The sequence below is a fragment of the Thermobia domestica genome, chromosome 9, assembly GCF_964235325.1.
Source record: "Thermobia domestica chromosome 9, izTheDome1.hap1.1, whole genome shotgun sequence".
Lineage (NCBI taxonomy): Eukaryota > Metazoa > Arthropoda > Insecta > Zygentoma > Lepismatidae > Thermobia > Thermobia domestica.
In genome coordinates this window covers 124383375-124451437 of record NC_137462.1, presented here as the reverse complement: position 1 = coordinate 124451437, position 68063 = coordinate 124383375, and the positions used below count along the sequence as shown (strand labels likewise).

Below are 68063 nucleotides of genomic sequence, written 5' to 3'. Positions count from 1 at the left end.
TCAAGCCGGTTTTCGACCTCACTTTAGTACGTTGGATCAGTTATTACGACTATCTACGGCTGTTTACAATCAATACAACACAGGTTTTCCTTCTTGTCTGGTGACATTTGATCTAGAAAAAGCTTTTGACAAAGTCTGGTACCCTGGTTTACTATACAAACTCCATAACTATTTTCTACCATCCTCATATATAAGATTCATCCATTCTTTATTATTAGGGAGGCTAGCATATACAGTATCTCTATTAACGGAATACTATTTCATCCAATGTTCCTCCAATCTGGCGTTCCTCAAGGCTCGTCACTGACTCCTTTACTATACCTATTGTATTTTGCCGACCTTGTTCCAAACAACATAAACATTTCAGTTTGCTGACGACACCGCCTTTCTCACGACGGCCCGCACAGTGCAATCCATCAGTAAAACCATGCAAACGGCAATTACGCATTCGTTCACTGGTGCAATATATGGCGGTTAAGTATTAATTCTACGAAAACCCAGGCTATGTTTTCCTGCCACGTAGACGTCGTTCACGAATATACAGAAATCCAAGTCGATTAAACCTCCAAGTAGATCATACACCTGTCCTGGCGTCAAATACTCTCACTTATCTTGGTGTCCTATTTGACTCAAAACTTACTTCGATTCCACACCTCACTAAGATCATACGCCAAATACAAAATCGATTCAACTTTCTCAAGCAATTAGTCGGTACAACCTGGGGGCTAAAACCATTAACAGTCTTTAATACACATAAGGCCTTTATGCGCAGTACACTAACATATGGACACACTGCCTGGACATCCGCAGCGCCAAAATTCTATAAGAAACTGGCTATCCTAGAGCGTCATGCTCTACGCCTAGCACATCGCATCCGCTTATTGCATCCGACACGGTTACTTTACGAACTGATTGATTTTCCACCTTTATTACATCATCTCGAACACCTTCGTACTCGGTACGTTTGCAAGCGAATTGACCAGCAGCATCCCATGTTACGTGATATCCTACGATACGATCGGGATCACGACCCACCCTCAACTTACGTCGATACTCCCCTACAGCACTTCATGACTCTTTATCATTTGCAACTAGATGATGCTGAAGTGGATCCCGAAATCTTTCACATCTACGAACCACGTGAGCTTTCGTCATTCACCTACCCATCATACGCACCGTAACTACCTATTAACATGGGCTTCCTCTGTCTTCATCAGTTCCTGAATTGCTTCAGGAACAGAAGATAACTTACATTCGTCAGTACTAACAAATCCTTGTGATGTGGCGTTCAGAGCATTGCATTTAATCTTCATCCACTTCGCTGCCCACTGCATCCTGCACTATATTCATTCCAGTTTTGCATTAGTCATAACTCAGCACGGCATGCTAATAAATGTATTTTTCCTACAATATTACTGTTGTACACTTGGCCTCCCATTATACTATGCTTGTACCATTATATATGTTATCTCTCACCCTTCAATCACCCCTCTGTATGTATATGTACTTAATGAATGAATAAATATTAAATATATGTACACCTCTTAGACCAACCACATTAAAGTTCAATCCAACTTTTATATCTGAAGCACTTACCCGAAGAAAGGGCAAACAAAACCCTTTAACCGGGACGAAGGACAAAAAAATCTTTGGTGTTAAATTAACATACAAATACCACGTTAAAGTGGTAGTTATTTTGTAATTTAACCATGTATTGGTATAGAGGTTTCAGTGCTTAAGTGCCAATACGTTGTTGCCAAAACTAAGAGTAGAAAAGGCGGAGTGAAGAGAAATTTATGATGGCAAACCGCAGAGGTTCGCGGTTGATCCAACTACGTCTTGCCCATGGGAAAATACGTTTGGGGATTTCAGCGGCTGGGTATCGGCTAAAGGTGGGGGAGCAGCGGGATTATGGCGGATACCCCGCTGGCGGGACGACGGTGTAATTAGTGTAATCGAGCAGGTGGTCCGGCGGCGGCGTCCACACGTCGATGGGCCTACGGCGGCCCTCTGGGTAAATGCTTATCGGGATGACGCCACCTCCGCCGAATTTCACTGTGGGTACGATACACTCTTGTAAACATCTTTGTCCGGGCGTACCCCACATCCACAGACGTCCACCGGACCGCCATATCTGGTAGCGCGATTCATCATTCCATAGGACGGATTTCCATTGCTCAAGAGTCCAATGGCGGCGTTCCACTGTAAACGACGGGGCGCATTGCGGGCTGTGATAAGCGGCTTGTGAACTGCAGCACGACCATGCAAACCAAGTGCGATCACCTGCCGGCGGACAGTACGATCACTTGCAACACTACCGGAAGCCGATCGAAACTCCTGTGACACCATCTGTAGCGACGCCTTCCGATTTGACTTCACCACACATTTCAAGCTTCGACGGTCACGATCTATTAATATTGTAGATTTAGTTGGTCTGGGTCGGCATGTCATGACCCCCTCCCGCTTCCACTTTACGATAAGATCGCTCACTGTCGATCAGGGTATCTGAAATTTGTTAGAAATCTCACGGGTCGAATGCCCATACCTTTGGGCTCCAATGATCATCCCTCTTTCCGCTTCTCCAAGTTCGCGTCGTCTGTCCATATTGGCTGTTGTAGCTAATGTGAGTATATTTTAAAGCCGCAACACCTTTTATAGCTATTATCTGTTCCAGGAAACCTGATAGGAAACTCCCCTCTGTCCCACCACTTAAAACTAAAGAAGGGGAAAGCAAGTCGCTGACCTTCATAGGGAGGGAAGCTTTTCTATTAAACAGAATCATGTAAACTCTAAATTCGTACGTCGATTCGCTCGCACCTAACGTTGAGAAAGCACTCCTGTTTCTTTTAGCTATCAATCCCGATTAACAAACAATTACTGTTTTTAATTTTTGTCTTAAGAAAAATGTTGCTTATTATTTATGTACTAAAATCTTGGCTTTATTTGTATTTATTAAATTGCATTTCTAGATATAAGAACTAATTCGTTATATAGTTAATTTCCATTATTGTTTTATTTGAGAATCAGTATGATTTGTCCCTTCATGTGTATTTACCTAGGAATATATGTTGATTTTATAGAAGATTTGAAGTCAATGCAAGTAAGCACACCTTAATTGCATTGACGTCCAGCTTGGGGTCGTGGTGGCTTCGTGGTAGAGCGTTCACCTCTGGTGCACGTGATCCCTGGTTCGATACCAGATTGCGCCAAGTGGGCTTTGTGGTGGACAAACGTAATTTTTGTACGTTTTCTCGGAGTTTTCCCGTTTCCTCCTACTTTCCTCTTTCCACAGTTTCATTCACTCTCCTTTAGCCTATCCGGCATAACCGCGGGACGTAAAACCCAAAGATTTCATTTCCAAACTTCTGTTACTCCCCCTCCCTTCAACGGTCGTCAGTACTCTTGACAACTCCGTTTTTATGAAAATAGTCAAGTAACAGTTCAAAAGTCAGTTTCCTCTGTTATCAATGGGCTATACTCAAGGCCGACGAAAGGGCGAGGTTTGCAACCGCACAGGGAGCCAAATTTAGGGCATTTTAGGATTTAAGGAGCGCCAAATTCACTATGATGGTTAAGCTCCCATAATTATAATTTTGCTTGCAAAGAGTAGGCTGAGACATGGACCTGTTCAAATTACGTGGCACCTGTAGTTACTAGTTTGTGTCAGGCTTTAATCAATCTAGGATTGTTTTCCTAAGTCCACCATAACAATTCTTCCACTCTTAATAAACTCACAATACTTCAATGTTGATTAATATTGTATGTGTGATGCTTCACCGTAAATTTAGCGCCAAGTATATAAAAAAATGAAAACAAAAAATACTTTGCCGTCGTCTTATTTTCATCGGATCAGATGCACCTACGAAGGAAAAAACGTAGGAAAGTGATCTCATTGAAAAATAATCAATAGAAACCAGGGCATTCGTGTGAGTTGAGACGCTTGGGGCGAGAGGTGTGGATTCATTATTATCAGTGCATATGCAGATATACAGGGTGTTTAAAAAAGAACTCCCTAGTTTTAAGTATAAATTTAATTGGGAAATGAAAGAAAACTTACATCAATGAGTACATATCATGAAAGAGAATTCCTTCAAATTTTGTTTAATATTGGTGGACTTCGACGTGGGATCAATTTGTGGCCCTGCACACGTCGAGACGATATTCCACTTCTCGGCACGTATTCACCAACATTTCAGGTGTAACTATCCCAACCGCCGCGACGATTCTTTCCCGTAAATGATTGATGTTTCTGACCTCTTCACTGTACACAACATTTTTTATGTGGCCCCAAAAGGAAAAGTCCAGTGGGCTTCGTGGTGTTCAAGGTATTGGGCTAGCCCTACATATACACCTTCCTGGAAAGCGAGTGTCAGGAGCCGCACGCATATGGTTACTGTAATGAGGTGGGGCGCCATCTTGTTGGAAAAACACAATCCCCTTTTCCGGCTCAATATCGTCCATTTGGGGAAAGACGTACTCTGTCAGAATGTCATAGTAAACGTCCCCGTTTATTGTTTTTCTACAAAAATGAAACGACCAATCACACGATCTTCCATCAAACCGCACCAACATTAAGTTTGGGAGAGTCACGCTGATGCTGAATAACTTCATGTAGATGCTCTGCCTCCCAAATTCTGCAGTTATGACGATTAACTGTTCCACTGACATGAAATGTAGTCTCATCAGAAAAGAGAATCTTTTTTTTTTTTTTTAATGACATCATCATCAATTCTGTGTAGAAAGTCAGCAGCAAACTCATACCTTTCGATTTTATCAGTAGGTTTAATTTCATGTAAGAGTTGCAATTTGTAGACGCGCAACTTAAGTCTTTTACACACAATATCATACACAGTACCTTTACGCACTCCTAAATGTAGAGCACATCTGGTCAATGACTTCTTCGGGCTCCGAACACAAGAAACACGGATCTGTCATCAACATCTTTAGAAGTTCTCGGTCTACCTGCTGATTTTGCTTTTAAAACACTACCGGCTTTCTTGAAAGACTTTAGCCAATGACGGATAGATTCTCCTGTAGATGGTTCACCACCATACTGACGTCTAAAATTACGTTGGACTGGTATAACTGACTCAGTTTTCACAAGCCAAATAACACACTGTGCTTTCTGTTGCGGAGTACACATTGTTGCTAAGTTCCTCTGCACTGCACGCCTGCCTGGACTGAACTGAGGAAACAGAGGAAACAAACAGCACTGGTGCCGTCTCAAGTTCAAGCAGACCTGCCAAATGCAGGGGAGCCAAATTTGGAGAGTTGATGAATCAAGCACCACAAACTAAAATAGTGTATGTCACTTTGTACAGATTCTAGCACACTTTAAAACAAGGGAATTCTTTTTCAAACACACTGTATATATATATAATTTTTCTTCGTGTTATTTTTAATGTAAGAACATCTGTTTATCTGTTTGTAAGAGAGGAAACGAGATTTTTTTTAAAAATTTCAGATTCTACCAGGGTTGCCAACAGTCAAGATTCTGTCCTGACTGTACCGATTTTCTGACTTATCTGTCCCGCGTCCCGACCGGACACTCGTCGGGGCGCATATTGCCCAGCGAGTTCACGCAAAAAATACTTAGCAGTTAGTCTTTAATTTACAGTTATTCCCTAATTGTTTTGAGTTGATAATCCAGCCGATTATGATGATAGTATATTCCATGCAGCGCTAAAAATATTGTTTTTGCAATCTCTACATAAAAGCGACTGCTACCGCAGTAGCAGTAGCACTAGCGCTCATTTCAGCGGGTGACCGCCACGCAAACTATACCGGATACCGTCCGTCTACCAAATCTTATACCAGTGTCGGCGTCTTCTGCTTCACTTTTGGTTTTCCCGCGTAATCGCATTGTTTGCCTTAATCTGTACTATGCAGTATTATACTGTACTTCGACCTTATTTTTAACATACAATGACAAGACAACATCAATAATGGACCATCTACATCGAAATTTCGGAGGGAAGGGGGGCTCCAACACTGATTCTGCTGTCCCGATTTTTTCTTAAGAAAAGTTGGCAACTCTGGGTTCTGCTGTTCACATTTTTAATGCTCTGATACTGTATCCATACCAATTGTACTTGGTTTTCGATTGTATTTTATAAAATTATTGTATGAATACAGTAAACACCCATTTAGTTACCAACCCTGCCATCACTTGCCATTCCAACACTATGTCACAACCCCAACTGCCAAAAGAAGAAAAATAAACAATACAACTGTTCAATAAAATTTTCATTATAATGACACATGTACTACTTTCCTCACTAATACAAATAAATGTGATTAAGTGTTTTATAATATGTAGTGTTATTATGAAAGTTAAATTTACTATTTAGACATATTTAGATACACTCTATACTTCTGTGTGTGGGGGCTGATGGTGGAAATGGAACACCAATATTCACGTTTTTCGCACCTACTCTTGAGCGTGATGGGGGAAAAAGATCTTTTTCCTATCAGGTTATGTGGAACAGAGAATAGTTTCATGCGCACAGACGATCCCAAGCACTTTTGGAGGACTCTCCGGTGACGAATGGCCAGATAGTATATCTTGGGTCTTCTAAAAATGGCGCCCACGAAGTATAGAACACTATTCACTATTCTACAACTGGAAATAAAGGGTTATATATATATATACACCTTTTGGTCCTCATCTCAAGACAAGAACTATACTATGCGGCAACGTCGCAGATAAAGAACCATACAGTAGATCTACCAATCCCAAATATAGTTACATTGATTATTTCCAAATTTTTTTTATAACTCGACAGGCGTTGACACCAGCACCACTTATTAACTACTTACCATTAGATCAACAATAGATGAAAACATCTTTTTCTTCATACAAGCAGAACAACAATTGCATCTGGTCTCTTTGTCGACTAGAACTACAGTGGCAACTAATGCAACTAATTGTGCCTACTTGCTATAGATGTCAGATATATACATTCGAGAAAAGTGCCGATGACCACTTTACAAGCCCTGGCCATTTTATACTCCCTTCCCTACTTTTCTGGTCTCATTTCTAAAGACGCGAATTGCACTATGTGGCAGTATCGCAGATAAAGAACCATATAATGGACCAACCAATCCATCAAGTAGTTACATCGATTCATTCCAGATGGCAGTTAAGTCGATAGATGTCGATACTAACACTACCTATTAGCTTATCAATTGAGGTAGCTGGTTGATGGATTTATAGAGCTGTGCTTATGGTCTCAAGTTAATCTACTACGCTGCCACATAATTAAATTTTTGATTCCCTACGGTGGCTGAAAGTGGCCCCAGAAGGTACACCGTTCTATACAATTCTCGCCTTATTTTGATCTGTAGAATAGCGCTCTGTTGTTGGTAGATGCCACTTTTAATACAGCTGATATACATAGGTATACAATCACTGGCGCAAATCCCAGGGGGAACGAGGGGGACATGTCCCCCCAATCTTGGACCTGGGGGGGACATGTCCCCTCCAATAATCTGACTTAAAAAGTGCTCTTTGGGATAATTGTTAATGATTCGTGTCCGACTGCCACAAAGGAATGTAAGATGAAATTGATTTCTCTTGGCTTTTCCATTTTTTAAAAAGAATCGTAGTCTGTGGTATTTCAAAGTGAACTTCGTGCTGTAGTGTGTTTAGTAGTCTCATCAATATGTAATAATTCCACGTCCGCTACTTGGGCACAAACTGCAATAAATGCTAGAGGAGGATATGCCCCTCTCCTCATGCTGGAAAGTTGTCTCAGCTGTAGGAACGGGCACAAACTCCGGGGAAATGGAGAGACGTCCCCCCCAACATTGGAACTGGAGACTCTCCCAATAATCAGACTTAAAAGTGCTTTTTGCAGATAAGTGTGATAATTTGTATCCGACTGCCACAAAGGAAAGTGAGATGAAATTTGTTTCTCTTGGGTTTTCCATTTTCAATGAAAATAAAGTCGTGCGACTGTGCGTGACGTAACCTGATATGAAGTCTTATCTCCTCCTCTCCCCTAGGCCCTAGCACACGAAGAGTATATAGACTATCCAATGTCAGTAGAACCCATCTTTTCAGTAAATGCGAATTTCATCTGTTTGTAGTATCAGCCTAGGCATTTACTCATGCTTCGTAAGCTAATTAACTCTATAGCCTATGGAACCCGGAGGTTCACTGCCGTGTTCACAAAAGCTCTCCACTGACTTCTATCCTTAGACAACTGGATTTAGTTTCTACTTTGTATTCCTATTTTTGCGAGATCCATCTTAATATCATCTTCCCATCTGCGCCTAGATCTTTCTAATGGTCGTTTTCCGATTGGTCTTACGGCTAACACTTTGAAAGCGTTCCTACTTTCTTTTATCCTGGCTATATGTCCAGCCCACTTAAGCCTCCTAGACTTGATGACTCTAACAATGTTTGGTAAGCCGTATAATTTATCTAGTTCCTCGTTATTAAGTTTCCGCCATTCCCCTTTCCCGTTCCTCTTGGGTCCGAATATTCGTCTGAGCATCTTGTTCTCAAATACTTTCAGTCTATCTTCTTCCCTCAGAGTAAGCCACCATGTTTCGGAACCATACAGAACAACAGGTATGATTATCGTTTTATATATATTTTAAGCTTCAAATTCCTCGAAAGAATTCGCGACGACAAGAGATTTTGAACTGAATAATAACACGAATACCCTGTTTTTAGTCGACATTTAATTTCTTCGTGAATATGAATTTCGTCTGTTAATATTGATCCTAGATATTTGAAAGTACCAACTTTATAAAAAGTATTATTTAACATTTTAACGCATTCATAATTTGCCGTAGTACGGTCCAGACGCACTTCCATATATTTAGTTTTCTCTACATTTAATTCTAAACCCTTGACCCTGCAAGCGTTTAATAAGACCTCTGCATTTCTTTCTATTGTTTTTCCATCATCCCCTATTAAATTTACATCATCAGCGTACGCATAACCTGGTGAACACCGTTCAGCTCTAGGCCTTGGTTGCTATCTTTGATTTTCCTTATAGCGTGTTCCAGGACAAAGTTGAATAATAATGGCGACAACGCATCTCCTTGTTCAGGCCATTTTCGACGTGAAACCTCGTGGACAAAAACTTTTCCTACCCGAACTTTACTTTGGGATTCATTTAAACATGCCTTAATTGATCTAATTAGCTTTTTCGGTATTCCAAATTCTGTAAGAACGTTGTGCAATGTTTCTCTCCTAACCAAGTCGTAAGCCTTTCTAAAATCAGTAAACAGTTGATGAACCCGGACTACTGTATTCCCACTTCTTTTCGAGTATTTGATGAATGGTAAATATTTGGTCGATAGTTGATCGATTTCGTCTAAATCCACACTGAGAAAATTCAATAATTTCATCTGTGTATGGGATCAATCTTGCTAACAGAATATTTGAAAGGATTTTATAGGATGTTGACAGAAGAGAGATGCCTCGATAATTATTACAGTCCGTTTTGTCGTCTTTATTGTGAATTGGAACAATGATTGATTCTTTCCACTCTTGTGGCAATTCTTCCTTGTTGTAGATAAGGATAATGAGTTTGTGTATCTTGTTCCACAATTTTTTCCCTCCAGTAAAATTAACTCAGCCGGAATTTCGTTTACACCCGGAGATTTGTGTTTCTTTAATTTCTTTATAGCGATTTCTACTTCTATTCGGTTGGGTTCTGGAATATACGGTTCTGCGGTATGTATCTCCCTTTCCCTACACACATTAGTTTTTAGCTGTGTGTTAAGCAAATCGTCAAAGAAATCTTTCCATCTATTTTCCAGCTATCTGTATCAGTGAGAACTGTTCCATCAGCTTTCTTTAATATAAGCACGAGGTTGATAGCCTTTCTTAAATTCGTTGATCCCTTTATACATGTCCCGAATGTTTTTATTTGTACTATTATCTTCAAGCTCCTAAATTTCAGCTTTCAAAAAATCGCGTTTCTTTGTTCTAAAACATTTGGAATTTTCCCTCCTGATGTCTACGAAATTTTGTGTAGTTATTCGGATTTTGTAGCCAACGTAATGTTGCCTGGTGTCTTCTCTGCTAGTTCGAACCATGGTTTGTTCTTACGTATTTCCGCGTGTCCCAATTATTCTTTTCAGAGAGGATCCTTCGTAAGCATAAAAAAAGTATTCAATTGTTGGAATATTTTTCTCCATAATCTTAAGGTTACATCTGTTAACTAAAGAGAATATGACATGCGTCAGATTTCTGTAACGATTCCTGTAATGTTATTGAGATTATCATCATTTTGCTCAAAGAGTATTGTTGCGTCATACATAATTGATATTCTTTCTTCATAGTTTTGGAGAAGTCATTATTTATATTATTTTAAAACAATTTTAACGTGGCTCTTTGTGGATGCCTAATTAGAAACATACCAATTATAAATATGCATGTATTCAGATTTCAGAATGTGTTCACGGCAGTGATTTGTAATACTGATATGTACTACTACTTCATCTACATCGCCTAATATACTCTACAACAGTTGATCAGATTCATCTATCGTAATATGAGTTGTATCTCCCTTCTCTAGGAGAAGCCTCAAATTTGCCCACCTCCCAATGTTGAAGACAACCAATGGCGTAGTTAGGATTTTGTTTCGAGGGGCTATGCCCAACACAAGGAAGGAAGTGGGCAATTGCCCACCTAAGTTTGAGAATTAAATATATTTTAATTTATGCATAAATTGAAGTTATAATGGAAAGAATTGCAGTCCGATAAATCCTATATGATATGATACATAAATTTAGGAGTGAATCTAATCCTTTATTTTATTCATACAAGAAAAAGGAAGCATCCTCTTGGCCTTCCTAATATCCCTTGCTAATTATTCCCCCGTTTTGATTTTCTTTAATTCAAACATTTCCTTCTTTTAAAAATAACTAAAAGATATAATTTTTTCTTAGTTATAATAACTAAAGACCTGTCATGTTGATATCCACGCAAGTTGGTGTGGAACACCAGTTTCGCTTATCAACTCCTCTTAGTTTTGGTGTTACTGATGACGGCCGATTTGAATCACAACTGACAACGGTCGATAAAGTATGATAAGCGAAACGAAAGAAAGTAACGTGAAGGAAAAGAAACAGAAAACTAGGCTAGAAAGAATGAAAGAAAGAACAAAAGGACGCAGTTCTTACATGGAATGAAATTTGACAAATATAGTATTATTTCTGAACAAAGAGCGTAAGAAAATGGAAAGTCAATGACATTCTTAGGAATAGTAATAAGGATTATTGTTGTACGTGGAATGCGAAAAACTAACAAATTTATTTCTGGGGTAGCTTGAGCTCGATAACCTCCTAAATACGCCACTGAAGAATAGTCTGCTCACCTGATCCTTCACAGCATTGTTTTTCAACTTCATAAATATTTCGAACATCGCCATCGCTTATACAGGGTGGTAGGTAATTCCACCGACAAATATGGAGTTACCTACCACCCTGTATATATATATATAATATGGGAACGGTCTTACCCGTCCCCCCCAACGTTGAAGACAGATTTGCGCCGATGCGTACAATTGGGTTCCTGGTAAAAGTAGCAGACACACACACACACACACACACAATATATATATATATATATATATATATATATATATATATATATATATATATATATATATATATATATATATATATATATATATTATCAATTTTGTTTGAAAATAATAACTTTTTATTATAACCCATTAACTTTATTATCCTTTAAATATTTTATCCCTTAAATTTTATATACAGTTTCAAAACTCGTAATGCTCATCGTGTAATAGTCAAAATTACCATTTTTAATTTTAATTAATTAATTTCAAAGTTAAATTTAATTTTAATCATTATTTTTTCCGATATTAATTTTTAATTCAATCATTATTTTCCTTACCTTAACTTTTAATTTTAACCCGTAAAATTTTTCATTAACTTCTCCAACTTTCTTCTTCTTCTTCTTCTTCTTCTTCTTCTTGTTCTTGTTATTATTCTTATTCTTATTCTTATTCTTCTTCTTCTTCTTCTTCTTCTTCTTCTTATTATTATTATTAATAATAATAATAATAATAATAATAATAATAATAATAATGGCCCTATTAATAGTAAAAATACGATAATTTCAATCCAGTACCATAACTGTTAGAAACTTAATTGACAATTCTGTTGTTACCCTCAAAATGGCACTCTACAATTTGAGAACAGTTTCTTGCTCAGATGCGCATCTAGAAGGTAAAAACTGTCGGGGGGAGGAAGGAGCAGCCTCTGCACAGACTATGGGAGGTATATAATGAGTTCACCCATTTTCAGGGTCTTGCAGAAGTTTCCAACTTAACCCTCTCCAGATAGATATTATGGCTAGGTTGGACGTCGACATTGTGGACCTCACATATTGTTTTACGCATTGCCTAACAGAAAAATGGCAACTGAAACTATACCTAATGTTTCAAACAATTTACAATAAAGAATAAAAGGCCAACGCTTACTATAAACTTTCAAAAAAATATAAGTAATAGCTTCAATTATTTTTGTTGCTCTAAAAACGGGAGACGCAGGCCCCCGACGCCGGGATAGATCCGTCAATGTTCTTACTTTCGTCACTACGGAATGCTGAATTTTGTGTTTAAGTGCAGAACTTGAATATTGTCAAGCAGAACGTCATATTTGTCTGTGTATAACAATTCCAGTGTTTTTAGTTGTTTCACCAATTTTTTCGTTAAAAAAAAAAGGAAAGGAAATAAGACAATTTCGAGCTAACTTCATCTGTCGTTAGGTGTAGGAATCGTAAGGTGGCGTTGTTACCAGCGTAGTTTCTCGGTTTTCTCATCTTGTGCTGCCACCTAGTGAACCGAATCTGCAGCATAGTCAATCTGGTATAGAAAGGTGAAGCGAGCACTTGCAAAGGAAACAATTTCTCTGTTGGACTGTTAAATCTGCATTTGTGTTGTATCACGGAGTTAACAAGTTTAAATGCATCCAGAGGGACCTCAGCAAATTTTCGTGGAGCCGTTAATGGAATAAGAGACTGGAGCAGGAGAGGACCCAGGGGGGGACATCGGCGCAAGAAGAGGAAATATTCTGATTATTTTATATATAAATAAAACCCATCCCAGAGTTTGGAGCTCTTAAAAGTAGCTCTAATGTAAGTAGCAGTATCAGAAGCGACTACCCTCCCTTCCAGAAGTTCGTCCTGGATCCGCCACTGGACTGGAGTTTGGTAATATAGATGACGAAGCTTTTATAAATTATGTTTTTATTCGTATTAGTACTTGTATTATTACATTAGGACTATAGAAAAGAAGGAAGAATGCAGATTGTGATTTTAAAAAATCGAATCTGAGATTCCAACGAATCTTTAAGTTTCAACATATCTATATCAAAATTTAAACCTAAGATTATGCTGTTTTTTGTTTGTTTTTTAAATTTTCTTCCTTCCATAAAATATAAAGGCAGTTTACTGAAGGGTGAAAATAAAACGGCTCTTATCGACTTTATTTACAATTCATCCATATATCAATATTTCGTTCCAATCCTATACTGTGGCATAAGTTATGTCTCTGGGAAAAAATCAGAACGGGTAGTTAGGTCTTTGAAGAAAGTTGTTTCTGGCAGATTTTTCCAAACACTGCTCAACCAGTTTTATCGAAACTTTGTAAATAGAGAATTTATTAACCTGATAATATAGCATAACTCATTTCTTATGAAAAATATGTAAAGAAATAAAATAAACCCACAAGCGATACTTTATTCTTGGGGGTAATTCCTTTCGGACTGTAAGAGACCACGGTGGCTCAGTGGTAGTGCGTTCACCTCTGGTGCTTGGGGTCCCTGGTTCGAACCCAGCCCCCGCCAAGTGAACTTTGTGGTAGACAAACACCGTGCGCGTGGGTTTTCTCGCGTTTCCTCCCACTTTCTTCATTCTACCATTTCATTCATTACTCATCATCACCGTCTCCTTTAGCCTAACCGGCATAATCGTGGGACGTAAAACTCAAAGATTTCATTTAATTTTTCTTTTCGGACTACTTTCTATAAACTGCTCAGAGATTTCGTTCATAAATAAATGGTTCAAATTTCATAAATAAATGTGTGTTTAATAATTTTACATCTCAAACTTCTTGAAAATAAAAACAAAAGTGGTAATTATCTCGAAAAATAAAAAACCCATATAGTCGTTTTTAACCCTTAAAGGATCCTGGCTTTATGGGCTATTTTTTAGACTCTCAGTCAAGCAGCTACTGTATCGTTACTATTTATCCTAGGATCATGGGTCATACCTCATTCTCTTCAGAATAGAGCTGGCTTTCAAATGGTACCACTTGCATGCTCATACCATATACCAGAAGCGGGGAAAAATGTCAAAGTGAAAATTTCGGAGGGAAAACTTTTTTTCTCGAACTTTGGCCCCCCTGGACCCCCCTGTGTGATCGTAGTCATCTAAAAAAATCTGATAAATAGTACTTGGTATACTGAATGTGTGTGCCAAATTTCAAGTTTCTATCTTGAATAGTAAGGGCGGGAGAATTTTTATCAAAAATTCCCACAATGCCCCAAATTACCATAAAACACTATGATCTCAGGGAAAAAAATCCTGAGACATCCCTAATTACCCTAGGACTATAATCCGCCAATCATTCTCTTCAGAATAGAACTGTCTTTCAGGCGGTACCATTTACATGTCTCCATCATGTATCTAAGGCGGGAAATTCCTGCTAAAAGGGATTTTTTGGGGTAAAATTTCCCTTTTTTCAACTTTTGCCCCTCTGGACTCCCCCTGTTTTTACGCAGAAATAGGAAAAAAACTTCTGGTAAATACTACTCGGTGGACTGAATGTTTGTGCAAAATTTCAATCTTCTACGTGAAAAAATAGGCCCGCCAGAAAAAAATTTCCCTACCATGCCCCACTTTTACCCTATACAAAAGTATATTTGGATAAAAATTCAGTGAGACGGCCCTAATTACCCTAGAATAATAATTCGACCGTCGTTCTCTTCAGAATGGAACTGCCTTTTGTAGACGGCCAAGTGCCTTCTCCTTCATCTGCATATCAAAATGCAGATTAGTGCACATTTTCATATCAATATTTAAATATATGGTAATTTGTGATCAAATTAATGGCTTATTAATCAGCATTTGTTTTAATGATTATATAACTTCTATGAATATTATTGGGTAAACACCGAGCGTAACACGAGAGTATTAATACAATTTTGATGTATATTGTATTTCATGTATGTATTTTATTCCTTTATAGGCTATGAACATCATTTAATGTTTGCGTGCATCTCATTAATGGGACTTTTATTGTATATATATTACATGCGTTATTGTATTTATATAGCCAGCATACTATTCTACATATGATTAATAAAAGGAGAAATCAAATCATATGCATTTACTTCATGTAGAGAAGCTTGAACTTCGTGGCTACAGAGATATCTTGGACAGAGATTTTTTTTCTTGGTGACATCAGTCTGCACTGAAACTTAATGTGAGGTCTATGACAACTAATGAGTGGAGAAATACCTGAATAAACAAGGAAGAATGAAACATTGAGTATAGGAAGTATACTGGTAACTTCCTCTTGTATAGCAATGGCTAGGTGGAAACTTTGCTTACAGACGCTCTCCAGGCTTTGTTTCAAAAGCCATAAAATTTTTAGCGTCAACATGATAGATTTCTTATTTCTAAAGGTGTCTATTTCACACCTTTTAAAAGAATCTCGCAAGTCTCAAGCCCTTGGCTTGGCACACCCCAAGTTCGTTACCGTCAGCCGACGGATCTAAGTATTTCTCCCATGACGCACTGCTCTTTTGAAAACATGTATTTTATTTTGACTTATTTTATGTGTAAATTATTAATATTAACGTATTACGCTCACCAATTCTTGGAAATACCGTTTAAAATTCATGACTATATTTGTCACCGTGTTTCCCATCGTTCAAGACATTTAGATCTTGCATTATTGTCAAAATTAATCATAACACAAATGTTTCTATCTCTCTCTGTCTTGGAGTAATGGCGTCTGGGTTTGTAGCAGACAGTTTTGAGGGAAGCCAGTGGAAAAGAGACTTCCTACACATACTCGGAGAGATGACAGCGGTATATAGTAATACTATTGCATTCTGTATATAATTTACTATATTTATGTATGGTTAATCAAGTGTAACTATCCTTTGTAATGTTTATTTCAGTTAAAATAGTAAATGTTTATCGTGTTGTTGTGATGGACTTCTGTTTGGGCAGAAGCTTTCGAATCTACTGCTCTCTACAGTGGTGGCAGCACCTATCAAGCAGTGTATGCTTGTTTGCAAGAGCAAGCGGGTTTTCGGTGTGGTGCTTGGTGAAGGACCACACACCGTTATTGCCGGAGGCATCAAAACCTTTTGTTCTGGAATTCTTAGAAGAGCGAGTCGATTCTTTTCCAGGAAAATGTGAAGTTTAATAACCCGTTCGTGGTCTTAGTTGAGACTAGTTGTTGCTGAAGCGCGGAAGAGTTTGTATCTAAACTACAGCGTGTGAAGTTCCTTAAAACTTCTCGAAAGTTGAGAAGTATCCACCCAGGACAGTGTGAAGAGTGCTTCCCATGGAGTCCTGTGTAATATATACATGGACAGTCATGTATCGGGCAACGATGTTGTTAGTGGACAGTGCTTACAAATATTGAATTTATAGTGGAAATACTACAAGTGCTGCAAAACAGTGATATTCCTAAAAGTGTTAATCACGTCATGTTCATTTTTTTTACATAATCACTCTGCAACCTACATTTTCTGAAATATGGCTATTTTGGCTATGACTCTGTCAGCATTTCTAAGTAGCAGTGATTCTGCGGACAAAGCTTATTAACAGTGCAGTGGCCCTAATCTTCATTCCTGTTATGGAATAGTACAATCGTAGCACCAATCTCTTTTTGAGAGTACTAGGCCTGTCACGCTATATGACAGTGTCTCTCCTTGAACTCCTAACTAAGGAGAATAGCAAGACATTTAGCATTGCTATCTTAACTGACATTTCTTGGGTCAGTTGCATCACCATAGTTGACCGTCATATTTGGTTTAACTTCAAGAACAACTTGAGTCCAGTGGAATGAAAATGTGAGAAAATACCATAGTTATGTGATTCCATCATAGACAGTTTGTCAGCCCTTTCTTTAGCAGAGACTACCGGTGAAGCGGACATTAGGGCACATCGGTTCACCAGGAAACTGCATCATATCTACGTAAATTTGAATCTTACCATATAAATTTTGTTATTTTATTTTTTTTATTTCTAATCCTCCTCTCTGTACAAGAACTGTCAGAGACACTGAACTCATTTATATGAGGAGTATGTTTTTGTTTGTTTATCTGCTTCGCAGATCAATTTAAGAGGTCAGACAGATCTCTAGTGTCAAATATATCAATCTTGAGTATCTTTCCGGTGTGAAATGTGTGTATAAATCAATTAGTGTGAGTGGTGCACCATTACAAGAAAATTTCTATAAAGTGTGTATTAATATGAGAGTGGTGAGTGTTGCCTGCCATCACCTATTGTTTTCATGAGGAGGAATAAATATCCATCTTCCAACGGTATAGCGAGGTTGTCTGTTTTCCTGAGTGGTGAGTACCCGAATGCTAATCCACATGTTTTTATTTCAGGAGGGAGAGCTAAGGAAACATTTCTCCTTACTCTTGTACATCTGACCACCTTACTGAATGGGGCCCAGGAAGGAATACGCCCAGAGAACATAAAGACACCGTTATGAGTGTAAAGAGTACGTAACAGGCTGCTACCTGTTTGTTTGAAATTTTCTTTTTCTTTTTTTTATTTTAACCTTATATCATTTTGAAACTCTTTACAAGTAGCGGCATAGACCATAACTTTTGTCAGAAAACCCTGAGATTTTTGTTTTTGTTTTATTTTGTTATGCTCTACCGACTATAACTTGTGGCAGTGGCGGCTCTAACAGGAGATCATTCTTATATCTCCAACAAGAGAATTTACATATGCAAAGGCAGTTTAATTTACATTTTTCAGTAATTTACATAGTAATTTACATATCCCTTGCCACTCCACCATATTTTATTTATGTTTATTGTGTTGGTGTTTTTTGGTATGCATAGATTTCATCTATAGCTACTTGCACCTCACAATATTTGTGGCGCCCAGCGTGGGGCCACGATATCTCACGCTTTTGCGCCAATATTTGTGGCGCCAACAGCGTAAAGGGCGATTAAGTATTTTCTTTTACAAAATACTTATGGTCAGTGTACCTTTTTGGTTTAAATTTTCGGTCTATGTGTTGTCGAATCCCTAAACATTTCCAAGAACTTCAGTGAAAGACTTTTGAAATGTCTTTGTGTGTTGTTGTGCCTATGATTTTTGGTTTTTCTATCCTGTGTTAGAGAATTCAGGGTCTTAGAGTTTAGGGGGGAAGTAAATTTTGTATTTTGTTGTACTCACTTATGGTAATCACGAGAGCACAGGCTCGTCAGATCGAAAATATGGAGAATACATGTGATAGCGTAGTTGTAGCGCAAAGCGCTGATGAGCGCACCGAAAATGTGGTAGAAAACACGGATGTGGTGGAAATGGTTTCGTCATCCGCCGGTAGGGAACCGGAAGTGCCTATTCGGGAAGAAATACTTGAACCGACTGTCAACCCAAGTACTCAGGATACCCCAGTCATTAGTGATATAAGGAATATCACTGGTTTAAATCTTGCGGCCATTTTGGGCGAAATTTTACAGGGCCAACGAAAGCTTGAGGAGAGTGCAAAGAGCTTAGAGCAGAAGTTAGAATTGAAGCTAGTAGAAAACGCTACCAATTTAGAATCCAAATTAGAGGAAAGTACTTGGAAATTTAAAGAGAATGCACATAACCTTGAGGAAAAATTAGGATCTAGGTTAGAAAATAGTTGTGGACAGTTAGAAAGAAGTTTGGAGCAGGTCCGTAATGAGACCAGGCAGAATAGTGAGAGGCTAGAACAGAGACTAGAGACTGGCCTGGAGCAGGTGCATAGGGAATCGAGAGACATGCACCAACGTCTCGAACAGGCGATTGAGTCAAGTAATGCCCGTCTCGAACTCCAGTTAGAGAACGTGAGTTCAAGACTTGAGCCACAGCGAGCGCGAATTAACAGAACGGTTGGAGCTCACCACCGTCGAGTTAAGGGGGGAGATCGAAGGCGCTCGAGAAGAACTAAATTCTCGCGTTGCTGAGACAGCCAGTAAGATTAATGAGAATTATTCTGAACTGAATGAGGGTTTACAGCGTGTATCGTCTCGTGTCGAACAGACCACGCAGAACTTAAATAATCAGGTCAGGAGAGTGGAAGTGAGGTTCGCTTCCCAACTTGCCAGGCTTAGGGGGGAGATCGAGCAAGAAACGCAGCTCGAGGAGATCCGTTCTGAGTGTAACGGGAGCATCAGAGAGATGCACGACACCGTGCAGGATGTCTGCAACCAGCTCGAGAAGAAGATGGAGGAGTGGAAGAACTCCGTTCTGAAAGAGACGAGTGAGGTTATTGAGGGCCGTCTCGCCAATATCTCCGTCTCATCCACTCAGGAAAGACCACCATCCCAGAACAACTCCTCAAGGCGCGACTTGCCCGGGTCTCAACCTGGGAACCTGGAAAACACCCACGAGACAGACCCTGTCCCCTCAACGTCTCGCTCATGTGCCCATGAGACGAGACAAAATCTGGCCACTGCGCTCGGCCTCATACACCGTGACGTCACTCTGCCTGTGTACATGGGTACAGAATCTGAGACGGAAACGTATAATTTTATACAAGATCTGGACCGTTACTTTGAGGTCACAGGGGTACCACAGGACCTGAGGCTAAGCTTTTTCCCCAGGGCTCTCCGGAACACGTCCTACCAGTGGTACCAGGTAAATCGAGGGAAAATTTATTCGTACGAAGATTTTGTGGCTGAGTTTAGAAATTGTTATCTCAGCGAAGAACGCCTGGCGAATTTACGGGCTACGATTCTCACCTCGCATTTTGACAGTCGGGTGCACAAGTCCCCAGCAGAGTATCTGCTGGACTTGTTGCACAAAAACAGCATTCTCGAACCAAGAATGACGGATTCCACCCTCTTGAAAGTTCTTCCCAGGCACTTTCCCAATTGGTTATTTCGGGCTATTGTCTCGTCTCGCCCGAAAACAATTGCAGAACTTTTAAATTTGGTGGAAGAACTGCAGTCCTCGATGACTAATCGAGAGCAGTTCTTCCAGCAAAACCCAAGGAAGGGAGTCAACATGCTACAGGTTAGCATGGAGAATGAAGCAAATAGCTCCCCAGGCCAAAGTGGTAAGCAGCTCGTCCGCAAGCGAAGCGAACACGAGAAATGCAGCGTCCTTACCAGAGACGAAAGAACCGTCAAAACAATAACAAGCAGAGATCGCCACCCCGTAAACAGAGCAGCGGAAGTGGGTCGTCTGGTTGGTCACGTGGTGGGAACACGCACACCCACCAAAATAATCGTGGAGCCCGCGGTAGGAGGGGAAACATGCGTAACACGGAACCTCAGCGTCGAAACTCCTTTAGAGGGGAGGAAGAAGAAATACAGCTGCTAGAACGGTATGATCGTGCGCCCCCTCCACCGAACCAAACAAATCATGTTAACAGGAGTAACCACCCCTCATCTCCCTCTGACAGGGAATGAGAATTGTCCGCACATGCTTGTGGCGACGGTAGGCTGGACACGGAGAGAACTAGTTCAACCGAGTTGGCGAAATTAAAACCCAAGTATGTGCGTAAGTCAATAACCTGTTTGGAAAATGTAAACAATGAGAATTCTTGTGAGACTGCAGTGAAAGAGTTTTGTACTTTAGAAGAAAAAGAAGATGAAAATTGTGAGCTTTGCTTAAAAATTAAGAACACTAAGCATTTTGATGAAGGTTATATTGAAAAGAAATTAGTTTTATTAAGTAGGAATGGAGAACCAATTGATTTAGACAGGGAAATATACAAGGAAGCAAATGGAATATTCAAGAACCTCTTTGATACGAGTAACGAACCGTTACCATCAAATAATGTGATTTCACTTCCTGAAATTAATGTTAGTTTATTTGGAAAACATGTAAATTGTCTTTTGGACACAGGAGCGACATGCATCTCGAAGGAATTTTGGGACACTGTCTCTAATAGCCATCCCCCACCAGCATTTTTGAGTGCGAAAAACATTAGAGTTACTTCGGCTTTTGGAAATAAAGCAGCAACATTAGTGGGTCAGACTCTTTTAGTCATTGAGATACAAGGGAAGGAATATCATACATTAGGAATTATTATATCTGGATTAAATCAGTCTTTAATATTAGGTTCCAACTTCTTCACCGAATCTCGTGCCGTGTTAGACTATGACACCGGCCTTCTGCATCTAAAACATCCACATGATGTAGAAGTAGCATTTAGATCTGTAGATTGCGAGACTGAAGATCTGGTAGTTTGATGTTTAGAGTGGAATGGTGAGTGCTGCAAACCATTTATATTATGGATGAAATTGAGAATGTAAATTTTGATTTTTCCCCGTCAGATGAAAGACGGAACGCCATAAGGGTAAATGCACCAGAGGAGTGTAAGACCTCAAGAGAGAAGGCAACTCGTGCACCAAACTTGGATGATGGACGTTTCCCAAGTGCCCAAGAATTGGCAAATCACGTATTCCCACCAGAAGGGTGGATGAAAATGAAGACTCGCGCCTCTCATTCAGACATTGAAGAGTTTGTTTCGAACTACTCAGATCTATCAGACTCACAGAGAGAAAGTTTAAAAGCTGTGCTAGTCAAGCATCAAGCTTTGTTTGATGTCAAGCCTGGTTGCATAGCTAACTACGAGCATGAGATCGGAGTAACGGACGAACGTCCAATAAAGACCAAGTTGTATCCTTACCCGAAGCGTTATCGCAACTTAGTATCTAATGAAATTTCGAGATGGTTAGCATAGTGAGTGATACGTAAACAACCTACTGCGTATATTAATCCTTTGGTAGTAACTGCGAAGAGTGATGGGCGTATACGTGTATGTATCGACGGTCGAGCTTTAGCGAAGATTTCTGGGGATTTATCTGACCGGCCCATGACCCCCTTGTCTGTTCTCCAAGACATCTGCGACAACTCGTGGTTCAGTTGCGTAGATGCAAAAAGAGATGTTCCTACAAATTAAATGAAGGAGAGCGATCAAAAGTATCTCGGGTTTTTACACGAAGGTATTTCCTACGTGTTTCAGAAATTACCTTTTGGAACTAAGCAAAGCCTTGCTTCATGTGTTCGTGCACTTGATATGCTCATTGGAACTGAAGCAAGAGAGTACTGCGGCGCGTATGTCGACGATCTGATAGTTGCCGACAGAAGCTTCAGTGAACATATAGAACACCTAGACAGAGTGTTGGGTTTACTCACTGCAGGTGGCCTAACTCTCAGGCTGAAGAAATGCAATTTTGCGAGAAAGAAGCTAAACATACTTGTTTTCGAGCTTTCTCAACACGGAATTGGCAAAGATCCGGAGAAAATGAAGTCGGTGTTAGATTTCAGAACACCTAGAAATGTAAAGGAACTTCGTTCATAACTAAGTTACTGCCAGTATTACCGGTGCTTCAGCAGAAAGTACTCGGAAGTTCTCTATCCGTTGTTCAGTCTGCTGAAGAAAAATGTGAGGTTCAAGTGGGAACCTGAACATCAGGCAGCGATGGAGAAGATCAAGGAGATCTTCCAAGAAGAAGTTGTACTCAAGACCGTCCTGCGTGATAAACAACTTATTTTAGAATCAGACGCGTGTGATTTTGCGTGCTCCGCTTTATTGTACCAGCGTGATGATAATGATGACATCAGGATCATTGCTTTCACATCACGTGTGTTCAATGCAGCGCAGAAGAATTATTCAGTGACTGAAAAGGAATTTTTTGGACTCATAGATGGGGTTGTAAGGTTCAAACAGTATCTTGTAGGAACTAAATTTAAGATTCGCAGCGACCACCTTGCTCCGAAGTTTATTCTTTATTGTAGACTTACAAACCAGCGCATCACCCGGTGGGCAATGTTGCTGTCCAATTTTAATTTTGAATTTGAGTTTGTTAAGTCAAACGAAAATTTGAGTGACTATCACTCAAGGTACCCTCCTCACACAGAAGAAGACCTCAGTGTTGCACGGAAGCCTATCCTCCAGGAGTCACTGATGACCATCCTTACGGAGATACCTTGTGAGTTGAGGAAGATGATAGCCATACTAACAGAGATGCAGTCTTCAGATCCAGTCTATGGAAAAATCAAGAGAGAAGTTGAGGAGAATATGAACTCACCACGAGTGAATGGTGCTTGTCACCGTTTTGAAGTTCTGAACGGGCGTTTTTGTAAACGTGACCGGGAAGGAGTTCGCATCTGCATCCCAGAAGTGTTAGTAACTCCCTTGCTCGATTATTACCATTCAGATCGAGGGCACATGTCGGCTCGTAAGTTACTTCCACTGCTGACTGAATTTTTCGTATGGCCAAAAATGCGAGCAAGCGTGAGGAAATACTGTGCTTCCTACGAATTGTGTCAGAAGAGCAACCCACCCCACTGTTATCGTCCGGGACCACTGAATCCCGTCGTCGTACAGAAGCCAGGCTACCTGGTATGCGCTGATTGGCTTGGGCCAATAAGAAAAGGAATTGGGGGAGTCCACTATGTTCTCGTTTTCCATCATGCATTCTCGAAACTAGTGGGATTGTATGCATGTAGAAAAGCCAACACTACCACCGCAGTAAGAAAGTTGAAAAAATATTTGAAAGTCAATCCTAGTGTGGAACTCGTCTTGACAGACAGAGGGTCACCTTTCCAGTCTGAGCGCTGGAGAAAAGAATTAGCAGAACTTGTTATCAGGCACATAACTTCCACACCATATTATCCCCAGGGAGAAATGGCGGAGGTCGCGGTTAAGACAACCGTACGTTTACTGCGTAAATTGTGTCATGACAACCAGAGAATGTGGCCCAAATACCTGGATAAAATAGAGAAGTGTTTGAATTCTGCGAAACACCTGACCACTGGCGTGTCAGCCTATGAATGCCATTTTGGCCAGTCTATGTCTAGAGGCATAGCAAGGATATTTAAAATCCCGGAAGTGGATCAGCGCCATGACGTGCAGTATTATATTGATATAGCTAGAAGAAATCACAAGAAAAATGCTGCTGCACGAAAAAGAAATTTTGACAAGTCACACCGTACAATAGTGTACAATGTGGGTGATCTTGTACTATCTAGAGTTTTCCCGAAGTCGGATGCTCTAGCAGGTGTTTCAAAGAAACTCCTTCTCCTATTTTCTGGTCCGTGGAAGATCGTTGCAACCACGGGCAGAAACATGTACACACTAGCAGACCCTGCAACGAATGAGGTCAAGATGACCAGGAACGCCTTCTTACTGAAGAAGTTTGTAGCAAGAGAAGAAACTAATGGTGTTACTGGTACAACGGAGCCGCAACAAGAAATCACACCTGATGTATCCAACACATAATTGTGACACCTAGTGTATATAGTGTAGTGATACAGTGTTTATTTCTAGTGTATTTGTGTATTGTAGTGTATTGGGAATTGTGTATTCAGGTATAGTTATGTAGGGATACCTGAATTCTCTCTAGTTAGTTAGTTTGCTTATTGTTGCTTGTAATGATGTTTTCATTGTTTTTTTAACATTGTGTGATTCATGTAATATCTTGTTGGTTTTCAGGAACATGAAATGTGCACCCTGTTGATCTACGTCCTGTATTAGTAAATACAGCACCTAGAATCAAAGGAGGCAGACGGTATGACTCACGTGGTCCTATCATGTATGTGAGGCGGGAAAAGGACGAAAAACGAGATTTTTGGGGTAAAAAATCCCTTTTTAACCCTTTGCCCCTCTGGTTCCCCCCCTGTTTTAACACTGACATCGGAACAAAAAATCTGGTAAATACTACTCGGTGGACTGAATGTTTGTGCAAAATTGCAATCTTCTACGTGAAAAAATAGGCCCGCCAGAAAAATTTCCCTACCATGCCCCACTTTTACCCTATACAGAAGTATATTTGGATAAAAATTCACTGAGACGGCCCTAATTACCCTAGAATAATAATTCGACCATCGTTCTCTTCAGAATGGAACTGCCTTTCAGACGGTATGACTCACGTGGTCCTATCATGTATGTAAGGCAGGAAAATGACGAAAAACGGTATTTTGGGGGTAAAAAATCCCTTTTTTACCCCTTTGCCCCTCTGGTTCCCCTCCCTGTTTTAGGACTGAGATCGGAACAAAAAATCTGGTAAATACTACTCGGTGGACTGAACGTTTGTGCAAAATTGCAATCTTCTACGTGGAAAAATAAGCCCGCCAAAAAATATTGAACATAGGCTTAGAAAATGAGAAAATAAATTTTTGATTTATGACGTCATCACCTTCTATGTCTGGACGCAGGACGGTCTGAAACCATACGTAATGTGTTCTACAAGACCTCTGGACTTGGAAAACGAAAAAAACCCGGACGAAAAAGCTCAAATAGAAGGGAAATAACGCAATGTACCATGAAAAACGCGTATGGTACAAATTGTACCATAGGATCCCCAAAGGGTTAAAGAAAAGTGAATTGTGCAATATTGTCAGATAGTAATGAAACATTTATTTATGAAATATGAAGAAGGAAACCGGAGTATTTTGAGAAAATTGTTCGAAAACTACTCACTCACTAATTATAACATAGCTTTCGTACAATCGTAACATGATGCTTTTAATGAAAAGTATAGCATGTCAAAACAATATACTGTATATGGTTAGATAATACTGATATTAAAATAATAATAATAATAATACTGATAAGTTTAAAAACAGATAGGGATAACAAACTAAGAGTATAGACCTCAAATTTAAAAGTAGACCTAGCCCTATTTAAAAATATACAATTTCCACGTGTCAACAAGATGCATGAATGATGAGTTTCTTGTTACCGGTAGCGTGCCACATTAGCTCGAAATAACTTTTCTTCGGCCTAACTTAAACATGGACAAGTCCGTCAAGATTAAAATATGAAGTAACATAAAAATTCAAATCAGTGACGTAACAATGGTGTTTAGCATATTTTGGCCAAATCTGTAGTGGCGCCCACATACCCCCTAATATGCCCAAACGCGCTGCACCCCTAGGCAACATTTACCCTGCCTACCCTATTGTTATGCCACTGTTTCAAGTCCTAATGATCTCGCACACTGCATTTGTAACTCCTAGACACATCCCGCACACAAGGACGGAACAGAGAATGCGCTACTGTGCGAGAGAGATTAAGTAAAATAAGTGAAAAGTTACAGTGTTGATTATTTCTTATGAATCAGAAATGGAACCTATTTCACAAATGAGTCTTTAAATACTTATAGGATATTTTAAAGACATCATAAGGAAGGAAGAAATTGAAGCACTAGCATATTCTGATACAACACAAAAAGCAGTGATTCGCAGCCATCCACAAAAGTTTGTGAGGGTGTATAAAGAAGTGAGGGGAGGCCTCATAATGAAATATGATATGAAAGTCTTGTTTTCCCCTATAGTAACCATAATGATATATTATACACTAAGGCCGTCAAGGATTTTTGGGGGCGTCGAGTCCCCTCTCCCCTACGTACTTGTGGCCCCGGAAAAGCATACTTAATACGTACACTCATATACAAAATAATTGTCACACACACACACACACACACACACACATATATATATATATATATATATATATATATATATATATATATATATATATATATATATATATATATATATATATACTTCACGGTAAAATAAGGCTGGGAAGGAGAGAAACTGGAATATAGAAGGTAATGCTATAATTAAATAAGTAAAATTGTTGTTGTACTTTTTTTTTTGTTCTATTCGAACTGACATTTCAAAGGCAACTATGATAAGGTTGGATGATAAAGATCTTTAAAATGCCAGTTGGATACTGAAAACGAAACTGTAAGTATCAGAATTTTTATTATTTAGACGTAATAATAAATATTTCCGTGAAAAATTGCGTTGCATATAAAATGTATAGCTATTTCAAAACTAAGTATCGTCGGAAGAGTAACGTGGATATAGAAGTTTTCCAATCCATAGAAATTTTGCTGCCACTAACACAAAATTATGATAATGATCATGCCGATAAATACATACAATTATTATTTTTACATTATTTCATTTTTTTAAAAAAAAATAGCTATTGTTTTTGTTGCATATAGAAATTTTACTCTGAAAATGCTCAAAGACAGTTTGTGTAGTTTGCATGTCTTGTTATCGTCTTCAACTTATTTGTGTCTATATGTTTATCAAGTGTATGTCTTACTGTTACTCGTATCTATCGCCTTGGTCAATTTATTGTTACGTTACTAGGATAAAATTGAAGGCGTATTTTGTACCACTGTTGTTTTCCTGTTGCATATCTTACTGTCCTCGTTCCCGTTACTAGCGAAATGTTATCGTAAACTTTCCTTGCAAGCACTTCAAAATTTGAACTGATAATGAATAATATTTTATATTCAACGTGACTTTCGTAATTCACTATCTCACGATGTATACTAGCGCCTCTCGTGCTGCTAACTACAACTTCCAACCATGTTTTGGTTCATGTGCTGTGTTTTAACGTACTTTACAAAACCAATTTTTTGTTTTCAGCGTAAGTATACATAAATGATCTAATAATATGGTAACATAATATATGCTCATAGATAATAGAGAAAGTGTGAGAACTTGTCGATATCTTACACGAGACACGTTTGTAGTATGTTAGCAAACTGTTATAAAGAACCGTCAATCTCTATCAGTGCTACACGGAGTCATAACAAGGATTAAACAGCAATTTATGTCCCAAATGTTACTTCTGACTATAGGTCTAACGGTTACTTTAGCCCTATGTGTCACTGGGAATAAGTGTGTTTAAGTTTCTATTCATACATGTAAATAGTGAAATCTCTAAACAATGCACTTCGATGGGACACGATTATTGTCCGTAAACAAGATGATCCGTTACAGAGAGATTGCACAAATTTACATCATTCACAGCTAATATGGTAACTAATTATATGTACTACGCAGTAAATACATTAATTACAGAGGAAAATAAAGGGAAAACATCAAATATGTACTCAACGCTGAAATTGCCACGGGAATGAGGAGGATAAGTACGTTTGCAAAGAAACAGCTGCATAGGTAAGTGATGTGCTCAAATGGCCTCTAAAATATCATGATTATGTTGTAATTTTCTACCAAAAAAAAATCCTTAATCTCATACTGACTGTACTAAGAGTAACCCAATAAAAACATACAATATTAGTAGGTTCAAAATACTGGCAATTTATTGTGGACAAGGAAACTAATAATTTCAAATTGGAATTTTCACCTTTGTGGGTGGTGGTTCATCAGATCATGAGTTGTTATTACAAATTTATTTTGTGAGGTACATATTTTCTGTCTACTGTGTCGCGTCACACACTTAGTTTCAACTTATGGAAAGTATCTTCTGTGCTAAACATGTATAATCTGAGAACAATGCGTATCTATTATAAGGACATTATTGAAAAATTTGAAATAGGGGGCAAATTCTTTGGCCTTAAAAGTGACGGTTCTGTACGGAAAAAATACTTAAATTTTCCCTGGAGAAAAAAAATCCGTATTGTGGAAGTTTCCATAGAGAAGATTTCACCATATTACCTCTGCTTTTCACTCTTCTTTTATGAGGCAAGTCCTCGATACTTCAGTGTTAGTTTTAAAAAATGGTTCACTTGTGTGTTTGATGCAAGCCAATTTGTTAGGATATTCTTACGTCCTCACAGACTGTTATGCATCCGCTGGTAATCCCTGTTATAAAAGAGAAAGCTTTTTTACTCTGTGAGTAAATCTAGTTCCTAATAGGTAACAGTTACATTAACAGGTGGAGCTATGTGTCCTGTTAGTGCAAAGGCAATAAGTGGAGCTAGCCTGTAGGTAGGCAATTTTCAGATTTAAAACTATTGTGAGGATTCAATTACATTTTAAATACTACGTTGTTTCAATTTAATTGTTTTAAACTAGGACAAGGTCTGTTGTTATATTTAGATTTGAGCCATGTGTAACCTCAAGTTAGTTAGTGAATAAGTTGAAAAAAACGATAAATGCAAACAATTAGAGTTTATAATAAAGAACGATTTTAACCTATAGCATACATTGAGCCAAAATCTAGCGGGTGCGTTTAGTATGAAGGTAACCAAGAAAATTTTGTCGCTTTATGTGGAGGTCTGTATTCAATTGGCCCTTATACTACGAGTTGAATACGAATGAAGATAAGACGAAGGTCAGTTGTTGGTGTGGGTATATCCCACATGCTACCTGGTTGTGGCAGTTCAGTTACTCCATGAACTTCCGTAAGGACAGAGTCAACATGGAACCTCCACAGAGCGTCATAAGGGCGTGTATGCTGTACGAGTTCAAACTGGGGTCAAACGCCGCTGCAGCGGAGCGGAATATACGCCAGGCCTTTGGTCAGGGTTTCGTTTCTACACAGACAGTGCAGCGTTGGTTCAACAAGTTCAACGATGGTGATGAAACTCTCGAAGACGCATCACGTGCCGAAAGAACAACACATGTACAAAATGAAGATCTTCAGGCAACATTTGAGGCGAACCACGGCCAGATATGTAAGGAATTGGAACTACAATTTACTGTGAGTGGAGAAACCATTCAACAGCAACTCTATCAACTTGGGAAGCACTGCAAGTTGGGTCGATGGGTCCTACATGATTTGACTTCGGTCAGTAGTTAACGCGAGCAGACACCTGTGTTTCTTTGCTGTCTCACCTGAGGAAGGAGCCATTTCTATACAGGGTGTTGATATGTGATGAGAAGTGAGTCCTGCTCGAAGCAACACGGCTCTGTCATCATTGGTTAGCACCTCACGAACCGCTTCCGAAACAGCCGAAACCAGCACTGCACCAAAAGAAGGTCCTCCTGTGTATTTGGTGGATTGCTCGCAGCATCGTACATCGGAAACAGCTACCAGCTGGTCAGAGCATCAATGCAACTGTGTACTGTCAGCAGTTGAGCCGTGTTCAAGAAAAATTTAAAACTCTGAAAGCAGCACTCCTGAATCGCAAACTGTCCTCCTGTTACAGGACAACGCTAAGCCCACGTAGCAGGATGACTCGGGACACCATTCTATGTTTTGGATAGGAAACACTATTGCATCCGCCATACTCCCCGGGTTTTGTACCGTCCGATTATTACCTGTTCCATTCCTTGGACAGTCACCTTAGAGGACGCCAGTTCAAATCCTTAATAGAGGTGAAAAATACACTAGATAGTTTGTTCGCTTCACGACCCAACAAGTTCTATCGCGATGGAAACTGTGGCCTTGCAGATCGTTAGCAGAAGGTCGTCGATGTTAATGGAGACTATTTTTAACCTTTTATTTACGTCTTTGGTAATATATCGATATTCGAAGTGATTGGTGAGAAACGACAAAACTTTCTTGGTTACCTTTATAATAATAATTTATATCATATAGAACCAATACTTTGAATATTGTATAAGGGATTTTAAACAAAACGAATGTTGAAACTGAAAAACGCAGTTAGATTTAGGAATAGACCTTTTGCTTGTAGGTTATCAGTGAAAGTTGGGTAGAGGAAGGAAATTAATATATGTACTGTTTAACGATCTCTTAAGAAAATAGCCTAGTGAACTAGAATATTTTGAAGACAGCAGTATATTTATAGATAACTTAAGTACAGTGGTCATTTCAGAAATTTCCCTTCTGGAGGGGAGTAGGAGATAGGAGTTTCAGTATATGTAGCTGAAAGTAGTATTGCAAACATATACTACTGACTCATTAAGTAGGATCCGCAATGTACTCACAGAGAGGATTTCAATCTTTTTAAAATTTACTTTTAATTTATTAAAGACTCACAAGGAACCCCTTGAGTGCGAGGTCGCAAGTGCAATCTCTAGTAAGACTCATTTGAAAATGTAATGTGAACAATAATGACAAGGAAAATATTAGCTGCTGATGACTCACCATGTGCATCAGGGGGGCGACAGAAAATACGTGTTCGAGAGGTGCAGAGATCAGCCTTCAATGGGATGGATGTATGTATTACACTTCACAAGATGGGCATCGTCGATATTCACGAAATGTTAAAAACAAATCATTAACTTGTACCATGAACACCGAATGAAAAATGACGCGCAACAGTGATCACACACGTTTGCACCATCAAGATCGAAGGCGATTTTCTAGGGGGTTAAATACCGTTCTGAACGTTCAGCTACGTATCCACTCTTAACGAATGCATTTAGAATCATATTGGTGTAACGGGTACCATCATATTTTAATACTTCTCATCTCCCCGTTATACCAACATGATTCTATATGCATTCCTTAAAAATGCAAGACTTTCCTAGGGACGTCTTACTTAGTTTCAAAACTCCTGAACATGTGGAAAACCCAAGGATCCCTGTGGGATAGCTTGTTGGGACCTTCTTGAGAAATACAACATCCCCTCGATGTCCTACCGGGACCATTGCGGGAGTTCTTCTATCCTAAAGTGGTCCCATTTTTATCCTGTAGGATGATCCTATTTTAGGGAATCTAGACGGACATAGAGACATAATACATAATATGTCCATAATACATAATACATCCATAGGACATAATATATCTTGTCTGGTACGTTTTGGGTTTCCCTGGGGTGTCCTAACATCCTGGTGGAACATTTACCGGATTTCCTTTAGATATCCTTGTGCTGTGTGGAAGGTGTATTTTCGTCATTGTGATGTTAGATTATTTATAATCTTTCCAAACAACTAGACAAGATAATTTGATTTGTTTATATTTTTAAAATTATATTTTGTTTGCCTAATGTAGATTCAGACTTATTATAGCCATTTATAACAACGAAGCTGTTTTTCATTTTAATAATTAATGGACTGATGAAACTGAAATATTCAAATAAGTCTATGTAGGATAAGAGACAAGAAAGGAAGCAAATGATTGTTGATGGAAGTTGTAATGGTCTTGAATTCTTTTGAGCTTTGCTCTCTTGGAATAATTTTTTCTTCACTGGTTATAAACTTAAGCTACGAAGAACAATTTTTCTGCGTTGGATTTATTGTTGTGCCTCTAAATAGAGGAAATCAGTGGATAATGCCTGCTATGATAGAAAATCCAGCTCCTATAGATAGTACACAATGAAAATGTACCACAAAGTAATACGTGTCGTGAAGAACAATGTCTAGAGATGAATTTGGTAGTATGACTCCAGTAAGACCTCCTACAGTGAATAGGAAAATGAATCATAGGGATCATAAAATTGATGGGAAATACGATATTTGTGCACCAATTGCCAAGAGTGGCAATTCTTCTGAATACCTTGATCCCTGTTGGGACAGCAATGATTATTGTAGCCGCAGTGAAATAAGCACGAGTATCAACGTCTATATCAACAGTGAATACATGATGAGCTATACGATGAATCCTAAGAATCCAATTGCTAGTATTGCATAAATTATAATATATTTATGCATATATAAATATCTAGAACACAGAAGGTTTTCTTCTTCCGACTTTCTTGAGTTACAATATGTGAGATTATTCCGAATCCTGAAAGAATTATAATATATACTTCAGGGTGACCAAAGAATCAGAATATGCGTTGATATAGGAAGGGATCCCCCCTCCAGAAGGGTCAAAGAAGGAGATGTTGAGGTTTCGGTCAGTCAGGGGCATTGTAATAGCTCCTGCGAGTACGGGAAAGGATAGTAGAAGTGAAACGGTAGTGATTACTACAGATGAGATGAATAATGGTATTTGTTCTAGGGTTATTTCGGGAGTTCGCATGTTAATTACAGCCGTAATGTAGTTTACTGCTCCGAGAATTCAAAAAACTCTCGCTAAATGGAGGGAGAAAATGGAGAGGTCAACAGAAGTTCCAGCGTGGGCAATATCTCTAAAGAGGGGGATATATAGTTCATCCAGTTCCTGCACCACTTTCTACGATTCTTCCAGTTAAGAGAAAAGTTAGTGAGGGTGGTAGTAATCAAAATCTTATATTATTTAAGCGGAGGAGTGCTACGTCAGGTGTCCCTGGTAATAGAGGAACTATTCAATTACCAAATCCACCAATTACAATGGGTAAAACTATGAAGAAAATTATAATGAAGGTATGGGCAGTTACAATTATATTGTAAATTTTATCATCTCCAATTAGACTACCTGGACGACCAAATTCTGCTCGAATGAGAAGCCTTAGGGATGTTCTTACTATCCCTGCTCAAGACCCAAAGATTAGGTATATTGTACCAATAACTTTATGATTTGTAGAAAATAATTATCGTTACAATTAAACAATTAAATAGGATGGTCGAAATGTTAGATGATAGATTGTAAATCTATTTATGGTGTAATAAGCCTCCTGTTAGGTCTTATAGTCAAGATTATGATGTCGGACTGCAATTCTGGAGTAAGACCTAAAAGGCGGTCTTTTATTTACAGCTTTGAAGGTCATTAGTTATTTTCAATTTAAAGTATTGTTTAAAGAGTGTTGATTGCTAGGGGCAGAATAGTTATTTCCCTAAATGAAAGAATAATATGTGCTCATCTGATCGATGTTTCTTGATTTTTCTTAGTAAGGATGTTCATGTCTGACCATAGTGGTTTAAGATAAAGGCAGAATAAGTGATTTGTATGTTGTAAAAGAGGATAATTAGTGTTGTTATTACCGTTAAGGTGAGAAGATTGAATGATATTTGTTCAGCGGTTTTTATGATAATGACTCATTTGGGGAGAAAGCTAAAAATGGGGGTAGGAATCCCAAGGATAGGAGACTACTAAAAATAGCTAATTTTGTTGTTACATTGATTTTGGTAGAAAAGGTTTGGTTAATATGAAATGTTTGGTTTATTAAGAAGAGAGTGGCCGCTATTGTTGAGAATAATGCATAAAATAGAATGTAGAGAGATCATGTTACATCACTTAATAATAGTGCTATTAGCATCCAACCAGTGCGATTAATTGATGAGAATGCTATGATTTTACAAAAGGATGCCTGATTTAATTCTCCGATTGAGCCTACTACTAAGGATATAATTAAAGTTAGATTAATTATATTCGTTCGTAACAAGCTATAGGAAAATAGTCCAAGAGGAGCTAATTTATGTCAAGTTATTAGGATAATATAGTCGGGTCAGAGTATAGCCACTATTACTTCTGGCATTCAAAAGTGAAGAGGTGCTGCTCCTATTTTAAAAAAGCAGGGAGATGGAAATTATTTAATATGCGCTTTGCGGCCCATGTAAAGTAAAATGATTGCTATTAAGAGTAAGGAGCTTGCAATGACTTGAACTAGAAAGTATTTTAAGGCAGATTCGGTATGGCGTTGATTATTGGTATTTGAAATCAGGCGGATGAATGATAGGAGATTAATTTCAAGACCAATTCAAATACCGAATCATGATGAGAAGGTTAAGGAAATAAGGGTTCCTAAGATAAGGCTTTAGGAAATAGTAGGGTTTTAGATTAGTGAGCATTAAAAAAAGAACAGTCAATCTTCATATGCGCGGTATGAGCCCATTGGCTTACATTAGCTTATCTTTCTACATCTTGGTGTATGATGCACATTGATTTTTCATGTCAAAAGTGAAAGTTTAATTCTTTTAAATGAAATATACTTAATTTATCCTATCACAATAACCCTTTAAAAAGGTATCTTATTTAATTGTTATTCATAATGGTATACGTGGATTTTTAATAATAAAAGTTGTGTTAAATTAATTAAATTTAAGAATATTAAGTATTAATAATAATTAAGACTTTAAAATCAATGACATCCTATTACTTAACCTGGAATACTGGCTAAAGGTATATTAATAAGCTTAATGTATCCATTAAATGCTAGTTTTTACAGCATATACTTGTATAGGATACAATTGTGTTTGAGGGGGGAAAAACAAAATTGTATCCTATAACAAGGGGGATATAAGTTTCATTTAATACTAATTTCTATTAATTATAGTTGAACATTTCATTATTGTTTATCTAGTTTAGCATTATATTTTATTGGTAAAGTATTATCCTGGCTTTTGTTCCTTTATTTGTCAAATCGTACATGTAAGCTTAGGGGCGAGTAAGATGACGTTGTTGGCCTTGAGGGTAGTAGCAGAAGCAATATTGATTGCAGTACTTGTTTTTGTTTATTCATTGACATTTGAAGCAGTTAAGATTTAGGAGATCCGGCAAAATTCGTACCAGCTGCCACGGTGAGACGAGGGGTTCGGAAGGAATAATTTAGAATACGGTTAAGGTGTAGTTATAACTTAAGTAAGGAGAGTTTTATTTTTTATTTTTTGGTGAAATTATCATTTAGAATGAAAAGCTCTTTGTTTGAGACTATGAAACTATTTATTAAACTAGGATTAGATACCCTATTATTTATAATGTAAAATAAAATACCTGAGTAATAGTAGTTATGTTCTTGAGACTTAAAGGATTTGGCGGTAGCTTGAGGTACGAACATGCCGAAGAGATCTCACGATCGAGATCGAGGTTTAAGTCGCGGTCGCACCGTCGATATTGGCACAAAACCCATGTATTCAAATGAGTAAGCGCATGCCGAAGATGTACGCTACATCGCAACCTAGAGGTCGACCGCGAGGGTGAATTAGTGGTCGCGATGATGAACAACTGAGTTTGTTTTTACATCGATGTGTAGCGGAAGCATCGCTGTGACTCGTGTTCTCATTGGCTCTCCCTGAAGTGCTGCACGGAATAAAGTCTTCATTTGTTTCAAATTTCATCTGCACAGGATTGTGTGTGTGTTTATGCTCGACAGGTTTTGCTGCACTATTAAATTTGATTATGAAAGGCATATTAATTGAATTAGTGAGGAATGTTCCAGCAATATGGGATAAAAAAAATACAAACAACATCATAATAGGCATGTTTTAAATAGAGAATGGAAGAAAATAGCAACTGAAATGGGAATGTCAGGTAAGTTATCATATTTATTTGAGAATTATATTGTAGCTTATTATTATATAAGGAAGTGGCGGTTACAGGGAGGGGACTTTTAGGCTGAGTCCGTAAATTGTGGAATTTCTAAAGAAGAAAAAAAACTACTGTTAATAATATCTATGCTTAAAAGCTCCACGCCACCCCCCAATTCCGAGATTAATATAAAAAGGGTTTCTTTTAAATTCGTTACGGTATAAGGTATAGAAATACTTGTAAAGACAGGCACGTATCCATAGGGAGGAAATGTCTAATAATGAAATTGCATGACGAAACTTCATTTGCTGAAGTTAATACCCCCTCCTCCTTGAAACCTGACGACATACTTTTTTTTTTTTTTTTTTTTTTTTGTAATTTTACTGGGAAATGATTTCTCGCCTGAGTGCTGGAAGACGTAATTTCTTCACAGAAAATTAAAAAGAAAAAAATAAAGTATTTGATGTATTGATAGCGGTATACAAGAGATGAGACGCAAATATTTTTTCGAAGCAAGAGACGAGAATTTGGCATTTCTCATATCTCGTCTCGCGTCCATCCTTATTTATAAACTGTTTGGTCCTTTCAATTTCAAAATGTGGTTTCGCAGTAATTTTTATGCACTGACGGAATAATTTCACACGCGTCACAGTAATGTTTCTCCTCAAACTGATAACTTACAGCGAGGGTGCGACCTCCTCGCTATGTGCGCCCTTCATCCACCGAAACCTAGACATCGAGGTAGCGACTGCGACTTAAACCTCGACCTCGATCGCGAGGTCTCTTCGGCATGTTCGTACCCTTAGACTATTCAGAGAAATCGGTCTCGTAATCGACAATGCAAGATATATTTTACTTGCTGTTGTGTGTGCAGTTTGTATACCACCATAGTTGATTGCATTAGGGAGAAATTAAGTACCTTCAGTGTCCTGATTAGGAAGGACTTCAGGTCAAGGTACAGCTTATCAGTAAGAGGAGATGGATTACAATAAGATTTAATATGAATATTAATGTAAAATTGTCTAAATCAAGGTGGATTTGAATTCAATGTGAGTTATGTAGCTAACACGAGTAGGGCTCTAGCCCTACATCACTCGTCGCTCTAATTTATTTAGGTGAGATAAGTCGTAACATAGTGGGTGTACCGGAAGGTGTGGCTAGTTTGGTTACTGCAAAATAGAGCTTGTTATTTGAGCTATTCGTTTACATCGAAGAGGTTTCTATGCGATTCAGATTACTTTGATTAATGGAATACTTATTATTATTGAGTTGTTTGGATTGTGTTAGGTGAATCAACTTGAAGTGGTGTTATTATATAGGGCATAAAGTTAATTTATTAGGATTATAGTTAATTAGTACCGTAAGGGAATGTTTAAATAAATGAAAATTGTTTTTGAGGAAGAAAACAGGATGTTGTACCTTTTGTATCAGCACACACTAAATGATACAATTATTTACTTATTTCCCGAAATGGAGAGCTAAGATGATATGGTATTATAAGTGATATATTGTTTATTAATTTTATCTTAGTGGTGAAACACCTTTCGGTTTCTATTATGTCTGGTTGTACAAGAATTGAATTTAATTCAGCTACGATAGGTTACTAATAGATTTTAATCTTGTTGTAAGTTGGGTTAAGGGGGATTTGCTCTTTACTTTTATTATTTATAAAGTGATTTTTGTGTTAGTGAAGTATGTGGGTTTAGAAGTAGGCATCATTCACAAATTTGTTATAACTTATTTGACTTGTATTATTATATTTTTTTAAAGATTTAATTTGTTATTGTAATTTTATCTTGGATAATTTATAATGGTGTTATTAGTATATTAGGGAGAATAGATAGAGGAATTAGGTAAAATTTTCCTCCGCCTGTTTATAATAAACATGTCCCTTTGTTATAATATAAGGTCTGACCTACCCAGTTAGGGTTTAAGCGGTCGCGGTATCTTGACTGTGCAAAGGTAGCATAACCATTAGTCCTTTAATTGTGAGCTTGTATGGAAAATTGGAAGAGTGAGAGACTTTGTTTGTAGGCTCAAATGTTCTAAAAGGACGATAAGACCCTGTAGATCTTTATATTTAAATAATAATTTTTATTGTTGGTGATGGTTATATTTATTGTTTAAATATTTCGTTGGGGCAACGAGAAGATAAATGAAGTCATTTTTTAATAATTACCTTTTATGAATTTTTATGATCCTTTAGTAGTGATTACTAGACTAAGTTACCTCAGGTATAACAGCTTAATTTGTCTGAGAGTTCATATCGACAATAGAGATTGCGACCTCGATATTGGATTAAGGTTTTATCTAGGTGCAGAAGCTTGTATATAGGTCTGTTCGATCTTTGATATCTTGCATGATCTGACACGGAAGGGCCTCACAAGTTGTCGCTAAAATCTGATTGCTACATAGCACATCTGATAGAGCATCATGAGAAATGAACATGAGCGAAATTTAAGGTGCTATGAACCAGAAGGATAGGAGCTACGGGGCTTCAAAATTTGAATATTAAAAATATATATATATATCATGGAATTATGTAGTTTAAAGTAAATATCTTGAAAACCGTTAAAGCAATCCCAAAACAAAAGTTGCACAATATAATGAAAAGAAAATGCCCTATCGAAAACCACAAACAATGTTGCCATAGGTAAAGCAGTGTGTCAACTCAGCATAAAATATTTTGTTTGAAATAGTACCATATACAAGTGTGCACAGATTTAAAATGCACTATTATCACTAAACACAACAGTGAAGTGTAGTGGTACAATGTTGCACACAGTTGGAGCTACGTGGAGCAAAGAAAGGGCCTACTTCACTTACTAACCAAATCTACCTGTGTGGAGAATGGCCAAAGCATTTTCTTGATGTTACAATAATTGCATTACCCAAGAAAAAGGAGGCAAAGAAATGCAGCGATCACAGAACCATTAGACTTTTTTCGCACCCTGGAAAAATAATTGCGCGCATGCTGAATAGACGGCTGGAAAATAAGAGAGAAGAGATGTTGTAGGAAGATCAATTTGAATTCCGGAAAGAAGAAAGGCATCAGAGATGTCATTGGATTGATGAGAATTATCTCAGAACGTGTTCTAGACGTAAAGGAATAGTTGTGTTTGTGCTTCATAGACTGGCAAAAATACTTCTAAGGGTCAGTTGGACGAAACTTTTGCAAATACTTAAAGAAATTTGGGTCAACTGGAGAGACCGACGGCTCATTCGCAACCTGTACGTAGGACAACTAGTCAAGATGCGCTTGGATGAAAAAGAAACCAATAGTATGGAGACTGGAAGAGGAGTCAGACAAGGATAGTATGTCGCCCAATTATTCAAAATTTACAGTGAATGATTAATGATGGATACATTAATGAGAATTAGAGATTTCAAGATAGGAGGGCAGATTATTATAGTACGTGATAGAACATGACCAATGTTTTCCTCGAAGGTCGAGATCTAAGGTTTTACTTGTCCCTGCCATAAATCCTTCATAAATCCGCCGTTGCCACTCGAACTCAGGGAGAACTGTATAGAGCTCTCAGTATGGCTAACCCCATTATGGTTATCATAGTAGCATCGTGCAGTATTCCATTTGGCATCCATAGCTTTTACAGCGTGATTGAAGAACGTATATTTCGGTAGCTAGGCTTTGCAATCAAGCCATATCATCTGACGATATATGAAAGTTATTTTATTCTACTCTGTTCAGCTTAGAACACGAATTACTTTTATGTAAATTATGTCGGTAAGTATGTAAATGTTACCGAATAGAGCAAAACTTCTCTACTACCGACCCAAGCCTTTGCATTATGTTTTTTTTTTCTTCATAAAGGACGTAAAGGCAATGCTCTAAATAGAAGAGGGGGAGTATGTGAGGTATACTTCCTTAGATATTCCACTTCAAGCACTGCGTAAAGGAATAGCAACACAGTTTGAAAACCGTGATCTTGCTTTTTTGAATATTTTCAGTGCGTAGCTGATGCTTGTTTTATTGCGACATTAAGCAGGCATAGCCACTCATGGACCGTAGCTCCAGGGAGTCATTTAGTACTTACATATATTTCCTAGCTAATTTCCTCACTATTTCAATATGCATTTTTTATTTTATTACCAACATCCTAGCCACACTGGAATATCACTCCCCTTGATATAAGCGAAGTCAAGCAGTCTTGGGTTTGGTCAGAGGAAAGATAAGTGTGACCATTCGTACTCACAAGACGGTGTCGGCGTTGCGGCGTCCACCCAGCGTCGTGAGGACAATTGAAAGCTACTTGAAAGAAAAAAGTAGCGAATTGCAGTCCAGGAAGCCGGCATTAACGGCGAGGGTAGCCGATCTGCTGACAACACATCACCCCACAGGAATGAGTGCCATAAGTCCATGCCTTCTAAGGGCTGTTGCGCCATGAATAAAGTTATCATTATTAATATTACTACTACTACTAATAATAGTAATAGGCTTAATAAAGATTCTGCCTGTTTGTCTGTTCTGCTCGTAAGTACATTATTTCTAACTTTATGACAGGTCAATAATTGATGAGTGTCTTTCTAATGTGATTAATTACGTGTATTTGGACAAACTATAAATTTGGATACTACACACAGGAATTTAATAATGATAGCTTTATTAATCAGATATTAACCTGCATATATTAATAAATATGAGAATCTAGGTGCTTAATAGAATGCATTTTAACAATTTCTTTTTTAAAGAAAAATATTTTAAATTGTCATTATAGACAGATGGTCAGTCGAATAATAATAAAATTATTATAAATTTTTCCAGCACATTGAACAAAGTTATCGTGTTGCAAAATGTTTTTGAAATGAAATGAAATCTTTAAGTTTAACGTCCCACGGATATGCTGGTTAGGCTAAAGGAGACGGTGATAATGAGAAATGACTGAAATGGTGGAATGAAGAAAGTGGGAGGAAACGGGAGAACCCCGAGAAAACCCACGAGCACGGTGTTTGTCCACCAGCAAAATGTTTTTGATGGAGAAGGGGATCATGTTGCCATCGAGATAGATAAATCGTCCTCAGAAACTGAGGAAAACGAAAACGAGGACATGTTCTGAACTCTTGAAGTGTTAAGTTCCAATTGTTTATTTTATCTATTTATGTAAGAATTTTCAAAATAATATTCAATTAGGTCTGATGTAGTGCTGCATGTGAGATTGGTTCTAATTGCATGAAGGGCATAAACAACAACAACAACAACAACAACAACAACAACAAATAATAATAATAATAATAATAATAATAATAATAATAATAATAATAATAATAATAATAATAAAACGGTATTAAATTTTTAAGTTTGCCCTAAAACTAGGCACCACGTACAAGAAAGTCAGGATATCAAGGTGGGGATCCGGAACTCCAAGACTTACCTCTGCCTACGTCCCTGCAACCAGCGAGGAAAATGAGTGGAAAGTGAGTGGACATCGTTCTCCACTTCAAAACAAAATATCTAACGCGTCTCCCACCTTCCTAAAAAAAAAATTACAATGAGCAAAGATAGGCACGGGAGACAGCGTGAAGTCATGCGTCCCCCTACCTTTTCAGATCCACTTTAATCCCTGCCTACAACTGCCCAAATATTAAACGAAAGTGTTCCACTAAAGTTTCATATAGAAAGTATTCTACTATGCGTTTTAAGGAAAAGTAACTGTAATAAAAATACGTGAATATTACTGAAAATTAAGGAATATAATGAATTAATTTTTCGGATATGCAGAAATAATTACAAAAGCCTTACTACAAAAATACCTACACAGAAAATAATTCGCTGAGCTCTGAAATACAAGGTACCAAAATAGAATATGAGATTTAGTCTACAGAGCAATTGTTAATTCAAGAATAGACATACACTATTTCGAGAATAGAGATAAGACGAGAAATATCTACGAAACTTTTCATCTCGTCTCGATTCTCATCTCCAGAGCGAGACGATAATTTGAGTTAGTCTTGTCTCGTCTCGAATGTAAAGTGATAATTCTCGTCTCGATTTTGATTTGTTTTAGACACGAGATAAGAAATTTCTCTTCTTGCGGGCAACGCTAAACAAAACCGCAAGATATTCGCTACATGTCACGTTTCTGCTTGTATTGGTATGACCTGAGCGATGATAAGCTCCCAACTTTTAATATTTTAAGATAATAATAATAATAATAATAATAATAATAATAATAATAATAATAATAATAATAATAATTATTATTATTATTATTATTATTATTATTATTATTATTAATAATATATAATAATAGTTCTGCATAATTATCATTATTATTATCATTAATAATAATAATAATAATTAATAATAATAATAATAATAATAATAATAATAATAATAATAATAATAATAATAATAATTATTATTATTATTATTATTATTATTATTATTATTATTATTATTAGACTATCAGTAGTTCCGATATTAGGACCCTCATATTACTGATCGAGCGCCTTGATCACTGATCCACAATTAGTACGTGGTAAACATTTCGTCTTTAGTGTGTTTACCGTAGGATTCTGTGCCGCTACTTAGAAGTTTCTACGTTATTTTTCTCTTTTGAAAACCACTTTGGTATTTCTTTTATGATGATGTAAGTCAATGATCTTCGGCAAATTTTATATTATTAACTTGACTTGTTCTTAAACCTTAGGTTCGCAATTTTGTTTCTTCTCCACGCCAAACTACAGATATGCCAGACTTAATTCTCACACTCTGCATTTGGTTTTAAAACAGTCGGCATTACCTGCTCAGAAACTTATATTCTCCTAATTTTATTTGTACCAATAGCTGTTATATTTGAGTTATTTAAGGAAAAATAGCTCCAATTTTTAAATATTGTTATATTTCATTTATTTATTTTTCATTACAGACATTTCTATGCATAGCTCTCCTCAACGCTACACCAGAAGTGCTTTTCAACACTGCAATTTGAATGGTTATGATGCTTCATTTGAAGATGCTCCAGCCATACCTTACATAGCTATCAAAGAAAAGAAGACTGAAAAATTTAAGAAAAATTCTCTCAAAGACACTGTGCGTTTTGAGGACGAATATGACTTCATCGTAGTAGGTGCAGGAACAGCAGGATCTGTTGTAGCCAACAGACTCACCGAAATCCCAGAATGGGAAGTATTACTTTTAGAAGCAGGCGGAAATCAACCGTACGATGCTGAAATCCCTGCATATCAAAAGCATCTTTTAGGAACCAATATTGATTGGCAATACAGAACAGAGTTTCAGAAGAATGCCTGTCTATTGGAAAGGAACCAATCATGTTCTTGGCCTAGTGGGAAAGTAGTTGGAGGAGGTAGCACCATAAACAATATGGATTACGCACGAGGAAACAAATTTGATTACGACAGATGGGAAGCTTTGGGTAACAAAGGATGGAGCTACAAAGATGTTCTTCCATATTTCTTAAAATCTGAAGACAACAGAAATGAAGAATTTGCGAGTTCTCCCTATCACGCCAAAGGGGGATACCAACCTATTGAACGGTTTCCATATATTGATTGTAACTCAGCTTCATTAATAGAAGCTTTTGAAGAGATGGGACTCCCGAATAGGGATATCAATGGTGAAAGCCAAATTGGTGTGATGCTTGCACAAACTACCAGTGCCAATGGGGAACGTTACAGTACAGCAAAGTCATTTCTGAGGCCTATTGCAAGTAGGAATAATTTACATATTTCAATCAATTCCTTTGTTACTAAGATTCTCATTAATAAAACGGAAAAGAAAGCTGTAGGAGTTCAGTTTCATAAAGCAGGGAAAAGTCATACAACATTTGCAAAAAAGGAAGTTATACTTTCTGCAGGTACAATACGATCTCCTCACCTACTGATGCTATCTGGAATTGGACCCAAAGACCACCTTCAGAAACACTGTATACCCGTGATCCGTGATCTTCCAGTAGGTTACAATCTTCAAGACCATATTACTACGGGTGGATTAGTGTTCTCTCTGGAAAAGACTGCTACGTACCCCATACCTAAAGAAATAAAGGCTTGTGATCAATATAACTATCACCTTAAGCAAGTAGGACCTATCTCATCGACTGGAACTGGTTTCGTTACAGCTTTCCTCCATACTAAAATGTCCGATTTACCAAATTATACTCCAGATATCGAGTTTCAGATTGACGGAACCACATCTTTCGTAGAAAACACCTCACTTGCTGCTGAAGAACCGAAAGAACCTCTTGGTTATTATAATAATCTTATTATCCGACCTATATATTTACATCCTCAAAGTCGTGGAACAATTCGACTAAGATCTAAAAACCCTTGGGACTACCCTGTAATTAATGCAAACTATTTTGATCATCCACAAGATATTTCGATGGTAATAGAAGGAATAAATATCGGTGTTCAACTTCAGAGAACTCATGCATTCAAGAAAATTGGTGCTCGACTGATTACGGAACCCCTTGAGGGTTGTACTGACCATACATATGGTACAAACGATTACTGGAAATGTATCGTACAACATTACACAGCTCCGTTTACTCACTACGTGGGCACATGCAAAATGGGACCTCCTAACGACAAAACAGCTGTAGTTGATCCCAAGCTGAGAGTCTATGGTATTAAGAGTTTACGGGTGATTGATGCTTCTATTATGCCCTATATAACGAGTGGTCATACTAGTGCCCCTACTATTATGATTGGGGAGAAAGGCTCCGACATTATTAAATCTGACTGGTTGTAACTTTACAATTTACATAATGATATTTTAATAAAAAGGGTAATAAAAACTTAATTAAACTTGGAAAAATATAATTGTGATGCTCTTTAAAGGATTAGTGTAATTTCTATTTATATGTATTTGGTTGAATATCAGTAAAACTATATGTCCACATGTCATACAGGGAATTAAACTTCAAAGTATTAAACATCATGGTACATTTAGTTTGAATATTTCCACAGCTAAGCTGAAACCACATTTGACTTTAGATTACAAAAGCTAGAAATATCTGTATAAAAATGCTTGACTCTACTATTAATATGTTTGTTTGACAGTAAGTTTGATATGAGGTTGATTTCAGTTTCTTAATTTCTCAGAAGTAGACATAAAACTCTTTGGATTTTTCAACGATCCTTCGATGACTACAAACTCTATTAATGCTTCGATACATATATTATACACATTTTCTGACTATATTTGAACGTTATACAATATTGAGTAGACTTTTGGAAATCCTTATATCATACAACAATGCCGAGAATTCGAAAATACCAGGTAGAAGGAAAGAAATTTCAAATATCAAAATAGTTGAAATGACCATCGTATTTACAGTAAGATGCTACATTTATCCTTGTGTATCTAAATAAAGTATCATGAAACTTAACCATATTATTTTGAAAAATACGAACAATTCAAATAATTTCTTGTTTAAACGATGATTTAAAAATCAGGAACTACTTACCTCGTCAAACGCTGGACTACTGGGCATACCAAAATAATAATGACTGGATTATAGAAGTTAGTTTATACTTCTTTGGATAATTGATTTGGATTAGCTTAAGTTTAGTATTCCTTCCGACAGCGATGCTATATGAGAAGAGTACCGTGGAATCCGAGCCAAATGAGCTACTAGCGGGGATAGTTTAATGTCCCGTTCACCACCGAAACTAGAGCTTAACAGTGAAACAAACTACTGGGAATTGAACCCGGGTCTGCTGTGCCGAAAGCGGGTACGCGAAACAAGACTTCAACGGCACAAGGCCTAAACAGCATAAGACCTATAGCACAAGGCCTGCTCGACACGACACCTAAACGGCACAAAGTCTAAAAATCATTTGGCGACACATCATCTCAAACGGATTAAGACTTAAACGGCATTAGATCTAAAAATCTCTTGTGGCGCTTCCATCGCGTCCATGCCAAGGATATTGTCAAGCTATTAGTCACAGTTTTAGATATACAATCCCATATAACAGAACCAAATTCTAGCTTAAGTCTTACATGTAATTTGTATAAGTACATATAATGCTCTTTGCATCATAGCGTTTATATGGTGACAAAATTTTAAGTGCCTGTCAAATGTGATTCCAAGATCCTTCATAACGTCTGTTTTTCTTTTTTCTTATTTCCATACCATTGACCTCGTATTTACTAACAAAATATTGTGTTTAATTATACACGTAGTAAGTTTTGTTTCCTTTTTGATGAATTAAATTATTTTTACACATATATTTATTGTATTCAGGTGTTTCTGTAGGATGTTGTCATACTCATTATTAACTATTCGTTACTCTTATTGATAATAATAGTTTTAGTATTATTAATATAGTTGTTACTGTTGGAATTAACTATTAGTAACACTTTGAGGCAAACACTTACTAATGAAATGCTTTATCGAATATTTAAATTTGTAGTTTGTAGCAGGGGTGCCCACAGAAGTTAATGGGTTATAACATAGCCATTGAAATTTTATGGGATCTTTGCAAAGCAACTTAATTGAAATTAATGAGAAATTTAAAAATATATTTAAAATAAATTTAATTAATACAAGAACAACATGTTTTAATTAAGGCTGCAACGATGGTTGGGGAAGGGATGTATTGAGATGTAAAGTATTTAAATAGTTTAGAAGCAACAGCTGAATTCGATTTGTTTGAGTTTCTGAGTTTTGCGTCCTTATACAACGTCGTGATTACGAAGGGGGGATCCGACTTTAAGATCGCCAGATTGAACTAGATGCAAATGAAATAAAACCGAAATAAACATTAAATACATGCTGTATTTAAGAAAACTATGTATACATTAAAAATTCACTAAATTTAAAATTGAAAGGACAATTTTATTCATTATAATTACTACATCGACATGTATAAGCAGAAAAATCAACAAATAACGCTAGACTACAAAAGTGATATACGACACAATTCGTATACAGAAACCAACACATAGTCATTTAGGGATGTAACCAGCAAATTATTCTAGGTGCCATGAATTTTCCACAGGGGGCACACTATTTACAAACTAAAATTTTCTTTCAACATTATGAAAGCATTAATAACACATAGATACATACATACTGCAGAAGTACGTACGGACATCATATTACATATTATTATTATTATTATTATTATTATTATTATTATTATTATTATTATTATTATTATTATTATTATTATTATTATTATTATTATTATTATTATATTTCAGATCTGCTCAATTTTTGAGACCTAAATCTTGATAGTACGTGAAGTTAAAATCACAGGTTATGTCACGGGTGGAAATTAATGGCTTAATATTCAAAACTATCTCTTGCCATTCGAATTGGGGTTTAGTCTTTTTTATGTTTATTATACTTGTTTAATAATTACAGCAAATCAAGAATGTTTATAACTGAATGTAAAGAAAAACATTTTTTAAAGAAGAAAAAATCATGTTATTGCGTTAAAATAATTAAAACAACCTACTTAATCATCCACTTTATACTCCCATTTCTTAAGTGGATGAACTTTTAACTAAAAGTAATAAAGTATGTGTCTCAGCGTCTTGAAACTTATACTTCTAAGGAGGCAGGAGCAGCAGTTTCTATAATAGTAAAATGCCCAACTACTTCCAAGATTTGGGCAGAAAGCTCTTTTATGTTTAGGACTGGGTTCAAATACTAGTTTCAGCAATCAGCTTAAGCAAATCCTTCCTTACTTTAAAATCATTTTCTAAATAAGTAGTGGCAAATTTGAATGTTAAATAAATAGCCTTCCCCCTTGTCTATTCCCTCTCATGTGTTAAACTTTCAGTTATTTTTAAGTGGAAAGTTTATATACGAAGTTTCGTTTTACTAGCTTCAGAGATTTGCGAGATATACTACTTAAAAAGAACTTACCTCATCCCTTATACGATACGTATTTCCGAAATTCCTATCTTACGTCCTGCTTTTGTAAGAGAACGATTTTTGAAAATAAAAAAATACACATTTTTACTTTTTATATAAGTGTATGAAGATGAGTTGAGAGTATGAAGTATGAAGAGTATGAAGAGTAAGAAGATGAAAAGTCAAACAAATGGACTTCCATGAACAATTTCCGATTTCCTATGACAAATTTATTCGTACATTTCCCACAATTTGTGATTTCAACTTCACACACTAAGATCCAGATTGCGTAAACGTAACAAACTGGAAATATAATAATTATAATACATGTATTTATGTATGTGTGTAATATGTATATATTTATTGTCTTACTGAAGATTTCATAATCTAGAAATAAACTTTGGTTTGTTTTTAATACGTAAAATGCCTATTCCTCTATAAGAACTTGTTGCCTATACCACTAAATGATTATGCATTTCTTTCTGCATACGTATTACATTCCATATTACCTCACTAGTTTAGCGTTAATTTTTTGATTTTTTTCTTATACATATCAACTCTATCACAAAAATAGAAAATGTAGTAATTGTATAATAGATGTCCTTTGAATTTTAAATTTACTGCATTCTCAGTGAAAGCAGTGGGTAAATGTTTACTCGTGTAATATCTAGTGGGCTTTTGTCCTAATTAAGTAAACTTTGGTGGACTTCTGTACTACCTTTAAACTTAAAAGTGTGTTTTTGTCTCACTCTTAATAAAATCTACTCTACAGAGCATATATTGCAGTTCTAAATGTTTGCTTTGTTTTTAAAAAAATCTCGTAAAATATGTTCTTTAAACATTTCTATTTAATTCATTTTAGGACTTTATCATGGGATTTTCATATCTCCATTTGAATAAAACGAATTTCTTGACGAATTATTCAGTTAATTTTTATAATGAAATAAGTTATATTATGTAATTCATATAATACAACTGCAGAACAGATGATGATAGTAGTAATAATTTTAGTATTACAGACGTAGCTGTTACCATTGGAATTAGCTACGTTCGTAACATTATTGTCAACTAACTACTGCATAGTCGCAGTAACGTGTGGTGATGGCGAATTTCATAACTAAGTTAAGTGAATGAAAAAGGCACAAGACCTAAGAATCATTTCCCGGCACAAGACCAAGAATTTAGTTCTAGCCTATATTTTTAGGTGTTATGCCGCTTAGGTCTTACAAATGTTATCCCGAAAGCGCATATACTGACGATATAGTTACAAAGGAGATCCACATTTGTAAATTAAATCCACAAAATGAATATCTACTTTTCTTTTAAAATCTGTAATTCATTTATTTAGGTTACATTGTAATACACATAGGTATAATTGTTTGTCCTCATTTATTTTTCCTTGCATGATAAAACAATTATACATATGTAATTAAGGGTGAGAGAATAGATCTGTGAAAAGAATAACGACATGTTCAATAGGGTGTATCGAAAAAACGTTTTTTTCGATATCTTGTTACCTTTAGCGGCCATTTTTGGCCAAATGTGTTTAATATAATATAGAAAAAAATTCAAATCGATACCTCAATTTTTTGTGGTTCCGCCATTGGCTTGAAATTCGAAAAAAAATGATGAAATCGTAGATTTTTAAAACAATAAGTGAAATATTTACTTTATACAGTATTATTCTTACTAATAACTGCTTTCCAAATAGTCCAAATATAATAAGGAAAGAAATTTAAAATTGATAGCTCTTGTTTATCATGTGCTTTGACTTGAAGAAAAATCGATAAACTTATAATATTTGTGCGTGGCAGCTGCCTCCCCTCCAACTCAATTATCTAAACAAATGGACTGACCTTTCTCAGACATAATAGTTTGTGGTGAGTTATCAGATTTGAGTGTTGTGCTTGTTTGGTAGCGTTGACGCGTGATACTGTTTTTTTACTTGATCCTATTGTTCATAAGAATGTGATTTTCTCCATATATGTTTATGAATGAGCAATTTCCTTGCTTGTATCATCATTGAAGTTGGAGAATAAGACTCCATTACAATCAGAGGACATAAAAACATTATTCACGATATTGTTGGGTCTCCAGAAGAGTTCAGTTGTGTTCAACTGCCTACAATAAAAAATGTGCTGAAATAATTCCTGTGGGAAAGGGAAAAAAGAAGAAGAATTCCAGTTCTAGAAAAGATCCGCCAGCCAGACATTGCTTACATAGTTGTTTCTAAAATAATTCGTTTGGAGGAAGTCGTCTATATGTGGAAAAGTTACTTTAAGTCAACAACAAACTGTAGCCTTCATTTAGCCTTCATTCTTCAATATCACGAAAAAGTTCGTCAGGTCCTAAAAATCAGTGAAAAAATAAACCCTACATGTGATATTGCCCTAAAATAATGCAATATCAAAAATTTGCCAGAGAAACCTTATTTGATATTGCTTGGTGGAAATGAGCTGATCAACATATTCAATCTAAATGTGAAAAAGAAAGAGGAGTGTCAAAGTTAGAAATACCATTTCTTGACATCACAACTTGTTGTTCTAGGCTGTGATGGAATGCCAGTTAATACTGGAAGAAAAAACGGAGTAATGGCCAATATTAAAAATTATTTAGGAAAGCCACTTCAAAGAATAATTGTCTGTTGCATAGAAATGATCTTCCACTTAGACATTTAGACCATAAAATCGATGGTAAGACTACAAAGCCAAATTCATACGGACAAATTGGATTGACTTTACAAAACTGTGAGTCCTTACCACTTGTTGATTTTCAACGTGTAGCTGTTCACCGGATTCAGAGCTTCAGCGCTGTGAATTTAAGCATGGATCAAAAATATCTTTTGAATATTTGTCAACCTGTTTCATTGGGCCATTGTTCTGCAAATTCGATTAGTCAAAATCCTGGAAAGCTACATCAGGCAAGATGGGTGACAACTGCTAATAGAATTTTGCTCCTTTACAACGGAACGGAAAATCCATCGACAGAGTTCAAGATTATGATTTTCTACATAATGAATATTTATGCTCCTGTGTGGTTCTAAGCAAACCATCGTGCATACAAGGAGCTAAACATTTATTGAAACTTATGCCATTTTCTAGATCTATGGATTAAAATACTAAATCAATCAAGGATCCAGGTGATGATGCGAAATATGTGATTTAGTCAACGTGACAATTTACTTCTCGCAATGATATCGAACATAGATTCGAACATAAGGCGGCTCGGTTGGAGAAGAATTTTGAAAGTAAGAACATTATCCTTATCTGTCAATGTGAGAGAATGCAAAGTTCCTGAGGTCAAGTTAGACGTGAAAACCCACATTAACATGATACAATTGTCGAAGTGTGTCTTGATGAACAAAACACCTAAGCAAAGATGAGCTGCACCGTAACATAAAAATTGCCACAGTTGCCAGTAAAGAAATAACAAGTTTTCATTGCCACACTCAAGCAATAGAACTCCTGATAAAATTAATGACAGAAGCGGCTAGTTCTGTATGTGGTGCAGACGCCTGTCGTGGACTTATTTTGGCAACTTTAAAATCTTGGGAGGAGATACCACAGTTCACAAACAAATCAGAAAACAAATTAAAAATGAGTAACTGAACGTAAATATTAGACATTTGAGAACCAGTAATCTGCAAATACAAAATCAAAGATAAATCCAGGAGTGGGAGGGAGGGCGAAACTTAAACTGAAGCCACCTCTTCGTGGTGAGTTGTGGTTATTTCCAAGGTAATAAATTTACTTGTAAATAACCTAGGAGGTGCTGGAACTATAATGTAGTATCTTAGCTAGTTTTCTGCAACCTTCAAAATGCTATATGTTTTTCAAATATATAAAAAGTTAAATACGTTTCATTTTATTGATTTTTGACTCCATTGTGTCTGATATCTGACAGAAAAATCACTAGCACGTTTGATATTTTTTACGGAATTCTTACAAATATATATTAATATACAATATATATGAAGACTTTTCATAGGTGATAGGGATGGCGGCAACTCAAAAAGTTGAAGTAGAGTTTTGAAATCTTTTTACATAATATTGGGATTCCCTGGAGAACAATTGTTACTACATAAGTGTAACAAAGAAAAAATCTACTATTTCATAATTTTTAAAAACTTTTTAAGACAATGGCGGCATCTCAAAAAAATCAGGTATCGATATGAATTTTTTCTGTTTTATTAATCACATTTGGCCAAAAATGACCACTACGGGTAACAAGATTTCGAAAAGAAAACACGTTTTCTCTATACACTCTAGTGTTCATTTTTATCTTTGTAACCCAGCTATATTATCATTTCCAAAATATTCACTAATTTAGTGAAATATGTACTTAATGGAATTGAGATGCAGCATACTTGAACAAACCACCCCTGGACATTGTTTATGTAAATACTGTCAGCCAGTTAATAGAAATGCAATTTACGAACATTTAAACACGGTAATTATTCTCTTCCTATTTTCAAAGTTTTCAATCCCCTTGCATATGGTGAATGCATTGTGTTAACAGATTTTCATTATGTACAAGTACTACAGTCCTAAAAATGATGTTTGGAGAAAAAATCGGATCAGCAACAGAAATACATCCTTACCTGTCCAATACGCTCAATAATAAATAGCAAGTGACGTGAGAAAGATATTCATCTGTGCACATCGTGTATAAAGGAAACTAGAGTAGGTAAATTAATGTTTATTGCTGATTTTTTTTATCTTCAGTTAAACCAAGTTGAACATTGCTTACATAGACAAGAAATAGGTCGATGTGCCGGAGAGGAAGATAATGATGCCATACTGGTATAATATTACTAATGAATTGGAGTTATACCGGATAATTATAGTAGCATTGCCCAATATGTTCTGAAATTAAAGAAAAGTTATCTTCACCATTAGGATAAAAAATGCTGGAAGAATAAACGGCAGATGAAAGCTTAAATACATTGATCTAACCAAACCAAGTCATTTACATCTAGCAGAGGTACGACGAAGGGTCGCAGTTTGACAACCTCAGAAAAGTAGAGAGAAACGCTATAAAGAGAGAAAAAGAGGGGATGGCATAGAGGAATAAGTGTTGGAAGAGTACGCCGAGTTATGAATTCACGAGTACTATATGCCTGCAAAACCACTAACTATGGCAGTGGTTCTCAACCGTTTTTAACTGACGACACACTTTACTGACTGTCCAATTCGCACCAGACTTATTTCTTTGAGATTACTAATGATGCTAGTAATAAAATGTAATATCTAATTCTAGGTAATAGACTTCCTGAGCACATAGGTTAATGTTAGCAACCAACCTGTAGATTCTTCAAAACACAAGCAAAATCTTGAACAGCTTCAGCGAAAGGGAAAGGAAATACCTGGAAAACCGACCTATCTATACCGAAAGTCGGATTTAAAATATTTAAAATAAAATCACCACTAAACTTAATGCGATGTCTATGCTCAATGAGCCCCACAGAGTTCGTCAACATTTGGCCTTATGGTTGACAGGGCAATACGCAAACCATCTTCAAGATGTACCGTTAAAAAAAAAAAGTTTGCATATGCTGTAACTTCCACATTTTCGTTAATAACTCAGTTTTCTTCATATATTATTGCTTGTTTGTGCTCTGTCTAGCAAAGCAGTGTAGTAATGAACAAGTATTTATGATTTTTGGGGAAAAAATAAAGCAAAATAAGAAAATTATAAGTTAAAAACCTTTATTCTTATGAAACCTTAGTCAGCCAAATAATTATTCGAAGAATATTCCGGGGAAATTAGAGAGAAAATAACTCGATGCATTGCACAGGTATTGGGAACACTCACAAAAAGATATATATGTGAAGTGTAAAAATCAGAAGATAAAGCTATGTATTTCTGCGTTGAATATACAATTCACAGTTTATACGTAGTTCCAATATTCAAAATCAATCAACATATTCCGTTGAAATTACTGAAATAGACAGAAAGTTGCTATTTAAAAGTCCAAATGTAAACCTTCGCTTGCAGTGATTCTATTTGTAATATTACAAGCATTCTCTCGTAAGTTGCCTTCGTGGTCGAGCAGGTTTAGTGATGCTGTCGAGCAGGTTTAATATAGACAAACTTTTTTTAAAAATATAAATGTCTACTTTGAAGTGCTTTAAAAAATCGGATTAGACAAATTAAGGTTTCAAAGCTCAATCACATTTATTCGCCATGACCATCATTTATATACGAAAACTCTACAATGAGGAACGTTAACACTTATAAAATGAAAATTATTCATGTTCCTTATACCTATTGATTATATACAGATATATATGTCAAGAGAGAAAATATGTATGCTTATATTTTTCATTAAAAAGTTAGTGTAATTCATAACCTGGATTTTTAAGGAGCAATTTGGACAATCGTGTAGAAGATACTTAAATGAAATCGCAATTCCAGTAATCTATAATATCTTACTTTTCTTATTTTTCATGTTGAATATTTACTTGTTTTATAGTTTATAGCATGAGTATTATCTGGTATGTAAGACACAATTATCTATAAACTGGATTTGATTAGGAAGTCAATATAAATGTTATAAGAACAAATTTTTAAAATGAAGTGTGTAATAATTAGAGACCGGATGTTAGGCAAAATGCCTATTCTTTAATATTAAAGATATGATCAAAAATAACGTTTTAAAGTTTATATGTGGGGTTATAGTTTCAATTTAAGCCAATTTTATTTGCCTATTTTGCCTATTTCGCAACCTTCGTGCCTAAATAATTGTTTTAGTGCCTAATATTGCCTATTCTATGCATTTGTTTCAAACTAAGACTTAACTGGGGAAAATATATCTAATTTAGTATTTCAAGAAAGGATTCTGCCTCTTCCGAGAAATATAAGTGCAGTTTGTACTGATAAGATGCTGTAAAGCTTTGGACTGCTACGTGTACTGATAAAGTGCTGTAAAACTTTGGATTGCTGTGTGTACTGATAAAGTGTATTGGACCGTTACTTGTAGTCATAGAGAATGTATTTACCAAAAATACATGAAACACATGTCAAACTTCATTTTTATATATAAAAAACAAACGAAGATATTAACAAATAGGTATGTTCTTATATTCTTGAATATTATCTATAACTTGACTTTATTATTTTTAATTGTATCGAATACTTATTTTCATTATTTCGAGTTACATTTTAGTGCCTATTTTACTGCCTATTTTTTAAATTTTAAGTGCCTATTTGCCTGCCTATTTTTCAGGTTTTTAGTGCCTAAACATCCGGTCTCTAGTAATAATAGTTGTATTTGAAATAGATTTTGTGTAATTATTAGCCCCATCAGCTTTGGAATAGTGGACACTTCAAACTGTCAATCCCATAATTTTACTTATTTCGCTTCAATGTTCATGGAATTTAGCACAAAATTATGAAACATTCAAAAACTAATCTCGCAGTGATTAGAGCTCAAATTTGACATATTTTTGGAAGATTACCTTGAAGCTCGTGTCAGTGATAAGTTAGATTCCCAGTTTGTTTCCCGATTAAACAACTTTAAACACATTACGAAAGGATTGGAACCCCCTTTAGAATGTAAGCCCACCTCCAATATAGCCTTAATTATCAGCAACATTAAACTCTAAAGTAAATATTAGCTTGACCATGTGATTAGCACGTTGGCTTTAGAATTGAACTTTCCAATTTCGATTTGCAACTTCCTCGTTGAGACTGTTAATTTGTGTGAAACTTAATATTTTAATAAACTTGTGTAAGAAAACTCAACGGACAAATACAATTTATTGCTGACTGTAATTTAGTTTAATTGTCTCTTCATGTCAAATCAAGCTCTATAAAATCAGTTAATAGTCAAGATATTAAATTCAATTTGTTTCAATTTCTTTTCATGATAATTTTACTTGACATTTACTTAAGAAATTTTGAAATTGCATATAAATATATAACACGTATATTATGTAATATTCCAAACAGGTGTAACATTACATGTCTATAGCCACATATACATAATAAGCATATGGCACATTCCGATATTATTAATATATCCATTTCAAAGTATCTTGTTTCGAAAGCTAGTTGCATTAATGTAATAACTCAGATTGCATCCCCCAAATTACCGTCATGTCATGAAAAATAACTTACTCTGCTCCTCTGGTCACACACATTTTGCATCATACATGCAGTACACTAGTTAGTATCTGTACACACACGTACACACACACACAATTTAACAAAAATATAATTATCAAATAATATACATTATTGTGATAAGCTTTGCAACAGCACTTTCAAACTTTCGCCAAATGGATTACAGGAAAAAGATCTCCACTTCCTTACCAGAGGGTAGCGTTCCCAAAACTGATACAACGTTCCCTCTTTGTACTGCCATACTGATGCGTTGTAGTAGAAAAGAGGTTGCTCTAGCGTCTGCTGACGATAAATAAATGCGATGACCACCGACTTCTTTTATAAAGTTAAGGCCTTCGGGACCCCATGAACCACCTGATTCGATAGCTATAGCGACAAAATGATATTTGTCGAGTAAATTGCTGTACTTCTTGCGTTTTTCTGTTTCACGGCAAGCAGTCACGTTGCCAGCTTGTGCTGAGGAAGAATGTAGATTTGAAGTGGCGAAGGTGTAATCCCATAGTAAAATCCCATAGAAGTGCTTCTCCTTTCTTCCACGGTATTAGGGTCATACTATCTGGTCTGTTGCCGTCTGCACGACTGCATCCTAACGGTTCGCATATAGAATGAACGCCTGCTGAAATTAGTGCCCTCATGATAATGTCGTTGACGCTGGAGTGGCGTGAATGCCTGCCCGCACAGTCCTCTCTTATCAAGATCAGGGGGATCTGATTCCATTATAGATGGCCACTTAGCAATGCTATCGTTGACATCCGAATCCGATACTAGGCTAAGATCTTGTTAGAGAATGGTCCCGATCAATAGCTTAGCGCCATAGAATGAAGACAGAAAGGATGAAATAGCCAGATATGGGGTCGGGAAAAGTCTAGGAACGGTCAAATATCTCGCGAAATATATAGATCAGCAAAACAGAAATAAAACGTGTTAAGTAGTTTTGATAAAGCTATTCAATGATATGAAACACAACGTCTATCCCCATCCCCTTCAGGAGTACGGAAGGTAACCTTAAAATTTTAAAGTGTAACTCAAATTTCGTATTGCACATTTGGATTCTCCAGAAAAAAGTGACTACTTTTACCAAGAATTGAAAACAGTTCCTTCATGGATGGCGCTTTTACCGACGCGGGAAAAGTAGGGGTATCAAAACGTTATGAAAATATGGTTTGTCAGACCCGGTTTAGTTAGCGTACTGGACTACAGAGTCAGAGATCCTGATTTCAATTCCTAGTAACCCTAGGAGAAAGGCCAATTGAGTACTTAACAAGAGTAACTATTTTTATCAGCACATGAATAATATAAAAACCCTTAAAGTCTGATACTAAAATATTATTATTGTTATCTTAGATATTACTTGAGATGCAAGCGATAGTTGCAGCAATTGTAGAAGAAGTATTGCCTAACTGATAATGCGTATGAGAATTGTTAGGACTCTAAAGTTCTGGAAACTACTGTTCCCACCCTGGGAAAACAGTAATTACGTAAGTTCCTCTTCCCCTCTACAAACAAAGCACTGTATAGCACATATAGCAGTGGAAAAATATATTAAATCTAAACTGGAAAGTAGAACTTCACATATTGTTTTCTGTGAAACAAATGTTTGTCTAGCTTTAGTGCAAAATGTTATTTCTGTCAAAACTATTGAACATTAAAAAAACAGCAACGGCATTTCCTTATACTGGTCAAAACACAAAGCTATCATTCCTAAAGAAGGAAAGCATGGCAGAAACAGATAGAAAATAAACAAATCAAAATATGTCCTCAGCCAGTAGTCACACGATAATATGTTAAGTTAGAAACATTTCCATTGGTTTTGCCTTGTGCCTATAGGCACTTACAAGGTTAGTAGAAATATTGTCTATTACGTTTAAAATTGCCTCAAGGAAAGTTGAACAGAATAGTTAGAACATTAGATCTTATCACTCAGTAAACAGTTGTGCAATGCTCACTTAAAGTCAAAAGCATATATCAAAATAAGAATTGATTTTGGCAGTTAGCAAATAAAAACTACCATTTTACAAGCTGTTAGGGCAACCAACTGCACATGCCGTTTTATAGCTTCAACTAAGAAGGACGCTCATTCAACGTGGAATTGGTGGAAAGGACAGAAGTCAGAATTGACTGAGAAAAGAGCGTGTTCTCGCTTTAGTACACAAAGACTATGGTGTTTCACAAGCCGTGGAAATATATGGAGGTTACAAGGAACAGCACAAAAGTAGTCAAAGCGTTTTCGAGAGACTGGAGAATATATGCATCGCCGAGGTAGTGGTAGACGTAGTGTGAGAACACCAGGACAAGGCACACAGTTTGTGCTGCATCGCGACTTAATCTCCATATGACCGCCAGACAACTTCGACACGCATCAGCTTCTCCAGGCTCGCGAGGTACTGCTGTAATCTTCACGCCCCATGCTGCTATGAAAGAATTTCTCTCCAGAGAGCATATAAAACGACGGGTTGAATTCGAGGGAGAAAATTTAAATCGTGATTGGCTAAATGTTGCCTTCACAGAAGAGTGCATATTTTTGTCTTCAAATAACAGCTCAGTAGTCATGTATCGTCCGAGAGGTTCCAGATATATTCCAAGATACGTTTTCCACAAACGTCATTGTGGACGTGTGTCTGTATCTGCTTGGGGTTTCATGACATCACACTGCCTTGGAGTATTCCATAGGGCAGAGGGGCGTCTTACAGATGAGCAATATTTAGATATCCTTCGAGATGTTATGTTGGCATCTGTGCGTTCTTTCTATCTCGACGTAGTAATCCAATTTCATCACAACAGATCTCCGGTTAGTTTTTATCAATAAGTTTAGAAGTGGCTCTCGCAGCAAGCTGATTTAGAGACCCTAGGTTGGCCACCACGTTCAGATGACATGAATATAATTGGAACAGTATGGGCAAAGATCAAAAGGGTTATGAAGAAGAACTGGAATAATCCGCTCCCGTCCACAACGAGTGACCTATGGGAAACAGTTGCAAATGCCTGGGAGGAAGTCGCCCTTAGTGAACGCTTTCCCCACACTTATCGAGAGCATGCTCAGATGGCTCCAGGCACTCATCGATGTACATCATTGGACCCTTTATTAAATAGTTATATAAAAACAGCCCTTCTCAGAACTTCGTATTCACTTCCATTACTTGCTTTTTGAATGCCAATGAAAATATATCTTCGTCACTTTCACCGTTAAACGATGAAAGAGGAAAACAAAATAGCAATGGACAAGATTCGATCGTGCAAACTTCTGTGGTGTAATCTCTCGCCTATCACCTAAGCCACGGAGGAACACTTGGAAATATTTCTTGCGAAAGATTTGAGTTCATAAAAACATACTCTCTTTTTTATAATTCATCTTCCCCTGCTGGTATTGATGGTATCAAAAAAATACTACACATTACCCCACATTAATTCATCAGTAGATTACTCATTTCTGATCAATTAAAACAGTATTCCTCAATACCGAAGCGAAAAATGTATTTTCTTTTTCATATGTTCTACGAAGAGTAAAAGAGTAAACAAAATAAAAACGAAACAAGCAAAAATATTCCATGTAAAGATCCTTGCCTTTCTCAGCAAACCACTCAATGTAACAGTATGGTTACAAACAATGTCCCTCTACCATGTCCATGTGTGTAACGGATAACAACGTGTTTTGAAGATCATGGGGGTCTCCTGTCTATTCCAGCGTGACATATGGTTTCGTTTTCTTCAACACAATAAAAGTTTTTTTTTAATTATCCGGTCATATGAGAAAAGCAAATTGTGCAGAAAAATAACATTTCATTTTGACAAGAATATTTGCACGAAGAAATAGTTTCATTTCCTGCAATCCAAACTGTGAAGAATGAGATAATGAATAGGGTTAATGGATCTTTCCATAAACAATATCCAGTGCGTTGTTCTCGGCAACGCTCTACACTACAAATAGATCTTCAGGTTGTGACAACTTGGACTCGTCGTGAAAATATTTTCTGTGAATTTCTATTTTTGTATCTGAACTTTTGAGGTACCCTGTTGTTTGCACTCTGTACTATTTTTATGTATCCCATTCTGATTGTTAGTTTCGAAAACATTGGCCTAATTGTTTGAGGGTTTCTTTCATGTAAGTTGGTATACTGGATTATTATTCAAGTTCGGTACTCTTGGTTTATTTGATCTAGTTGAATGAAGCTAGCTTTCACATTAAAATTAGGGAAGAATAAACTTGATTCTGTGCTTAACGTCATTTCTGGTTATTGGGGTTTATTTTGTATTTAATTTGATTTTATTTAATTGTTAAATCAACCGTCTGAATTGGTTCATTAAAAATTTATTTTGGTACAATTTGTAGTCCTTATTGGTTTACTTTCAATTTATAATGTATCGATTGTTTCCTATTAATGTTCAGATTGGCGTTTAAGTAGCAAATTTTATTCCACGTAAGTTTGTTGGTTTGAAGTTTAGCCTAGTTCTGTAAAATCTTCGACCAGATCTAATACCTTTCTAGGATTATCGTTGTTCTATGAAACTATTTATTGGGAGTTAGCTCGATTTTGAAATTTTCGGATTCCTGCTTTTATCAGTTTTCTGGAGTTATATTTTGAAACTTAATTATATTGTTTAGTTTCTGTTTAGGATTTTTCGCATATTATTGTTTGCTTAATCTGTCATTGATAGCGTTTCTTTTGGAAGTTCTCGATTTGGAAATTAGCTTCTCTAACTAAATTTTTGAAGTTTAAACACCACTCGCAAAAAACTTTAAAACTCGTTGATTAACTGTAACAATTTAGTCTCCGAATTATAGCAATTAATTATTTGATTCGAATTTGTTGGCTCATTTTAATTCATTTTTATTAAGCTTAATAAAAATATATATAATCTAATTAAGTCGGTTGACTATTGACTTACTTATAAATATATCAATTTGGAATTTGACTAGTTGTAGAAATTTGTGAGTGACGGCGTGACCAAATTAGATCATTCTATTTAAGATAAGAAATTTTGATAGATTTGGGAGGTATTAGTATTTATTAATTCTTGGAATTGTTATTATACTTCGGATTGAGTGAGATTTGAATTATATACACGGTGATTAAAAAGTAATATTTGTTGTAATATTTTTCTTCAGTTTTAATGAAAACTGTTAAAGAAAATAAAATGTTGAATTTAGTTGATTATGAATTAATATATTGCTTGCGTAAATCCCTAACACATTGTTAATTCTTGACTTTAAGTTAATTTACTTAAGGGTTATATATATATATATATATATATATATATATATATATATATATATATATATGGAGCCTGTCAGTTTTTCGGAAGCACGGCTGTGATTCTCAAAGCACCCCACTGTATTGTGATTTGCCCGAATCGTCCTTACTTGTAACTCTTATTACGGATTTTTGTGGGATCGTTGGACGAACTAGATGGTTTCTCACCTTTAAGCGCGGGAGCGTTACAAGGTCAAGTTCAATTTTCGACGAAACCAGACTTTCTATTTTCGGAATGACAAATAAGGAAAGAAAAGTGACATAACCAAAACTATTGATAGAAACAGAAGAGACTCAGTTGCTTCTTAGGTTTGCACATTAACGAAATAATATTACTTAGATTATAAATTTACCAAAAATTATCATGTATATAAAGAAAGAGAGGGAGAGAGAGACTAATCCTATGGACGTATAGCTGAAAGGGTAGGGGCTAAAACCCCTATACATTTGTGGATCTGCCCACGTATGTTTACCAATTGTATAAACTTTTTCAATTTAATGTTCATATCAGGAATTTATTCTTATTCAAATACTACCGTTCCTCACAGTATCATCCTTATATGTTGATTCCCTTGGGGACAGGACAAATATTTCTACCAGTAAATAAAATCTATTTCAAATACAACCATTTTTTCAATTACTTCTGTTTGCTTTGGAGCTGTTTCCTAATTAAATTCAATTTATAGACACATATCTTATGTATCAGTGTGTATATACGTAAATATTCTATAAAAGAAAAAATGGTTATTACAATTTTTTAGGATTGCGATTTAATTTCATCATAAGCAGTATTCTTCCATATGATTGGTCGTATTGTTTTATGAAATACTAAATTATGAACTACAATAGGTATCTTTAATCGAGAACAAAGGTTATACATATAGGGAAGAAACAAATTCTTACTTTGGACGTGTGGTCTCAAATTGATCCTAACTTAGAAATCTGTTTCAACTTTAGTACTGCTAGTATTTCTCATAGCATCATCCTCATATATAAACAGAAGGTGAATAAAAGTGACAGAGGTTTGACAGCTGATCTGAGAGAGGTTTAGCTTATCTTGTTTTTACAACTACTTCAAATGTTCAACATATACCTTTATATTAGGAAAAATTAAATATCCTTATATGAAAAGAGAACTAGAGTAGGGACAAAATCGTAATTCATCATTACTGTAATTTTAAACGCCTCGCTAATCCCACCTTCTTTTAAAAGTTAACTGATTCACCGAACGTATCTCACAAGGGTAAAGCAGACTAGCAAATGAAATTTGGGACTATCTTTCGCGAAGTAGTAGTGCAGATTTAAGGAGTTAATATTACCAACTGTGTTAGTATTTCAAACTATTAATATTACAAACCATTACTTAAACTCTATTTCAAATACAATCATTACTAAACACTTCAATTTCATAAAGATGCTCTTATAGCAACCATATCGATTTCCTAATAAATTAATTTCTTAGATCATTTTGTTTTACACAGCAGCTAATACTCACGCTAAAAACTGTAAAACAAGGAAAAATTCCATGCAAATAAATAAGAAACGTAAGATATTAAAGATTACTGGGATTTCAATTTAATTCAATTGTACACAGTTTACAGTTTCAAATCGCATTATAAAAATCCAGATTATGATTTACACTAACTTTTTAAATTAAAAATACAGGCAAATATATATATTTATTAGTTAATAGATAACTATATATTGACTATTTATTAGTTAATATATGCTTTGGTCGGAATTTGTCTATTATTTTATATATATATTTCTCTCTCTTATTTTCTTTATATATACACCTGTATATTGCAATAGGTATTAGGCACATGATTAATGTTGATTTTGGACGTGTGGGTTTAATGTTGGTACTCGAATTAGAAATCTGTTCTCATTACAACGATGTAGTATTAACGTTAGTGAGTAATGTTAACCTTGCTCATTTTAGCGTTTTCCTATATAGCCTATGTGATGGACATGGTGAATGGTGACATAAAGTTACGACAACAACTATGGGATTTATACCACGGGAAAGAAAATTTAATATTGCAATTTCAGAAAGAGAAGTAGCATCATGAAGGCTTACTTCTGTTAAAATTCAAATCCTTTATTTATTTGGATATTTCGATTCCTAAATGGACTAGAAAGTTGTAGTTTTCAGAAAAGGATAATCTCATGTCAGTTCACATGAATGTCTATTTATTCGGACTGTAAACTATGCCTACTGGATATAATTTGAGAAAAAGGGTCAAAATTACACAAACTAAATCTCTATTTCTCATGGTGACGTAATGTAAACAAGTTGCTAATACGGAAAATGAACGCAACGGCGTTGATGTCAACTAAGTTTACCCGTGTACTGAAATATAACCCTTACACTATGGTTGACGATACTGTACTATAAATTTCAGTTAATTTTATGTACTAAAAAGGGTGATAATACACTCACGAACAAAGAATACATTGTCCACACATAAACCAATCACGCATTCACGCAAAATCACTCATTATCTAATTACTACTTAACACTGTACATATACTAAAATACTAAAACTAAACAAGCATCTGTGAGATAACATGCACATCACTCAAAGTCTGTTAAAACTTCACCAATTTTTCCGGCTCGGTAACACTATGAAGGAGAAAGGAAGGGGAAACGGGTCTAACTGTTAATGTCGAAAAATAATCAACACATATTTATAAACGTTCGATGCCCAGGGGCACGTTAATAACTATTATTATCAAGAGGCTTTCCCCCTGAAGGGGAGAAGACCCTAGCTAAAATGTATTTACCCCATATTTGCTGGAAAATATATCAGTTCGGGAGAAAACAGGAGCCCTGTTGGTTAATCTACGCGTGCATTTTGATAGCTAGCCTAACTACAATAAAACTGGATACTGCCATGTAATCACTTACTACCTACACACAAATCTATATACGTACAGGTCCTAACAACCCTAACATTTACAAGAAAATTTGGAAGGGTAAGCAGAATAATCTAAATGTTTAAATCACTGAATCTGTACTTGGAATATCACCCACTAGCATGCATCCTGTTCATCACTGTTTATATGCACCAACATGGAGTCCCTGTGATGTAATCTTCGTCTTGGCTTCTAGAACAAAGATGATTGCGGCCAGGCAGGGAACGAAGGTAGCCTCCACCAATCGGATCGAACCATTTCAGTCCCGGAATTCCAAAAACGAATAAAAAGTAGTAAAATCTAGATATAACCGGATTTGTAGGTGGATATGGACTCTAGAGAAGGGGTGAGGTGGGTTTGAATTACCTTGCCAAATTTTACATTCGTCTGAAATTACGAAAATTGATATCCAATGGTGAAACTATGTTTTAGTATGACGTCAGAACGGTAAACCTTGTAACTATTCAACTTACATATGCGAAAAGGGAATTCATGATTAACTAAAATATAAATAAAGAGGTTATTCCCTGTAAATATAAATCCTAATGGGATATTTCAACTCATTACGTTAGTTTTGACTACAAAAGAATAAATACACAATGTAATAAGATTGGAAAAAAAATTAAAAATTTCGCTAGGTACAGTGCCACAAAAAATTTCTATTACACCAGCTGTAATGATACAGTATAAACTTGTGTTTGCTATTTTTCTGTTCTTACTTAGTTTGTATTTTTTCTGTGTCCTCCCCCCCTGTTCATATTTGTTCTGTGTCCTCCTTCCTCCTATGACAAAATCAGATTTAGGATGAATCACATGATTGACAGGTGGATCATGTGAAAATGCATGACAGCTACATGCTGCTGTGGTATTATTAACCACTTGTCAGTGTGTTCCTTGATTTGGTCTGATTTCATCGTTCGAACATTTCAAACTAGTGGGAATTCGTAATACCATTACAACCGAAAATAAATTCAAATCTAGAAAAACATCAAAGAAACACAACGACAAGAACGTAATAATACAGTAGGGAATTATTACCCCCTCGGACTCCCAATAACTTCATATGTTTAAAGGAAAACGTCTATCATATCGAAAGATACATTAAAGAAACAACCCGACGAGAGGGTAATGATTCCCAAAGAATAATATCCTAAAGTGGAATACATAAGATAAATCTATTTCAAAACTAACGAGGAAACGGTCTCAAGTGTAAACAACCGATTTGGCTGGGGTCCGGATATGTGTTACGGGAGACAAAAGTAGGAGACACATATTCTGGCGTTTGGGCCCATACGCAGAAATTTCCGAAATACGGGGCCCCAAAGTACCCCTATCTGCTATAACTAGGAAGAGAATGACGTTACTTGTACACAACCGATTTGGCTGGGAACCGGATATGTGTTACGGGAGACCAAAGTAGGAGAAACATATTTTGGGGTTTGGGCAGAAACTTCCGAAATACGGAGCCCCAAAGTGCTCTTACATGCCATAACTAAGAAGCGAATGACGTTACTTGTACACAACCGATTTGGCTGGGATCCGGATATGTGTTACGGGAGAATAAAGTAGGAAAAATGTATTTTGGCGTTTAGAACCATACGCAGAAATTTCCGAAATATGGGGCCCCAAAAATGTCCCCTACATGCTATAACTAGGAAGGGAATGACGTTATTTGTACACAACCGATTTGACTGGGGTCCGGATATGTGTTAACGGAGACCAAAGTAGGAGACACGTATTTTGGCTTTTTGGCCCATACGCAGAAATTTCCTAAATACGGGGCCCCAAAATTTCCTACATGCTATAACTAGGAAGCGAATGATGTTACTTGTACACAACCGATTTGGCTGGGGTCCGGATATATTTTGCAAGAGACCAAAATAGGAGACATGTATTTTGGCGTTTGGGCCCATACGCAGAAATTTCCGAAATAGGGCCCCAAAAGTGCCCCTAAATGCTATAACTATGAAGCGAATGACGGTACTTTTAAATAACCGATTTGACTGGGCTACGGATATGTGTTAAGGAGACCAAAGTAGGAGACACGTATTTTGGCTTTTTTGTCCAAACAAAGAAATTTCCGAAAAACAGGACCCCAAAGTTGCCGTTCATGCTATAACTAGGAAGAAAATCGCGTTACTGGTACAGAATGTTGGCTTGGCTTGGAATAAGATGTTAATATATATGCAAAAGTATGTGACTTGTGTTTCTTGTTAGGTCCCACAAAAAGGAATGACGAGTATACATGTTCCCATATTGCTAGATTTTCAATAAGGCCATGAAGTTGGCATATTTGGTACCCATACAATTCTGAACAAATGTTGAGCTGACACAAGCCGTCGAGGGTGGATCTGGAGACCACGACGGTGTCAACGTGTAAAAGAATGTTTCCGATTTTCGCCTGTATTTCTATGGCTAGGATGTGTGGAAAGTGGGCGGAACTCTTATTTGCAGGAGAGTGAACATTAACATGTAATCGATACGGCTTGTGTTGTCCGTAAACCATGCAATGTTACGGAAGTAAAGTTTGCGGGCATGTCAGGTTTGGTCGAAAAGAAAACTATATCTCTTCGACTTAGGCTTACAATAGCCATATTTGGATCCCAGCCAAATCGGTTGTGTACAAGTAACGTCATTCGCTTCCTACTTATAGCATGTAGGGACACTTTGGGGCCCCGTATTTCGGAAATTTCTGCGTATGGGCCCAAACACCAAAATCTGTGTCTCCTACTTTAGTCTCCCGTAATACATACCTAAAACCCAGCCAAGTCCGTTGTGTACAGGTAACATAATTCGCTTCCTAGCTATAGTATGTAGAGAAACTTTGGGGCCCCGTGTTTCGGAAATTTCTGCGTATGGTCCCAAACGCCAAAATACATGTTTCCTACTTTGGTCTGCCGTAACACATATCCGGAAACCAGCCAAATCGGTTGTGTACATGTAACGTCATTCGCTTCCTAGTTATAGCATGTGGGGGCACTTTGGGGTCCCGTATTTCGCAAATTTCTGGGTATGGGCCAAAACACCAGAATACGAGTCTCCTACTTTGGTCTCCTGTAACACATATCCAGACCCCAGCCAAATCGGTTGTGTACAAGTAACGTCATTCGCTGCCTAGTTATAGCATGTAGGGGCATTTTGAGGCTTCGTATTTTGGAAATTTCTGCGTATAGGCCCAAACGCCAGAATACGTGTATCCTACTTTGGTCTCCCGTAACAAATATCCGGACACCAGCCAAATCGGTTGTGTACAAGTAATGTCATTCGCTTCCTAGTTAATGCATGTAGAGGCACTTTTGGGCTCCTATTTTTTTGGAAATTTCTGCGTATAGGCCCAAACGACAGAATACGTGTCTTCTACTTTGGTGTTCCGTAGCACATATCCGGACCCCAGCCAAATCGGTTGTATACAAGTTATGATTTTTTTGTTTGTTGGTTCATTGGAATGTACCCGGCGCCTCCACCAAAAACTGTTATGATTTTTCTCAATTTGTTTGGTGGCTTATTGGAATGTACCCGGCGATTTACTACCAAAATCTGTTACGTTTAGGGGGGTGTAGTGGTATAGCTCCACCGTTCATATCTGGCGAAATTTTACCAAAACTGTTATGTTGTTGCTTGTTTGAGGGATTGTTAGGATGTAATTTGGTGACCCACCATATATTTTTACGGTATATTCTTGTATTGGTGTGTGAGTTTGGTTGGGTTTTTATTATTTGTGCAATATATGCACAGGACAGGTTCGATGGGATGAACCTATATTTTTTTATTTGTATTTTTCCTCCTAGTCGACGGATTTTATATTAATTTGTGGTTAACCTTAAACTAAGCGCTTTTTTGGCTGCTAGTTTGAAATTAAGTATCGGGTACATTATTGAAAGAGAAGTAAGATAGAAGTTCGTAACTTAGAGGCTTAACTTTAAGATTGTAACTGAATTGTT

The 68063-nt window shown here is 36.6% G+C and overlaps 1 pseudogene; it reads left to right on the top strand.

Moving 5' to 3' along the window:
• Nucleotides 1–32225: 32225 nt before the first annotated feature.
• LOC145660991 (glucose dehydrogenase [FAD, quinone] pseudogene) lies at nucleotides 32226–44783 on the top strand (annotated as a pseudogene).
• The last annotated feature ends 23280 nt before the right edge of the window (nucleotides 44784–68063 follow it).